Genomic DNA, 72089 nt, shown 5'->3' on the forward strand with positions numbered 1-72089 from the left:
CCGGACGCCTGCTATGATGTTGGGACAGGTCGTATTAGTTTAAAGATTGGATCAGTTGGCTTGGCCCTTGGACTGATCATTCGGCTTGTGGCCTTGGTTAGTTCTTGGTGAACGTAGGTGCTAAGTAAGAGGAGGGTAGCCGCCTGTTTAGGCACAGGGTCGGCCAGGCCCTGATCATTTTTAGCTAAGTATAAGGGGGGTGGCTGTGTGCTTTGGAACCAGTCGGCCCTCTTCTATGGAGAGTAGCCGACTATATGTCCAGACGGCATGCCCCTATGGTGATAGAGTAAAATATTCAATGGAGAGTAGCCGACTGTAAAGGTACAGGCGGCATGCCCCTCTGAAGATAGAGTAAAATACTCAATGGAGAGTAGCCGACTGTAAAGGTACAGACGGCATGCCCCGTCTGATGATAAAGTGAAATACTCAATGGAGAGTAGGCGACTGTAAATGTATAGGCGGCCTGCCCCTCTTAAGTAAGAATAAAAATTAAACATGGAGAGTAGCCGACTGTTTGTCAGTAGGCATGCCCCTCTTAAGTAAAAATGAAAACTGAGTATGGAGAGTAGCCGACTGTTTGTTAGTAGGCGTGCCCCTCTTAGTACAAAATTGAATATTAAGTATGCAAACTTTTATTAAGTAGCCCTTGACTATTTATATCATTCAAAAGAAATATTTCATAAGATTATCTACATTCCAAGTTCGAGGCAACGGTTAGCCGTCTGGTGTTTCCAGACGGTAGGTACCGTTCCTGACCTCTTCACAGATTCGGTAGGGTCCTTCCCAGTTGGGAGTTAGTTTGCCAGACTCATTAGCCCTTCCAACTGCTTCCATTTTTCTAAGTACAAAGTCCCCCACTTTGAGTGGACGCCTGTGTACTTTTTTGTTGTATGATCTAGTCATTCTCAGGCGGTAAATCTCATGGCGCAAGACACCATTGCCCCTCCTTTCAGGAAGTGAGTCTAATGCCAGGTGCATGGCTTCCCAGTTTGCCTCTACGTCATATAGCATTACTCGAAGAGTCGGCTCGTAGTGTTCTATTGGAAGAACAGCTTCCGCACCATAAGTTAGGAGGAATGGATTTTCTCCAGTCGCCCCCTTTTCAGTCGTCCTAATGGCCCAGAGAACATGTGGTAATTCATCCGCCCATAGGCCGCCTGCTCGTTCAATCTTTTTCTTGAGACCGTCTGAGATGATTTTATTAAAGGCTTCTACCTGGCCGTTTGCTTGTGGACGGCCGACAGATGCAAAGTAGTGTGCAATTCCTTGGTCACCCAACCAGCTTTTGAGAACAGGCGTCTCAAATTGGGGACCATTATCAAAAACCATAGACATGGGAACCCCGAACCGAGTGATGACGTTTTTCCAAATGAATGAAATTACATCCTTCGTCTTGATTCCCTTTACAGCCTCCGCCTCTACCCATTTAGTGAAGTAGTCGACTGCAACAAGTATGTACCTCCTTCCGCCTGTAGCAGGCGTATATGGACCCAGAATATCCATGCCCCACTTAGCAAACGGTAGTGGGCTATGAATGGTAGTGAGGTCAGTAGCCGGACGGTGAATTAGTTTGCCAAACCTTTGGCACTTGTCACATTTTTTCACCATCCCCATCGCATCTGCTTCTAAAGTAGGCCAAAAGTAGCCCTGCCGCCTTGCCCGTTGAGCAAGCGTCCTACCGCCTATATGGGAAGCACAGTAACCAGAGTGAAGATCATCTAGTATCTCTCGCCCCTTTTCTGGAGTAACACACTTTAAGAAGGGTTGAAGGTACCCCCTTTTGTGAAGTTCTCCCTTTATTATTTCAAAACTGGTTGCTCGTTTTTTCAGTGCTGCCGCGTGTTGATGATCATCCGGGAGGGTACCATTTGTCAGATATGCCCTGATTGGATCCATCCAGGTTGAGCTTCTGTCTAAGATTCCAATAGGGTCTTCCTCAATGCTTCTCCTCTCCATTACTTCCCTAAAAACAGTTCGAGGAGTATCAAGGGAGGCGGATGATGCTAATTTTGAAAGTGCATCCGCCTGGTTGTTTTCTGATCTCGGCACTAGGGTCAGATGGAAATCCTCAAGGGAGCCGACTGCTTGTCGGACCGCCTGTAAATACTTAATGTTGGTCGGATGGGTTGCTTCGTATTCTCCATTGTACTAACTCACTATCAATTATGAATCGTAACAGGCGTCTATTTTCCTTGCCCCTGCCGCCTTGCACATGCGGATTCCGGCTAGTAAAGCTTCATATTCTGCCTCATTGTTTGAGGCCTGAAAACTGAAACGTAGAGCATACTTGTACTTGTCGCCTTCTGGCGACTGACATATGACGCCTGCTCCACAACCATTTGAAGTAGAGCTTCCATCCACATATACCTTCCAGACTTGGTCTGGAACTTGAGAGTCAGGAGGACGAGTCATCTCAACAATAAAGTCAGCAAAGGCTTGCCCCTTCACTGCTTTTCTAGGCTCGAAGGTAACTTCGAGGCTCTGTATTTCTATGGCCCATTTGATCATTCGGCCTGACGACTCCATGATGGTCAGTGGCCGCTTGATAGGTTGGTCTGTATACACGACGACTGCATGTGCCAAAAAGTAGGGCTTCAATTTTTTAACAGCCATGAAGAGTGCAAGACCAAATTTCTCCACTAAGGGATACCTCAACTCGGCATTTTTCAGTACGTGACTGACAAAGTAGACCGGGAGCTGACAGCCGTCTCTTTCAGCAAGGAGAACAGCGCTTAACGCATTATCAGAGACGGCCAGGTACATGTAGAGTACTTCTTTGGGCAAAGGGCTGACCAGCCTCGGCAAGGAATGCAAGTGAACTTTCAATTTCTGGAAGGCCGCTTCAGCATCCGGCCCCCATTCAAACCTTGCCTTTTTCTTAATTGCCTGGAAAAAGTATAGGCATTTGTCGCCTGATCGGCTTAGAAATATTCCCAAGGCCGCCAGACAACCTGTTAACTTCTGAACCTCTCGGATGGTACGAGGCGACTGCATGTCGATGACCGCCTGCACCTTCTCAGGGTTCTCCTCTATTCCTCTCTGATTGATAAGGAATCCGAGAAATTTCCCAGACTCAACTCCAAAGAAACATTTCTTGGGATTGAGCATGACACGGTGCCGCCTGAGTGTGGCGAAAGTTTCTCGGAGGTCCGACAGATCTTTCTAAAGTTTGGACTTGACAATCATATCATCAATATATGCCTCGACATTTCTCCCAATCTGATCAAAGAACACAGTGTTTATCATTCGCTGGAAAGTGGCCGGGGCATTCTTAAGACCAAACGGCATGACCGTGTAGCAGTATAACCCCTGATCAGTGACGAAGGCCGTCTTCTCCTGATCTTTCTTCCATAAAGGAATTTGATGGAAACCAGAGTAGGCGTCCATAAAGCTCATCAAAGCATGGCCGGCTGTTGAGTCGACCAGGTTATCAATTTTAGGCAGAGGGTAACTGTCTTTGGGGCATGCCTTGTTTAAGTCTGTGTAGTCTATACACATTCGCCAGGTGCCATTCGGCTTTTTAACAAGCACCACATTTGCAACCCAGCCTGGGAAGTAACATTGCCGAATGAACCCTGCATCAAGTAATTTTTTAACTTCGGCGGCTGCCGCCTGACTTCTTTCTTCGCCATGGTTCCGCTTCTTCTGCCGTACCGGCTTCTTTTTCGGATCCACGGCCAGTTTATGTACCGCTAGATCAGGACTAATGCCTGGCATTTCATGGACTTCGAATGCAAAGATGTCCTTGTATTCTTTCAATAGTTTGTGAAAGTCGTCACCCAGGTCCCTTAGAGTCGTCGTCCCAACCTTGATTGTTCTGTCAGGACGCGAGTCATCTAAGATCAGGTCCGTATGCTCACCAGCTGGCTGAGGGCGGAATTTATCCGACCGCTCCTCTGCCAATGATTGCTATTTTCTGTCTTTTCTTGCGGCCCCTGTCTGGGATGCCTTTCTCTTCTTGCCGCCTGCTTCTTGAACAGGCGCACTCTCCTTGACATTGTCAAGGTCTATTTTTCCACCGCTCGACATAGTGGCCATAACAGTGGGCTTGACATCCGAGAGATAGCACTCTCGGGCCATCCTCTGATCTCCCCTTAGGGACCCGACTGTTCCATTATCCCTCTCAAACTTGAGCAACATAAGAGATGGGATTATAACAGCCTTGGAATTATTCAGGGTTGGTCGTCCCAGAATCATGTTGTAGGCCGAGAGTTCTTCTACTACCAGGAACCGGACTACCATGTGTCGTCCTTCCCCTTTTTCACCCAGGCGGATGGGTAAATCCACTCGTCCCACTGGGTGGACGACTCCTCCTCCAAACCCTACTAAAGGGTGGGATGCCGGATGTATGCAATCAGTCTGATATTTTAGTTTCGACAAACATTTGCTACTGATGAGATCTGAGGAGCTTCCAGTATCTATGAGGATTCGGCCAACTCTCTGGTTGGCCACTTTACATTCAATAACGATAGGGTCGTCATGCGGCCCTCTTACCCCTCCTAGATCTTCTTCAGTGATGACAATCTCCGGAAATGAATATTTGGAGGGCCGTTCTTGGTGAACGGAATTTACATCTAACCGTCTGATATTGTCTTTGTTGCCCCTAATAGTGGGGCCGCCTCCTGAGAAGCCGCCTGCAATGGTGTAGACGACTGCATCATCTGTATCGGAGTTGTCGGCCTGTTGATTCTTTTTGGTCGACTGCTTTTTCGAGGAAGTGTTCCCCGTAGATTTATTGACATAAGTGTCAAGGTCACCTTGCTCAGCCAGGCGGTCCAGATACCGCATGAGACTGATGCATTCATTGGTGTGATGACCAACATCTTCATGATAATCACAGAATTTTTCTTGGTTCCGGTTGTTTGCAGAACCCTTCATGGGGACCGGCTTCTCAATTGAGATCCGTCCCTTGATTTCCTTTAGGATAAATTGGCTATCCTTGTTAAACGCATACTTTGGGGAGTATGGTTTGAATTCTTTTTTCTTCTTCTAGGCCGGCTGTTTAGAGGAATCAGCCGCCCAGACCTCTTTTCTCTTCTCATCTTTGTTTGACGACTGTTTCTGTCGTCCTTCTCTTTTGTCGGACCTTTTCCCGTCTGACTGTTTTACCGTACTACAAAGATCAGTCGCCTGTATATAGGCTTCCGCTTCAATCAAGGCCTCTTGAAGAGTCGCCACCCTCTTTCGGACCAAATCAAATATGAAGGTCGACCCGTCTTTGAGACCTCTGAAAAAGTCAGTATAGGCTACTTCATCCGGTAACCCTTGAATCTGTATTCTCATCAGGTTAAATCGCCTGATGTAAGAACGAAGCCCCTCCTTCTCGCCCTGCTGAATTGTTCCTAAATCAAGGGTCGTCTTCTTCGCAGGGATGTTCATGGCGAAGTTGGAGGTGAATAAGTAAGCAAGCGTCTTAAAGTTATTTACACAACCAGTCGGCAGGTTGCCGAACCATTGTTGTGCGATTCCTTTGAGAGTCGCTGGGAAACACTTGCACCAAGTGGGATCATCCAACCCTTGAAGGTACATCAGGTTGGTGAATGCCATCAGATGGTCTTCTGGGTTAGTAGTGCCGTCATAGGCGCCTACTAATACATTTTTCACTTTGGCCGGCTGAGCAGCTTCAGTAATTTCCTTGGAGAAGGCCGACGGCTGTTCACCAAGTTTAAGCAACCGTAGCTGCCAGTCCATAGGTTGGACATTTTTTTCTGCATGTCCACCAAACGGAGGTGGCTGTAAAAAATACTGTTATTGCGGTACCGCCTGGTCGCTATGAAAGTCGGACTGACGGGAGGTGCCGCCTGACTGACCCTCATGATACGACTGAGTATGCCTCATCGAAGTATTTCGCAGACTGTCTTGGAAGTTTGAAGTAGAGGCCGACTTTGACAATCGGTCACTCTTCTTCTGTTCTAGCAGTAGCCGAGCGTCTGTGTATGTTTTCCTCGACCCGTCCGCCTGAATATGACGAACAGGTTTCCTATTTCCTGGAGTAGGAAAACGGTATTTTGTGAAATCAAGGGCAGGTGGCTCCCACTTCCTAGATTTAGGATGAGGGGTCGCCTCCGTGAAGTGGAGGGTTTCTTAGCCGACTGCTCCTTGTCCAGAGCAGGCGGCTTCTTGTTGATCAACTCTTGAATTTCTCCCTTGAAGTCCCTCATGAAGGTCATGAGTTCGTTCCTTGTGATAGGAGCAGACCCATCAGTCGGCTGCTGCCGAACAGGCGGTGCGCCTGCTGGCTCACTTCCAGTTTGAAGATGTTCCCGTTCCCTCCTTTCGGTATGACGGGTACGTCGGGCCCTTAGGGTCCCGTCTGAAGCTGTGTGAGCTTCAACTTCAAATTCATTCTCAGTATCGCGGTCCGACTGAACTTGAGGGTCGTCTAGGGGACGCCTCTCTTCAGGAGTCGGTACAGACGTGGATGCCATCTCAGAAGTACTCTCCCCACAGACGGCGCCAAAATGTTTCGGGGTTTTCTGATGTCCTGCGGGAGAGTTACAATTCCGAGACTGGAATCGGACGCCTGTACCTGCAAAACAAACGGATGCTCCGGATGATTGGAGATCCGCCTCCAACGGTCAAGTTAGTACTTGATTAAGGAGTAATTAATGCGGAAATTAAAGTGATTGGGTCTCTCTAGGTGAGAGTGTTTAATGTGTGTAATCTGCGTTTTTTAGCATGTTTTTTCTCTCTTAATGAGGATTAAGGGAGGTATTTATAACCTCGGGAAACGTGCCAATCTAGGTTTAGGTTAACCTTGGGCTGATTGGGCTTCCCTCGGAAGTTGGGCCTAGGTGACCGGCTTTCCATTACGCATGGAGTATGCCACGTGTCATGACATAATAAGTCCAGGGTGGACGAATAAGCGTGTGCCACGTGGCAAGCCCTGGGAGGTTCAACTGGGGGACACTTGGCAGGACCTGATTGGCCCACGTGGCGCATTCCAATTTGTGAGGAGCGAAATCCCCTAATCACCTCTTAGGTTATTTAACCTAAATAGATTGGCTTCCCACCGTTTTACGGTTTCTAGGGTTGTGGGCTTAGAGCCCATTTTCACCCTTCTATCATTGAGTGACACGTGTCATGCTCTAATTGGCCCATTGAGCGCTGAGCTTGCGGACACGTGTTGCGGTGGCATTGGTCCACATATAGTGGGTATTTTTACCCCCAAACAATGATCATGTCTTAGGTTCATGCATGAGTCGATTTTCTCCGTCATTTGAGTGGGAGTACATCCTATTCATAATTTTTCATGTCACTCCATCTACATGCTTTCTCCATATCACAAACTTCATTTTTCTACCTTCTTCTATCCATTGTATGTTGAATAAAGTTTGATTCGAACAATTAACAATGAATATCCCCAAATTCCTTTTCCACAGTACTTGGTCGAGGAGAGAAGGGCGATTAATCAAGGATAACCTCTTTATTCAAGTCTTACTTTTTGATAAGCCGATTCGTCCAAAGAGAAAGGCTAAAAGGATAATGGCAACTCAAGAGGAAGTTAATGAACTTAGGAGTCAATTCAAAAGATTAAAATAGCAAAAATAAGCAAATAATAATAATAATAATAATAATAATAATAATAATAATAATAATAATAATAATAAATAAATAAATAAATAAAAGTGTACAAAAGGGCAAATGTTCTAATGTCTTTGATATGAACATGTCTCAGATTGCGTCTCTTATCGAGTGCTTGGTACCGTGCCTAAGAAACATGAATGCCAAGTGAGTGATAGACCGCATGATCGGGATTGCCCACACTTATAAAAATAAAATAAATGCTAAAGCGAAAGAGAAAAGAGAGCTAAAAAAGAGTCAAAAGCCTCAAGCATAAGAATATAAAGATTCAAAAGCAAGGTTGCACACCTTGGGGCCTTATCAAGGGTCTTGAGCCTTTATCCCCTTCTTCTTCAAACCTTTAGCCTAACCACGTTATAACCCTTAAAAAGACCTTTTTGAGGTATACACACACTTGTGCGAGGTTCGGCTAGAGCTACGTTCGGCCTGATTCCTAATGGATACGTAGGCAACCTCACATCGAGGTGCGTCCGTAATAAACATGCATTCATATTCACATTCACACACAATGATCATATCCAGGGATCTCCTATGATCATCCCTATTTACATAGAGCTAGACTTGGGGGCTTGATCCTTACATCCTTAGCTTACCTAGCCTAAGAGTCACCACTATTTGACTCTTTTCATAATATATTTTCCCACACACTTAGCCTTTGCGGCCTAACTTTGGTATCATTTTCACACACTGCACAAATACATGACTAAATATACTTCCTTTAGGAACCCTTTGTCATTAAATCTTAACACAACGTTGAAGCATGCCTTGTCATATCAAAATCGCTCATCAATCATAATTGTCATTGCATCACGAAGTATGAAGTGCTTAACCTCCGTGCCTAAGTTACCCAAATACTTTCATCATTGAGTCAACCATTGAGATAGCCTAGGATGAATTAATCCTTGCACCTTGAGAGATAGTATCAAACAACATTTGACTAAGCTCATTCAACATGCATTCGAAAACTTCGATTCTTTTTCGCGTTTTTCTTTTTCGGGAGAAAGTCGGTACCCTCCACAAAAATGACAAAAATTTTTTGTTTTTTTGCATTTTCGAGTCGCACGATCACAATACAATGCACACACGAGTCATGAGTCACACATGTCATTTCACTTCGAGTCGAGTCAACCTCGAGTCAAGTTTATACCTTGAGTCGTGTCAAGTCAATGAGTCAAGCGACACTAAGTCTTAGGTCTACCCTAAAGAAAGATAAGCAAAGTCCTATAGCCAAAGGTTAAATGCAGGTGCATCCCAGCAAGCAAGAACATTCCCGGATTTTTTCGAAAAAAAACCGCGAATATGATACATGAAATTCTTCCAAGATGAGAGAAGTTTGAGCAAAATTACATAGATTAGTAAATTAGAGATGAAGATCTTTAATTTACAAAAGATTTGAGCGGATTTGGTTGAAAGGAAATGACCAAGCTCAAAGTTCAAAGCAAAACCAAGCAACAGCGGCAGCAAAAACAGAATCAGGAAGACCCGACTCCAGCACCAGACGACAAGGCTGTCGTCTGGAAACAACGTCTGGTGTTTGGCAACAGAGTTCAGCGCCTGACTCTATATCCCAGCGTCAGGCGACAAAGCCAATTCTTGACGCCAGAAATATTTTAGCAGCGACAAAGCTCGAAGCCCCTATAAGCAAATTGACATGATTAGTAGTCGGCTCGATTACAATTGTGGTAAGTGATTGACCTGACAAAAAATTGTCTCACTTAGCTTAAGCGCCTAAGAATTGGCTCATTACAAGCACCAAGGCATCTGTTCAAAAGCAAGCGCATCACTTATATGACAATTTTTCCAAAAATTGGATTGTCATCCCCAACTGACAATATTTCCAAAAATGGATTGTCGTGCATCTTCTTTAACGACAAATTTTCCAAGATTAGATTGTCATCTCTGGCAAAGTTTCCAAGCGTGGATTGTAATGCTCCTTCTCTGTTTGGCAATTTTTTCCAAGTTCAGATTGTCATCGCTGGCAAGTTTTTCGAGGCTGGATTGTCATACACCCAGTTCCCTATGGCAAAATTTCCCCAAAGGATTGTTCTAGGTCTCTATTCATCATAAATTTCGGCAAAGGTTCCTCAACGTGGATTGTCATTCATTTCAGTAAGTAGCAAATTTTCCCGAAGTGGATTGTCGGTCGACTCTTTTTCGCAAATGTTCCAAGATGCGGATTGTCAATTGCGGCAATATTTTCCTAAAAGGATTGTCGCATAGCGTTGGCAATTTCCAAGGTTGATTGCTTTCAAGAGTTATATTCCAAGATGTGGATTTTCGATCGTAGCAAAATTCTTATGACAGATTGTTACGAAGCATTGGCAACTTTTCCCAAAATTGGATTTTGGCAAATTTTCCGAGATACGGATTGTCGCTTCATCGTAGCAACATTTCCAAGGATGGATTGTTACTAAGAATTGATAACTTTCCCTAAATCGGATTGTCATACATCATACAAGAGAGTTGTGTTGGCAACTATTCCCAAAGAAAAGAGGATTTTCATCACAGCAAAAGCACCGACGTACTGGTTCACAAGCAGCAAAGCGTCGACGTACAGGCATAACAGAAGCAAAGTTCAAGCGAGCTTTTAAAGATCGACAAGCGTGGATCTTCGGTAATTTTCTTTGGAATATTATCGCAACAGATGAGGATAGCTTCAAGCGAGTATATCTTTAGCAGCATTCCCTAGCTTGCGGAGAGTTGTCACAAACAACTGAACGTGATTTCAAGCGAAGTTGTCTTCGATAGTGTTCCCTGGCATGTGGAATATTATCATGGCGGAATTGGAGGCGATTACAAGCGTAGCAGTCTTCAAGCGGGATGGCATTCTCTAGATTGCAGGAGGTCGTCAATACAGCAAAAGCAGCAACAAATCGATTACTTTCAGAGATGTGTGCTCGACGGTGCAAGATATGGGTTTCTTAACTCTTTTATCTGTTTAACTAACGCTAGTTTGCAGATATCGGCGTTACAAGAGTGATTTAGCATCGCAGAACGTTCTGAATCATTCTCCGTCCCTATCGATACTTTCACTTTTGTTTTCGAAACTTGCGTTTCTCCAAACTCAGTCAAAGTGGGGGCTTCTGTAGACACCCAAATGTGTCTCCCCAAAATCAAACCCGGTGATGAATACTTTTCACGTCATTTTATTATCGAATAAAGAGAAAGTGTAAAAAGTCTAGTGATGAGGATGATTTTATTAAAATATCTCTTCTTTCTGTTTTTGAAAATATTTCTTTTCTTACCTTAGTTTTAAAAAACGTGCATTCTAGTTTAGTTTGGTCCATGATAAGGGTCCAATAATAGTGTAGTTGGATGGAGCTTGAAAAGAACTTTCCAACGATATATTATAAGCCCAATTCCGATGAATAATGAGGAAGTTATGGCCAAAATGTTAAACTGGGCCCGATTTTGTTTTTATATGCGGCCCAATGATCTAGAGGAGGGCCTATTATTAATTATTATTCCTAAAGCTATTAGGATTGATTATAGTCTTCTAGAATACTCTAGAAGGTACATTTAAATCCTAATGGATTTAGGATTGATAATTATGTTTTAAAGAGTTTGAAATTGAATAAAACTACTCTTTTTTAGAATCCTTGTTTTGTACGAAGTGGAATATATTCAGTTTTTATTTTCGTTCCTCATAATATTTATCCAAATTTTATATGTTTGGATAGATCTTGAAATTATCTTTCCAATTATATATTATAATATAAAATCCGAGTTATAACTAAAAAGATATGAATGAGACATGAAACTCTATCCAAAACTGACACCCTTCCACTATTTCGATCATATCGTTTTATATACAAAATATTTTAATCTGATTATAATTGGGTTGGAAAGTAAACTTCAAGAGCTTTCCAAAGACATATTATATTCCTTATTTGGACTTCGGGATCAAAAGATATGATAAAAACAAAACGCGTGAAACTGATTATTAGCGTCTGGCGCTAACCTTCAGCGCCTGGCGCTAATTGCCAATGTCGATGCTAATCAGGTTTTATGCGCGTCAGAACTCTGTTTTATTTTTTTATCTTTTTGGCTGATTTTCTCTATAAATAGCTTCCTAAAAACTCCGTTTTCATTCATCAATTCTCATCAATTCTTATTCTTACCAATTCTCATCAACTCTCATCAAGAAATTCTTGATTCTCTCTCTCTCTTTCTAAGCCTAGCTTTTTACAAACACAATTCCTCAAACATTAGCACTAGACATACCTAGCCATATTCGAAGTTGTTTCGCCTTAGACGTGAAAGGTTTAATTTCTGAGGGTTTGGTCCCAAATCTCTCTTTCAATTATTTAATTTAATTGTTTTGTTTTATTATTTTCCTTGAAGCTACTAACGCGTGTATTTTGTCATTAGAAAGAGGTACGAGGCATCAAAGTAAGTGCTTTAATTGTTTAATTGATATTTTGATATAGAAATCATGCTTAGATTATTATTTTGATTCCTAGTATCATGTTTAGGGTAATTTCTAATATCAAGTATGTTTAAAAGAATGCTTCCTAGTATCATGTCTAGGGTAAAGAATAAGTTTCTTAAATCAATTATGATTCCTGCGATGCTTCCTATTTTCTTTCCTAATATTTATGATTGTTAATATCATGTTAGGGTTAAAGCTTTGATTTTTATTGTCTACTGACATGCTAGGGTTTGTTATTAATCTTGTTAGTATCATGCGTAGGATCTTGCTATTAATATTATGCTTTAACATGATTATGATTATTATGATTATTATTATGCTTATTACGTTGCTTGTTGATACTTATTTATTTTTATTGCTTGATCACGCCTTTTATTGTATGTTTAAAGGGAATTTGTACTGGTAATCACGCTTAATAAGATAATTAATAATCTTGTTTAGGGTTAATTTGATTATAATTCAAGTGATCGCCAATAATAGTTTTTTTTGTGCATTAATATTCAACCAACATAGATAAACAGGTTTAGGGTAAACCTATTGATTGCATGTTAGTTAAAAAGCGCACATGAATACGATCAGAATAAAGTAGAGACCTATTATTAGGGCAGGTTCAATCTCTTTTAGGTTGGATTTGTACCTTCATCCTCGAACCCTATTTGGTTCAAGACCTTATGGAGTTGACGATCTCTTGGATCGTTAAGGGGTGTAAACTTCACCTCGTGAACAGTTTACAAGTTCCTAAAAAACTTGTTGGCGACTCTTTTGTTCTATCTTTTTTCCCTTTAGACGCCACCGTACTTTAGTGTATGATCACAGTGGGGTTCTTCGAGCTAGGGGTTAATGCTTGAAATATTCCCTACAACATGAAATATGGTTATGGTGTTTAATATATAGTATAGATTATCATGAATTATGGTTATGGTGTTGAAGACCAACAGAAGATGTGATTTTTTTTAAGGAAAAAAAAACCTCCTTACAAGGGGAGTACTATGGTAAAAAAGTGTAGGTGTTATGCTTTGCAATGATGAGTCCAAGTTAAATATGTTAGTCAAGGGGAAGTCTTGTCTTTTCATATCTACCATTCAACTTTCTCTCTCCTCACTCCTCTTCTACCTCAACCATCACAGCCACCACAACCACCACCACCACCATCACCATCACCATCATCACTTCGTCGCCCACCTATCTACGAACTCGACCCATCGTCGGCGTTAACTCGACCCATCTACGAACTGTCGAACCCAAACCATCATCAATTGAAGGAGCTTCCATAGAGGACATGGTCACCCCTTCCCTTTGGGTTGACCATGCCCTTGATTTCACCCTTCATTTTTTTTTTTAGATGTGGGTAGAGATTGGGGGAGGTGGGTGGATATCGAGGAAGGTGGAGATGGGGAAGCTTGAGTCACTAGTGGAAAAAATGCCATTTGTAACAGGCTATTTGTAATGAGCAAAACTAGGCCAATTACAATTAATCTTTTCATAACGGGCAAAATAATAGCCCGTTATAATAAAGTGGCGTAAAAGGTGAAAAATTAGTATTTGTAACGGGCAATAAAATGCTCGTTACAAAAACTATAGTATTTGTATCGGGTATAATTTTGTCAGTTACGAATACAACAATTTTGTAACTGACAATTTGTACCCGATACAAATAAGTCGGTCAAACGTAAATTGACTTTTTGTTTGTAACCAACTAACCAACGCTTAAACGTCCGTTACAAACATACAACTAAGAATTAAAAAACCCAAACCGGGCTAACTCTTTCCCTCATACGAGTTTCCGTCTCTCTCATTTTTTTTCTCTCTCTTTATCTATGTCTTAAAATTCTCCATCTTCCTACTCCCTGTTTTCACCGGTATTCAAGGGCTTTGATGCCCGTCCTCCGCAATTTCTATCTTACCCCTGGAGTACCGTGCACATGGTACTCCAGATTTTATAAATTCATGTTATTTTGATATTAACTTCTTATTATTTCAATTTATATATATGTTATTTTTAAATAAATGTATGTTATTTTGCCTTTTTTCTCAGTCATCTTCCTCCCATAGTCTCTCTTCCTCTCTCAGCTACTCCAACTCAAAATCACACGCATTCTCTTCCCTTCTTCATCCAATTTTCTGGGTTTCCCAAAAATTAACCTCTCACTCTCTCTCTCTTCCTCTCACTACTCCAATTCTAAATCAAAGACACTTTCTCTCTCCTCTTTTTTTCTTCCAATTTTCTGGGTTTCTTAGAAATTAATTGATTTGAAACCATTTAAGGGTTCAAATGTGTTCATGTCAAGAAATTTAGTACCTCTTGAAGTGTTCGATTCTCTTTAAACTCAAAGCTGCTAATGTTATTTTGATGTAAAACTTATTATTATTTCAATTTATATACATGTTATTTATAAATAAGTTCTTGTTATTTTGTAAATTAAAAATAGCATAAATGGAGGTTGAAGTAAATAAGTAAATAACATATTGTTGTAACAAAATAACTAAATAACACAACATTTAAGCAAAATAACAAAAAGTGTACGCAAAATAACTCAAACATATTTGTAAGGAGTAGCATGATCCATTGTACTCTAGGAGTATATAATACTAATTGTCTTCCTCATTCTCTTCCTTTTTCTCACGGTCTGACCTCCATTTGAGAATAGGTATGATTTTTATTTATTTAATTTTCGATTGTCAATTTCAAGATTTACATTTTCTAAGAGGTGATTAAGGGTTTCAGCGAAGGAGGAAGAGGGGACATGAAAGAGAAAAGATGAAGATCCTTCGTCACCTGGTTGAGGTGGTTGCTGATAAAAAATGACGATTTTCTCTATCCTCATTCTCTCTATATATCCTTCTACTGTATTTCTTTGATTTTTGCCTATGTTTCTCTTGAATTATTAATTGATTGTTGTTGCTGCTGGCTGGGGAGTAAAAACCGTGGTCGAATTTCTGACTAATTTGGGAATATTTTCGTTAATTACTAAGCTAGGGAGGGCTACAATACCAGGTACTCCTCTTCCCTTTTTTTTTTTTTACTCCTCTTCCCTTTTTTTTTTTTTTTTTTATTATTATTATTATTAATCTTTCTATATTCTGTTATATATGCTACTTTTTCTGGGGTTTTTGATATCCTTGAATCTGAGTACATTTCATTGAGCTTTTTTTTACCTTATTTATATTCTGGATTTTGATTAATCGTGATTAAATTGAAGTGGGGTTCTTTTTTTTCTGGATGTTTGCTTTTATTGGTGTTTAATTTGTGTTTTTTGAAGCATAGTTTATTGCTGGGTAGATCGGATTATCTTATTTGGTTTGTTAATTGGTTATGATTGATTGGATTATCAAATTTTTTTCTCATTATTATAGTGTTGGAATCAGTGTGATTTAGGTCCCCTAACTATCTTTGTTTTCCCAAAAGTTTCTATTTTTTATAATTTGTGTTTTGGGTGTTTAGCTGCTTTAGTTTGTGGTTTATGGAGTCATTGCTAATCATGTGTTCTAGTATCTCTTAGGCATTAAGTTCCAATTGGTATGGGGAAATTAAAGCTTAATTTAAACGAACCCTAAGCTAGGTGATGTACTAATCAAGTGCAATGTATCAGCAGAAGCATCTATAGATAAAAACTGTTAAAAGGCTTAGGATAAGTCCATCAGCCTATTTTGTGCACTTGTGTATGATATGAGTTGTAAAAGTCTTTTGTGATTACACTTGGTCTACTTGACTTAAATTTGAGCCTTTTAGTCACCTTGGTTGAAGTAAAATACCTGGTGCCATTTATTTGATGCATGACTTTACAGATTTTCTAGTTGATTTGCATCTTTAAAAGGGTGAAGAGATAAACTCATCTCATAGTAAGCAAGGGCAATGTATTTGAAGAGATAAACTCAGCACATAATAATCAAGGGCTATGTATTTGAAGAGAAGTATAGCTCATAATAAGATTTACTTTTTATTTGAAAAGAATTACTGTGCTTGTTTTCTTTGAATTAAACTTTAAAATTGTGATGTATTTAATTTTAACCTGAGATTCTCTTTCCAGATTGCTTGTGAATTTGACAACCAAATTAAATTCATTGATATCATTCCCCAAACAAATTGTGTAGAGATAATTTGATAAAACTAGAAAAAAAAAAAGGTGGCATGACTTGTAATAATTGTCTAGTTGACCATTGCTATTAAGTTTCATGATCAAGACTATTGAAACTTTTGTTGGATTGATTTTGTTTGGTTGTTGAGTCCTCCCCTTGCCAAATTGGTAACCTGAGTCTTAACTCCCGTTAATGACAAACCTGATCCTGCAAGATGCTTTTGTAGCTAGTTTTACTTTCAGAACTTCTCTTTCTGTTTGTAAGGTTGTTGAAAACTACGGGTGACGGTTTAGAGCACTGCTCATGTTAGTCACCTTGTTTCTCTCCTTTTCCGAGATTGTGGTTATAAAGGAAGGTGTTTAATGTTTGCTAAGACGATATAATTTGTTTTTAAACAAATTTTTATTACTGTGATATTTCTGGGATACCTTTATTTTTTGTTTTTTCAAGTTTGGTGGTAAAATGGGAGCAGGATTGTTCACTTATGAAATATTTGGGAATTAGTTGCTTGGACCTGATTTTTGCTTAAGGATTGACACCCAACTTTTTGTATGTATTAAGTTCAATTTCTTCCCACTGGAATATCTTGTTCAAGTGTTGATTAGGGGATTTTTCCCCACCAATCACCATCTGACAAGTGGACCAATCAGGTTCCGCCATGTGTCCGTCACATGGGCCAATAGGAGCCTGCCACGTGTCAAGCAATGATCCGTCCACTATGGACCAATTACGACACGACACGTGTCCTTCCCATGACACCTGGGATATCCGGCCACCTAGGCCCAACTTCCGAGGGAAGCCCAATCAGCCCAAGGTTAACCTAAACCTAGATTGGCACGTTTCCCGAGGTTATAAATACCTCCCTTAATCCTCATTAAGAGAGAAAAAACATGCTAAAAAACGCAGATTACACACATTAAACACTCTCACCTAGAGAGACCCAATCACTTTAATTTCCGCATTAATTACTCCTTAATCAAGTACTAACTTGACCGTTGGAGGCGGATCTCCAATCATCCGGAGCATCCGTTTATTTTGCAGGTACAGGCGTCCGGTTCCAGTCTCGGAATTGTAACTCTCCCGCAGGACATCAGAAAACACCGAAACATCTTGGCGCCGTCTGTGGGGAGAGTACTTCTGAGATGGCATCCACGTTTGTACCGACTCCTGAAGAAAGACGTCCCCTGGACGACCCTCTAGTTCAGGCGGACCACGATACTGAGAATGAATTTGAAGTTGAAGCTCACACAGCTTCAGACGGGACCCTAAGGGCCCGACGTACCCGTCATACCGAAAGGAGGGAACGAGAACATCTTCATACAGGAAGCGAGCCAGCAGGCGCACCGCCTGTTCGGCAACAGCTGACTGATGGGTCTGCTCCCATCACAAGGAGTGAACTCATGACATTCATGAGGGACTTCAAGGGAGAAATTCAAGAGTTGATCAACAAGAAGCCGCCTGCTCTGGACAAGGAGCAGTCGGCTAAGAAACCCTCCACTTCACAGAAGAGGAAGCCAGTTCAAGGCCGAGAGGCGACTCCTCATCCTAAATCTAGGAAGCGGGAGCCACCTGCCCTTGATTTCACAAAATACCGTTTTCCTACTCCAGGAAATAGGAAACCTGTTCGTCATATTCAGGCGGACGGGTCGAGGAAAACATACACAGACGCTCGGCTACTGCTAGAGCAGAAGAAGGGTGACTGATTGTCAGAGTCGGCCTCTACTTCAAACCTCCAAGACAGTCTGCGAAATACCTCGATGAGGCATACTCAGTCGTATCATGAGAGTCAGTCAGGCGGCACCTCCCGTCAATCCGGCTATCATAGCGACCAGGCGGTACCAAACTTACCGTTTGTACCGCAACAACAGTATTTTTTACAACCACCTCCGTTTGGTGGACATGCAGCAAAACACGTCCAACCTATGGACTGGCAGTTACGGTTGCTTAGACTTGGCGAACAGCCGTCGGCCTTCTCCAAGGAAATTACTGAAGCCGCTCAGCCGGCCAAAGTGAAAAATGTATTAGTAGGCCCCTATGACGGCACTACTAACCCAGAAGACCATCTGATGGCATTCACCAACCTGATGTACCTTCAAGGGTTGGATGATCCCACTTGGTGCAAGTGTTTCCCAGCGACTCTCAAAGGAATCGCACAACAATGGTTCGGCAACCTGCCGACTGGTTGTGTAAATAGCTTCAAGACGCTTGCTTACTTATTCACCTCCAACTTCGCCATGAACATCCCTGCGAAGAAGACGACCCTTGATTTAGGAACAATTCAGCAGGGTGAGAAGGAGGGGCTTCGTTCTTACATCAGGCGGTTTAACCTGATGAGAATACAGATTCAAGGGTTACTGGATGAAGTAGCCTATACTGATTTTTTCAGAGGTCTCAAAGACGGGTCGACCTTCAAATTTGATTTGGTCCGAAAGAGGGTGGCGACTCTTCAAGAGGCCTTGATTGAAGCGGAAGCCTATATACAGGCGACTGATCTTTGTAGTACGATAAAACAGTCAGACGGGAAAAGGTCCGACAAAAGAGAAGGACGACAGAAACAGTCGTCAAACAAAGACGAGAAGAGAAAAGAGGTCTGGGCTGCTGATTCCTCTAAACAGCCGGCCCAGAAAAAGAAAAAAGAATTCAAACCATACTCCCCAAAGTATGCGTTTAACAAGGATAGCCAATTTATCCTAAAGGAAATCAAGGGACGGATCTCAATTGAGAAGCCGGTCCCCATGAAGGGTTCTGCAAACAACCGGAACCAAGAAAAATTCTGTGATTATCATGAAGATGTTGGTCATCACACCAATGAATGCATCAGTCTTATGCGGTATCTGGACCGCCTGGCTGAGCAAGGTGATCTTGACACTTATGTCAAGAAATCTACGGGGAACACTTCCTCAAAAAAGCAGTCGACCAAAAAGAATCAACAGGCCGACAGCTCCGATACAGATGATGCAGTCGTCTACACCATTGCAGGCGGCTTCTCAGGAGGCGGCCCCACTATTAGGGGCAACAAAGACAATATCAGACGGTTAGATGTAAATTCCGTTCACCAAGAACGGCCCTCCAAATATTCATTTCCTGAAATTGTCATCACTGAAGAAGATCTAGGAGGGGTAAGAGGACCGCATGACGACCCTATCGTTATTGAATGTAAAGTGGCCAACCAGAGAGTTGGCCGAATCCTCATAGATACCGGAAGCTCCTCAGATCTCATCAGTAGCAAATGTCTGTCGAAACTAAAATATTAGACTGATTGCATACATCCGGCATCCCACCCTTTAGTAGGGTTTGGAGGAGGAGTCGTCCACCCAGTAGGACGAGTGGATTTACCCATCCGCCTGGGCGAAAAAGGGGAAGGACGACACATGGTAGTCCGGTTCCTGGTAGTAGAAGAACTCTCGGCCTACAATATGATTCTGGGACGACCAACCCTGAATAATTCCAAGGCTGTTATAATCCCATCTCTTATGTTGCTCAAGTTTGAGAGGGATAATGGAACAGTCGGGTCCCTAAGGGGAGATCAAAGGATGGCCCGAGAGTGCTATCTCTCGGATGTCAAGCCCACTGTTATGACCACTGGGTCGAGTGGTGGAAAAATAGACCTTGACAATGTCAAGGAGAGTGCGCCTGTTCAAGAAGCAGGCGGCAAGAAGAGAAAGGCATCCCAAACAGGGGCCGCAAGAAAAGACAGAAAATAGCAATCATTGGCAGAGGAGTGGTCGGATGAATTCCGCCCTCAGCCGGCTGGTGAGCATACGGACCTGACCTTAGACGACTCGCGTCCTGACCGAACAGTCAAAGTTGGGACGACTGCTCTGAGAGTCCTAGGTGACGACTTTTACAAACTATTGAAAGAATACAAGGACATCTTTGCATTCGAAGTCCACGAAATGCCAGGCATTAGTCCTGACCTGGCGGTACATAAACTGGTTGTGGATCCGAAAAAGAAGCCGGTAAGGCAGAAGAAGCGGAACCATGGCGAAGAAAGAAGTCAGGCGGCAGCCGCCGAAGTTAAAAAATTACTTGATGCAGGGTTCATTCGGCAATGTTACTTCCCAGACTGGGTTGCAAATGTGGTGCTTGTTAAAAAGCCGAATGGCACCTGGCGAATGTGTGTAGACTACACAGACTTAAACAAGGCGTGCCCCAAAGACAGTTACCCTCTGCCTAAAATTGATAGCCTGGTCGACTCAACAGCCGGCCATGCTTTGATGAGCTTTATGGACGCCTACTCTGGTTTCCATCAAATTCCTTTATGGAAGAAAGATCAGGAGAAGACGGCCTTCGTCACTGATCAGAGGTTATACTGTTACACGGTCATGCCGTTTGGTCTTAAGAATGCCCCGGCCACTTTCCAGCGAATGATAAACACTGTGTTCTTTGATCAAATTGGGAGAAATGTCGAGGCATATATTGATGATATGATTGTCAAGTCTAAACTTCAGAAAGATCATCTCTCGGACCTCCGAGAAACTTTCGCCACACTCAGGCGGCACCATGTCATGCTCAATCCCAAGAAATGTTTCTTTGGAGTTGAGTCTGGGAAATTTCTCGGATTCCTTATCAATCAGAGAGGAATAGAGGCGAACCCTGAGAAGGTGCAGGCGGTCATTGACATGCAGTCGCCTCGTACCATCCGAGAGGTTCAGAAGTTAACAGGTTGTCTGGCGGCCTTGGGAAGATTTCTAAGCCGATCAGGCGACAAATGCCTATACTTTTTCCAGGCAATTAAGAAAAAGGCAAGGTTTGAATGGGGGCCGGATGCTGAGGCGGCCTTCCAGAAATTGAAAGTTCACTTGCATTCCTTGCGAGGCTGGTCAGCCCTTTGCCCAAAGAAGTACTCTACATGTACCTGGCCGTCTCTGATTATGTGTTAAGCGCTGTTCTCCTTGCTGAAAGAGACGGCTGTCAGCTCCCGGTCTACTTTGTCAGTCATGTACTGAAAAATGCCGAGTTGAGGTATCCCTTAGTGGAGAAATTTGGTCTCGCACTCTTCATGGCTGTTAAAAAATTGAAGCCCTACTTTTTGGCACATGCAGTCGTCGTGTATACAGACCAACCTATCAAGCGGCCACTGACCATCATGGAGTCGTCTGGCCGAATGATCAAATGGGCCATAGAAATACAGAGCCTTGAAGTTACCTTCGAGCCTAGAAAAGCAGTGAAGGGGCAAGCCTTTGCTGACTTTATTGTTGAGATGACTCGTCCTCCTGACTCTCAAGTTACAGACCAAGTCTGGAAGGTATATGTGGACAGAAGTTCTACTTCAAATGGTTGTGGAGCAGGCGTCATATGTCAGTCGCCAGAGGGCGACAGGTACGAGTATGCTCTACGCTTCAGTTTTCAGGCCTCAAACAATGAGGCAGAATATGAAGCTTTACTAGCCGAAATCCGCATGTGCAAGGCGGCAGGAGCAAGAAAAATAGACGCCTGTTCCGATTCACAATTGATAGTGAGTCAGTACAATGGCGAATACGAAGCAACCCATCCGGCCATGATCAAGTATTTACAGGCGGTCCGACAAGCAGTCGGCTCCCTTGAGGATTTCCATCTGACCCAAGTGCCGAGAGCAGAAAACAACCAGGCGGATGCACTTTCAAAATTAGCATCATCCGCCTCCTGTGATACTCCTCGAACTGTTTTTTGGGAAGTAATGGAGAGGAGAAGCATTGAGAAAGAACCTATTGGAATCTTAGACAGAAGCTCAACCTGGATGGATCCAATCAGGGCATATCTGACAAATGGTACCCTGCCGGATGATCATCAACAGGCGGCAGCACTGAAAAAACGACCAACCAGTTTTGAAATAATAAAGGGAGAACTTCACAAAAGGGGGTACCTTCAACCCTTCTTAAAGTGTGTTACTCCAGAAAAGGGGCGAGAGATACTGGACGATCTTCACTCTGGTTACTGTGCTTCCCATATAGGCGGTAGGACGCTTGCTCAACGGGCAAGGCTGCAGGGCTACTTTTGGCCTACTTTAGAAGCAGATGCGATGGTGATGGTGAAAAAATGTGACAAGTGCCAAAGGTTTGGCAAACTAATTCACCGTCCGGCTACTGACCTCACTACCATCCATAGCCCACTACCGTTTGCTAAGTGGGGCATGGATATTCTGGGTCCATATACGCCTGCTACAGGCGGAAGGAGGTACATACTTGTTGTCGTCGACTACTTCACTAAATGGGTAGAGGCGGAGGCTGTAAAGGGAATCAAGACGAAGGATGTAATTTCATTCATTTGGAAAAATGTCATCACTCGGTTCGGGGTTCCCATGTCTATGGTTTTTGATAATGGTCCCCAATTTGAGACGCCCATTCTCAAAAGCTGCTTGGGTGACCAAGGAATTGCACACTACTTTGCATCTGTCGGCCGTCCACAAGCAAACGGCCAGGTAGAAGCCTTTAATAAAATCATCTCAGACGGTCTCAAGAAAAAGATTGAACGAGCAGGCGGCCTATGGGTGGATGAATTACCACATGTTCTCTGGGCCATTAGGACGACTGAAAAAGGGGCGACTGGAGAAACTCCATTCCTCCTAACTTATGGTGCGGAAGGTGTTCTTCCAATAGAACACTACGAGCCGACTCTTTGAGTAATGCTATATGACGAAGAGGCAAACTGGGAAGCCATGCGGCTGGCATTAGACTCACTTTCTGAAAGGAGGGGCAATGCTGTCTTGCGCCATGAAATTTACCGCCTGAGAATGACTAGATCATACAACAAAAAAGTACACAGGCGTCCACTCAAAGTGGGACACTTTGTACTTAGAAAAATGGAAGCAGTTGGTAGGGCTAATGAGTCTGGCAAACTAACTCCCAACTGGGAAGGACCCTACCGAATCTGTGAAGAGGTCAGGGACGGTACCTACTGTCTGGGAACACCAGACGGACAACCGTTGCCTCGAACTTGGAATGTAGATAATTTTAAGAAATATTTCTTTTGAATGATGTAAATAGTCAAGGGCTACTTAATAAAAGTTTGCATACTTAATATTCAATTTTGTACTAAGAGAGGCATGCCTGCTGACAAACAGTCGGCTACTCTCCATTGAATATTTTACTCTATCTTCAGAGGGGCATGCCGTCTGTACCTTTACAGTCGGCTACTCTCCATTGAGTATTTTACTCTATCTTCAGAGGGGCATGCCGTCTGTACCTTTACAGTCGGCTACTCTCCATTGAGTATTTTACTCTATCTTCAGAGGGGCATGCCGCCTGTACCTTTACAGTCGGCTACTCTCCATTGAATATTTTACTCTATCACCATAGGGGCATGCCGTCTGGACATATAGTCGGCTACTCTCCATAGAAGAGGGCCGACTGGTTCCAAACACACAGCCACCCCCCTTATACTTAACTAAAAATGATCAGGACCTTGCCGACCCTGTGCCTAAACAGGCGGCTACCCTCCTTTTACTTAGCACCTACGTTCACCAAGAACTAACCAAGGCCACAGGCCGAATGATCAGACCAGGCGCCAAGCCAACTGATCCAATCTTCAAAACTAATACGACCTGTCCCAACATCATAGCAGGCGTCCGGCGGCATCCCTCCGGATGAAATTCGTCGCAGAGAGCAGCTCCCTTTTGGGTGAAACATTGCTCTATAAACTAATTACACGGCACCTACACGACTGTCCCCAAGGGCAACCACGTAGCCGTTTTTGAGACAAGGATAACTCTATCACTAACCAAACCAGTGGTAGCAGTTGACATCTGAGTCAGATGACCGCCTGTATTACTTGGGATAAATGCAGGGGGTACCTCTTGAGTTAATAGCCAACAAACATTGGCGAATCAAAAGGTTCAGCCGGCCTCCGCCGCCTGGTACCTTTACTACTCAAGCAGGAGTGACGGCGATTGAGTAACACCAAAGTTAACTCATAGTCACTCTCTCAAACTTAGTATGGAGCCTAAAAGGTATGAGTCGTCCGCCTGTTTTTAGCAAACAGGGGCTCTCAACCACTACTCCTGCTAGGTTAACAACCTATGAGTTAAAAGCCAACAAACATTGGCGAATAAAGGGGAACAACCGGTACCCACCGCTTGATACCTCTACTACTCAGTTACTTGGCGACTAGGTAACAATCATGTTTACTTGGTCACTCCTTAAAAATTTAGTATGAAACTAAAAAGGTGTTCATACAGCACCGGCTCACACTAGATTAAATATGGCGGGGAACATTCGGCCTAGACGGCCTAAAGTCTCTAGCCTAAAAACATGACAAGTAGGAAACCACTTTCCTACTTGGTTAATTTTACAAATGGCAGGACCGCCTGCCTAAAGGGGATCCAGTCTTTAAAATGGTTCGAATACCGATTGGATAAATGGCCGACTGATCGTCTAGCCTGGAAACAGACGACCAGTCGTCCAGGGGCATAGGCGGCGTGACTAACTATCTGTACCTGTCTGCCACTATCGGCCATGTAAAACAGTCGGTATAGTGTACAATTGGATATCAGAATATTCAATACTTGAACAAGTTTGAAGCAAAACAAAAAAATTCATTAAAAAGAAGCCGGTCATTAAAGACCGGCAAAATATTCAAAGCCCCGGCCCCCTGGCCGGGTAAATACAAACAAACGGCACGCAGGCCGTGGAAAGAAGAGATAAAGCTTAAGAAGGGGGCAGATCTTCAATATTAGCAGCTGCCGCCTGTCAGCACTCTTCTTGCTGGACTCGGCTTCAGCTGCATCCTTCTTTGATGCATTACCCCCAAGCGGCACAAGCGCCACTACCGGCTCCTCCTCCAACGCCTCTTCCTCAGCAGCCGCCAGGATCTCTTGATTATATCTATCAGAACACTGGCAGTACGTTTTTTCCCATGAGGCAAAGTCGGCATTGGGGAAGAGGCGGCCCCAAGTCATGCGCTGGATTTGAGCAGAGTCTTCCATCATCTCCCGGACCAGCTCTTTCTTTTCTTGCTCGGCCTTTTCCGAGAGCTCCTGAGTAAGACTCTTCTCCTGGGTCACCAGGCGTACCTTTACGCTCGCCAAGGATTTCTCCAAGGTTTCGTATGAGGACATCTTTTGGCGAAGAGGTCTCAGCTCGGCCTTGAGGTTGTTGATGGTCGCCTCCAGCTCGCTATTCCTCTTCTGGGCCGCCTCTAACTGAGCCCGGATAGCGGCGGTAGCCTGCGCCTGATAATAAAGAATATCAATGGTCAGAACTTCATTTTGGGCAATTTGAAACATTGCCTTATCACAGTCAGAGGCGGCCATAGCTTTTGCAGCCTTTACCTCTTTGTTCTTCCGGTCAAGCGGCTTGCGAAGGCCGTTCACTCGGAGCAGGGCCTAAGTAAAAAGGGGGAACAGGCGTCAGTTTCCAAACAAAAAGGAAACAGGCGTCCTGGAATTCAAATACTCAAAAATATGCTAAGTATACCTCAGCAAGGACCCCTGCAATCCCGTCTAGGTCAAGGGTGCCGACACCCCTGACCGCCTCCCTTTCAGCTGGAGGAACGACCTTGATCATAGACTTGGCCACCTCGACCAAGTCAGGCTCCTAAGGGCCGGCTGCATCAAGCATAAACAAACGGATTAGACCTAGTAAAGAAGGGAGCAAGTCTAAAATTTACAAGGATAATTTCATACTTTTAGGTGGCCCAGCTGGAGTTTTAGAAGAAGTGGCCGGCTGTTTCTCAGCCGCCGCATGTTTCCTGGCAGAACCAGGAGAGCTCGCAACAGTCGTCCTCCGGGCCTTGGGGTCCGGCTGTTGGGAAGAAGAATCTCTTGGAGCGCCCGTCTAAAAAAGAAGAAAAGAGTCAGTATATGCATAAACACAACTCCAAAAAGAGGGTGAAAGGTTCGAAGCCCACCAAGGGTGCTCCCTTGTTGGGGGAGTCGGTTGAAGACTGTTGCATGATGGAGGCCTGCAACATGGCCGCCGCAGTCTTGGAGGCGGTAATTTTGCTCATGGCGTCCGCTGCAAAAACAAATAGCAAAGTTAATAAAAGTCATAACAAGAAATGCACGGAACAACAGAGTATTCGACAGGCCGGCTACCTCTTGAGCACCGACTGCTGAGGCCACAGGCGGCCAAAAAGTACTCGTCGTAGAGCCATTTGAAGCTCGGGACGCAGTGCAGGGGTACTTGCTCTCGTACCTCTTGAGCACCGACTGCTGAGGCCACAGGCGGCCAAAAAGTACTCGTCGTAGAGCCATTTGAAGCTCGGGACGCAGTGCAGGGGTACTTGCTCTCGTACCCCTGAAGTAGAGTTCACCTTCGACTCTACTTTGAAGAGTCCTTTATCTAGGATCTCTTTCTTAGCCTTGGGGGGAACAGGCGGCATGCTGCGGCCGCCTGCAAGAAGGGGCGGATTCCTGTTCCACCTGTTGAAGCGCTTGTTCAGCTCTGTGTCTGAACTCTCAATGATAAGGAAGGTGCTCCGCCAGTCCTTCCATTTGTTTGCTTTACCTCTCGTCATGAGGTAGCCCCTGTGGCTCGTCAATTGATACCAGCCGGTACCGCCTGCCTTAGGGGTCCGGCTGAGGTAGTTCATGTGGGCGAAAGCCTCGAAGTTCGGCTCCACCCCATACAGTTCGCACCCGGCCACATAGCCGAGTACGTTAACCCAGGAGTTCGGGGCTAACTGCCATAACCCCAACTCATACCCATCCAAGATCCGCTGAACAGCCGGATGTAGTGGGAAGCGCAGCCCAGCCTTGATGGCCACCTCGTAGCAGCCAAAGCAGCCGTCATCATAACTGGAACCAGTCGGCCATACGACTGTGTCTTCTGGATCCGGCACGAATACTAAAAAGCCGGGGCCCATTGTGTGGTTTGCGATAAAGCTCTCCACTTTCTCTTGCATGGCCGTGATCCGGCCCCGAGGTACCGTACAGTAGTAGGGGGTATTTTGCTCTCGGTGAGAGGCGGATGGCTCGCCCAATCGTCCCCCTTCTCAACTGCGTGAGAAAGCCTCGCCTCTTGTAGGCGACTGTTTTTCTCTTCTGTGTCCAGGGAAGCATGGCCAGAAGAGCTAGACTCGGAATCGTCCTCTGACGAGTCCGAAGAGGACGACTCTTCCCCTCTCCCGGAGGGGCCCGCCTCCTCTCCTTTAAAAGGAGCAGGAGAGAATGTAGAATTGTCAACTGTAAAATGGGAAGGGGTCACTTTGACTCCTCCCTCAGAACTGCCGGCTTTCAAGCCGCTTTGTTTCACTTCCACATCTGGCGCCTGGTCAGATGTTTCACTAATCGGCACCCTGTGGGAGGAGCCGTCTGAGTTTGAGATCCTGGCAGTCTTTTTTGTTCTGGCCATCATGCTCTGCATAGACACAGATACAGTCGGACTTTGTATAAAGGGCAAAGATGGGTCCAGAAAAGGGCAGGCGGCACTCCTAGTCCTAGATTCAGCCGTCCCCGATGACCGGCTGATCACTAACCTAGGTCGTGTCGTGTGCTTCCGTGGTGCCATTTCAAAAAAGAATAAAGTAAAGAGAAAATTAAGAGTAAGAGGACCGACGGTTACCTGAACGAGTGACGATTGATGAAATTCTGAAAATCCTTTGCAGTCGGCTTGTCAGAGCAGGCGGTAGGCAGAAAGGGTCCAAAATGTCAGAGCAAGTTCAGGGGTCCGAATGTTCTCTCGCAAAGTTTTCAAGTGTGAAAATGACCGAAGTCAACACTCCTTTATATAGGCGAAGTGAGAAGGCGAAGGGTCACTTCCAGAATTCAAAATTTTGGCGGGAGAATCTCTCGGCCTCTCGCCGAGTGACACCTGTAGCAGGCCGTCGCCTGTTACAGGGCGATACCTGTCACAGGTAACACGTGACCAGTCACGTGCCACCTATGAGGGGCAAATGATTAGGGGATTTTTCCCCACCAATCACCATCTGACAAGTGGACCAATCAGGTTCCGCCATGTGTCCGTCACATGGGCCAATAGGAGCCTGCCACGTGTCAAGCAATGATCCGTCCACTATGGACCAATTACGACACGACACGTGTCCTTCCCATGACACCTGGGATATCCGGCCACCTAGGCCCAACTTCCGAGGGAAGCCCAATCAACCCAAGGTTAACCTAAACCTAGATTGGCACGTTTCCCGAGGTTATAAATACCTCCCTTAATCCTCATTAAGAGAGAAAAAACATGCTAAAAAACGCAGATTACACACATTAAACACTCTCACCTAGAGAGACCCAATCACTTTAATTTCCGCATTAATTACTCCTTAATCAAGTACTAACTTGACCGTTGGAGGCGGATCTCCAATCATCCGGAGCATCCGTTTGTTTTGCAGGTACAGGCGTCCGGTTCCAGTCTCGGAATTGTAACTCTCCCGCAGGACATCAGAAAACCCCGAAACAAGTGTCATTCATAATTTCTTTCCTGTGAGCAATATTGGATGTTCTGATATACTTTTTTACTATCAGTCTTCTGCTGTACTGGTAACACATGATGCTTGTATTGTTTTTATTGTTAGAGAAAGATGAGTTGTGCACGCAGGTCCCAGTTATATTGCTTTTGCCATTCAGATGTATTGTCAAAGGTAAACAACATATATGAATAAGTGAAACTTCTGGGTGTTTCAATTGTTTATCTGAATAATGTGCTGTCTTCTGGAATGGGAATTTCAAATGCCAGGAGTGTTTCTATTGGTCTATCAGGACTGCTGGCTTGGAACAGGAAATTGAGAACTTGAAGAAGAAGTTGGTTGATTGTGCCAGAGAATTTAAATATCAGGGAGGAGCTTTCCGAGGCCCAAAGAATTAAAGTGAGTTTTAAACTTTATCTACAATATGATTTTAAATGTCATGTGTCTGATGGGTTTTCTTTTCCTTTTCCGAACTTATATAGATAAACTCGACAAATCGGAGGTTGCAAAGGTCTCTCTATTTCTGTCTTTGTGAAGTTATAATTGAGACCTTAGTTAAGTTATAATTGATTTTGGTTTCCTTTAAATGACGTGTTATACATCTACTGAGTTTCTTTGACATAGATCTTATGCACATTAAATCATTTAATGTAAAATTTAATGTAAATTTGGATGAATGTTGAGAATGTCTTTTTTTTTGTTGCTGTCTAGTGCATGTGTGCGCGCTTACACATCTGTGCTTGTCTCTCCTTTAGGACATGTAATAATTTGAAATTTGTATGTCGGTTTTGTTGTTTACTGCTTACCTATTTGGGTTGTTGCATAATATACTTATATGACTTTTCATGGTTATTTTGTAAGGTTGTTGCTGCTGTTGGAGCTGCTTAACTGATGCTGGAGCTGCGTGTTACTACTTCTCTTGGATTCTGCTGCGGTTGTTTGGATGCTGTTGCTTCTTGTTATTTACTATTTTTTATTTACAATATTATTGAGTTGTAAAATTGGATTTTGTGTTTGATAATATGTAAAATTAGATTTGATATATGTTATTATACTTACTAATTAGGAAATTTTGTTAAAAACCTCCCATTAAAAACACATTTTTGTCAAAAACCGCCCGAAAAAAAAAATATGTTGCCCAGGACAACCCAATTATTAAATTTTGTTGTCAAACGCCACCCGACTCTACATTCCGACATAGACCTAAATCTCCCGCGTTGACTTTTTCCATGTGACTTGCACTTGATTTTTAATGACCCCCTCCCTCTTCTTTCCGTTTTTTCCTTTGAATTTTTTTGAGTTCCTACACTCTCTCTCTTCTCTCTTCTCCTCTGTTCTACATTAAATTACTTAATATAAAACAAAGAGGAAAAATAGAGTGCAATAAGAATACTCAAGGTGGAAAGTATCATACAAGGAGTAAAGCGAGCAAGCTCAGCTGTAATATGAGAATATTCCGATCGTCGGAAAAGTTAACGGCAGCGGCGGCGGAACCAAGAAGCATCTAGATCCCCAAATTCAAGGTTCATGAAAGTTGAAGAACAAGGGTCAAGGTGTAGCTGCGTCACACTAGATTGTAGCTCCTGAGTTCTTGAATTTTGATGATGATGAAGAAGATGATATGACGGCTTAAACCCAGCCGTCTAATTTTTTTCTTCAATTAATTTCCTTTTTGGAATTTAGTGGCCTAATGTAGTGTTAGTGGGCAGTAATTTACAAATTAGGGATAATCTAAAGTTGTTGCTCTCAACAATTGGGTTTTACTAATTCCAGACCTTTTGTTCAATAACAATGGAGCTTGCAAAGAGAGGAGAGAGAAGGAAGAGGAGAGAGATAATGGAGGGAACTCCAAATTTTAATTTTCCAGGAAAAAAAAGGGAAGGTAGGGGTTTATTAAAGACACGTGCAAGACACATGGGTAGGGTCAACACCGGAATTCTGAGACAATGCCGGAAAATAGACTCTTGTGGCATTTGACAGCAAATTATTAAAATTGGGTGGTTCTAGACAACAAATTTTTTTTTCGGATGGTTTTTGGCAAAAAAGTGTTTTTAATGGGTGGTGTTTGACAAAATTTCCTTTAAATTTTATAAGTGGTGCATAGATAAAGAATAGGGATATTTGTAACTGGCACCTTTATTGTGCCTGTTACAAATACCCCTTAAATTTTGCCTTTTTTAGACTCTATTTGTAACGGGCATCAAATACCATCCATTTGTAACGGGCAAGTAAAATGTCCGTTACAAATAAGTACTTATCTGTAACGGGAAAGTAAAATGTCTGTTACACAGATAAGTCTATCTGTAACGGGAATTTTACTTGCCCGTTACAGATAAATACTTATTTGTAACGGACACCGCCGTTACAAATAACTTTTCCTATCCGTAACGGCCGCACCCGTAACGCCTGTTGCCCGTTATGGATAGACTGTTTTTGCTCATTACGGATAACCTTTTTTCCACTAGTGAGTTTTGTTCCGCTGCGGTGTAGTGGGCTTGAGAAAGAACGAAGAAGAGGAGGTCAACGGGGGAAAGAAGATCGGAAGTCGACGACGGAAAGAATATCAGAGTGGAAGATGGTGGCTGTGATTATGGTGGTTGTGATGATGGTGGCATGATACAATTACGTAGTATTTACAATTGTGCCGTTTAAGTAACAAATGTTGTTACTCAAAACTGGGGCTAGCTCCGCAATAATAGCCAAATAGGAGAAAGTTACGAGAGAAAACATTAATGAAGGGTAAATTGAGAGAGAAGTGCGAATTTGCTCTTCATAACTTCATTGGTAAGATAAGCATAAGCTAGTACACAATACTCTTAGGCTGTTAGCAAGAACTCCGTCTTTCCTTGGCAAGCTTAGAGGATGTCAAATAACGTCTGAAGGCTCCTTGACAATCTGCCCGGATATCAAGACAATTGGAGTGCTCTCTTCCTACCTGGATGCCGCACCAAATAGCCCCTAGCTCTGCAAGGCCAAGTTAGTTGTTACTTCCATGCTTCCTTTGCATATGGTAGACACCCAAATGTGTCTCCCCAAAACCAAACCCAGCGATGAATACCTTTCATGTCATTTGATTATCGAATGAGGTGAAAGTGTGAAAAGTCTAGTGATGAGGATGTTTTTATTAAAATATCTCTTCTTTCTGTTTTTTGAAAATATTTCTTTTCTTACCCTATTTATGAAAAACGTGCATTCCAGTTTAGTTTGGTCCATGATAAGGGTCTAATAATAGTGTGGTTGGATAGGGCTCAAAAAGAGCTTTCCAACGATATATTATAAGCCCAATTCTGATGAATAATGAGGAAGTTATGACCAAAATACTAAATTGGGCCCGGTTTGGTTCTTACATACAGCCCAATGATCTAAAGGATGGCCTATTATTAATTATCATTCCTAAAGCTATTAGGATTGATTATAGTCTTCTAGAATACTCTAGAAGGTTCTTTTGAATCCTAATGGAGTTAGGATTGATAATTATGTTTCTAAGAGTTTGAAATTGAATAAAACTACTCCTTTTGAGAATCCATGTTTAATACGAGATGGAATATGTTCAGATATTATTTTCGTGCCTCATAATCTTTATCCAAATTTTATATGGTTGGATAGATCTTGAAACTATCTTTTCAATGATATATTATAATATTAAATCCGAGCTATAACGGAAAAAATATGAATAGAATATGAAACTCTATCCAAAACTGACACCCTTTCACTATTTTGGCCATATCTTTTTATCCAACTACATATTTGTAGACACCTAAAAATGTCTCGCCAAAACCAAACCCGATGATAAATAACCTTTCACCGCCATCATTGGTCGGGTTGAGAATTTAATTTTTGGAGTGCTTAAATCCATATTTCCATTTCATAAACCAACCCAACTCCTAGCCCATTTCCCCAAACCATAACTTATTTTCCTCTTTTCGTGCCTTTAAACCCAAAAATAATTCATTTTGTGTCCTTTAAAATCATTCATTTCGTGTCCTTTTTTAAAAACGTTTGATCCAGTTTATTTTGGTCCATTATCTGGGTTTAATGATTGAATTGTTGGATGGGGCTTTAAAAGAGCTTTCCAACGATATATCATAAGCCCAAATCCGAGTTATAATGAATAAGTTATGGCCAAAATATTAAACTAGCCCAAACCGAACCTAAGCCCACCTTACCTACGACCCAATGATCATGTGGAGGGTCCAAATTATTTAATCCCATTCCTAAACCAATTAGGATTAATTGGAAGCTTCTATAAGTTTCTAAAAGATCTTAATTATCCTTTTTGAAAAGATAAGATTAAATAGTTTGAAATTGAATAAAACTCCTTTTTTTGAAAATCCTATTTATATCCGAATTGAAAGACGTTCAAAGATAGACATATATTATTTTCGTGCATAATAGTTTTTATCCAAATTTTATATGGTTATATATCCCTTGAAATTATCTTTCCATTGATATATTATAATATCAATTCCGAGCTATAACTGAAAAGATATGAATAAAATGTCAAACTCTATCCAAAACTGACACCGTCTCACTATTTCGGATATATCTTTTGTTCTACAAAATATTTTAATCTGATTCTAATTGGATTAGAAAGTAGACTTCAAGAGCTTTCCAATGATATCTTATTCCGATTTCTGGATCAAAAGATATGATAAAAAAAAAACCGCAAAAACTGTTGTCTATCGCAAGAGTTTTATCCGATTCGAATTCTTATCTTTTCTTGATTCTTCGACCCTCTTTTTTCTCTATAAATAGAGGTCATATCACCCCTTTTTCAATCATCAACAAGCTTGATCACAAATTAATTCTCTTCTCCCTCTTTAGGCTAAACACTAGCCTCCCCATTCTCTCACCATTCTTCTCTTAAGCACTCTAAGGAGTGTGTACTAAACCCGAGGTTCCGTCCTTTAACCAAGGCGTGAAAGTTATAATTAACTGAGGGTTTGGACCAAATCAAATCTACATTTATTTAATTTAATTTCATTTGCTTTATATTTTTATTGAAGTTACTAACAGTTTATTCATGATGTAGCAATTTAAAGGAACGTGCGGAATGTGAGTAATTAATTAATTTAATTACTCTTATTTTATTTTTATATTGCTAGTATCATGATTAGGTTTATTATTATTTGATCTGACTCACATTATTATTGTTAAATTGCTTCCAATATTAATGTTTATTCTATTATATTTATTGATCACCATTTTGCATGTTTAAAGGGAATATGTAATTGAAAATCACGCCTAATAAGATAATTTGGACAACCGGTTTAGGTTCCTTTTTAATCTTGTTTTTTAATCAAGTGATCACCAATATTTTAGAATTATGTGTGCATTAATCTTAAACCAATTTAGTTAAATAATAGTTTGGAGCGAATTGAATTATTGTTTGTATGCCTTTGAGATCACAGGAATGCTTTTCACTATAAGAATCGAGTAGAGGCCAATACGGGCGAATGTGACTCCATGACTCACTTCGTACCATCATCCCCGATCCTCCTTTCGTGGTTCCGAACCATATGGAGTTACTAATCTCATGGATTATGAATGGGGTGTAACCTTCACGGGTCAATTGTTGTTGCCTTCGTTGTCCCTTATTCGTGGTTGCCTTTTATGATCCGTGAACGGTTTACAAGTTCCTTAAAAACTTGTTGGCGGATCCCTACTTTATTTGTCCCCAATCGTTGTCCCTAATCGTAATGTCAATTCCCACATCCTATGAGTGCCAAGCATATTCACAACATGCTTTTTACGTAGGCGCACTTCAAACGACGCCTACAATATTATATGCCTTATTTGGACTTCTGGATCAAAAGATATGATAAAACAAAATCCGCAAAAACTATCCTGCAGCGCCAGACGACAAGCTTGTCGGGCGGCGACAAGGGCAGTTGTGGCGACAACGTCGTGTTTTATTCCTCTTCAAACTCCGATTCTTTTTTTATAAAATCCGGACTATTTTCATTATAAATAGCGTCATTAGACCTCCGTTTTTTAATGAACTCTCAACCAAAACTCTCTAATTCTCTTCTCTCTTTAAACTAAAGCTTATTCTTTCTCTCTCTTTCTAAGCCTAGCCTTTTACAAACACAATTCCTCATACATTAGCACTAGACACACGTAGCCAAGTTTGAATTTGTCTTCGCCCTAGACGTGAAAGGTTTGGTGTAGACACCCATTTGTGTCTCCCCAAAACCAAACCCGGTGATGAGTACCTTTCACGTCGAATCATAATCGAATGAAGCAAAAGTGTGGAAAGTTTAGTGTTGCGGATAGTTTTAATTTCTTTTCTCTTCTCTTTGTTTTTTGAAAACTTATTTTAAGAAAGCAGCCAATCCAGTTTGGTTGGTCCATGATATGGGTCCAATAGTAGTGTAGTTGGATGGGGCTTGACAAGAGCTTTCCAACGATATATTATAAGCCTAATTTTTTTTTTGGAAAATAAGATTTTATTACCAAAAAGAGAAAGTTACAACTTACAAAAGCTAAGTTATAACTACCACCAGAACACCAAAAGACCTGAAAACAACAGGTCACCCCACGACCAGTTCTAGACCCAAACCTAGCCACCTTCTAGGAAGGGTTCTAGGAAGGCCTAGAACAACTAGACTCAGATTTCCGGCCACCTTCTAGGAAGTTATGGCAAATTTACTAAACTGGGCCCGGTTTGAGCCTTGTATGCGGCCCAATGATCTAGGGGAGGGCCTAATATGAATTTATCATTCCTAATGCAATTAGGAATGGTTTTAGTCTTCTAGATTCTTCTAAAAGGTTCTTTTCATTCCTAATTCAATTAGCATTGATAAATTGACTTTTGTTGACTTTTCAGAGTTTTAATTAAAATCAAAGAACATTTTTGAGGAAAAGATACGATTTTATCCTCCTGTACGGCAAAGTTTATTTGATTTTAGAAAACGCGTCAAAAACAAGATTAGCGCCCAACACCAGCCATTGGCGCCTGGCGCCAATCAACTGGCGTTGGCGCCGGCTCTGTTTCAGTTGCGCCAATGTTCTGTTTTGATATTTTATCTTTTTGGCTAATTTCTCTATAAATAACGTATTAAAAACTCCGTTTTCATTCATCAACAATCAGTTTTCAATTATATTCACCTACAACCAGTTTTCATTCGCAATCATCAATTCTCTCATGCTCTAATCCATCTCTCCATCTCTCTCTCTCTCTCTCTCTAAACCTTGCTTTTTACATACAAAATTCCGCATTCACAAGATCTAGAAACACCTAGCCATATTCGAAGTTGCCTTCTCCCTAGATGTGAAAGGTTTAATTTCTGAGGGTTTGGTCCCAAATCTCTATTTCAATTATTTAATTTAATTGTTGTTTATTATTTTCCTTGAAGTTACTAACGTGTGTATTTTGTTATTAGAAAGATGTACGAGGCGTCAAAGTAAGTTCTTTAATGGTTTTTATTGATATTATGATGTAGAAATCATGTTTAAATTGTTATTATGATATTCCTAGTATCATGTCTAGGGTAACTTTAATATTAAATATGATTGCTATGATGCTTCCTATGTTCTTCCTAATATTTATGATTGTTAGTATCATGTTAGGGTTAAAGCTTTGATTTTTATTGTTTAGTGACATTTTAGGGTTTGTTATTAATCTTGTTAGTATCGTGCCTAGGATCTTGATATGCTTTAACATGATTATTATTATTATTAATATGATTGTTATTATAATGATTATTTTTATGATTTATGATTATAATTGTTATAATTGTTATGATGATTATTTTTATGATTTATGATTATAATTGTTATAATTGTTATGATGATTATTTTTATGATTGATGATTATTTGTAATTATTGTGAACATGATTATTTTAATTATAATTTGTTATAATAATTATTTTGATTATTTATTATGTTGCTTGATTATCATTTATTGTTATTGCTTGATCACATCTTTTATGCATGTTTAAAGGGAATTTGTACTTGTAATCACGCTTAATAAGATATTTAATAATCTTGTTAGGGTAAATATGATTATAATTTTTAGTGATCACCAATAATAGTTTATTTGTGCATTAAATTCAACCAACATAGATAAACAGGTTTAGGATTAATCCTATTGATTGCATGATAGTCAGGAAGCGCACATGAATACGATTAGAATAAAGTAGAGGCCTATTATTAGGGCAGGTTCAATTTCTTTCAGGTTGGATTTGTACCTTCATCCCCGAACCCTTATTTGGTTCAAGACCTTATGGAGTTGACGATCTCTTGGATTGTTAAGGGGTGTAACCTTCACCCTGTGAACGGTTTACAGGTTCCTAAAATTTGTTGGAGACTCTTTTGCTCTATCTTCTTCCCTTTTGGATGCCATCAGTGTATGATCACAGTGGGGTTCAAGCTAGGGGTTTAAACGCTTGAAATTTATTCCCTACAGTTTTTGGCGACTCCACTAGGGAGGATTTCTATTTTAATTCCTGAATTTGCTTCGGCAATGATTTAGAATGAGTGGATGAGACTCGAAACATTCTAAGTGTTTCATGTGCGTAATTTTGATTAACATTATTGTCATATGCATAAAAAAAAATCTCATTGGAAAGACCATCCGTAATGAGTTAAAACATAGGATTTTACATGTAGGAAATTTGAGAAATATCTTTCACAACTAGGACCGAAATAACACCGCGCGAAACTGGAAAATTTTATCGAGCACAGAAAGCTGCTGAGGCATGTGGGAAGTAGCGCCAGGGGCCAAAGCTTGGTGCCAGACTTTAAGCCGTAGCGCCAGACGCCAGCATTGGCGCCAGGCGCTACAGTTAAAAACTGGCGCCAGTCTCTGTTTGCTGGCGCCAATTTCCTCCAATACCGAGCCAGAAATATGCGTTCTAATTTCGACCGGTTTTTCGTATTGTTTGCTCGATCCTACTTCCTGATTGAATTTTTTCTCACTTTTCTGAAACCCATATGTGTTCTACATATGGACATAACCCTCTGGGAATTCATGCTGCATCTACCTGATTGAATGCTCTGTGCAACAAAGGGTACATCCGAGAATGTTGAATTCACCAAACCATGGAAGTGAGTTTTTTTCTAAAGCTCGCGGTGTCCCATCCACTCGCGCCAACCCTTCACGGTTAGGCTTCCGCGCGGTGCATTCAGACCATTAACCATGGACCCTCTATTGACTAAACCATATCCCGAACTTTAGAGAACTAGAGCCATGGTTAGGTTGCGAACTCATTGCATTATATTGTGCCTACTTGACTAATTGTGCATTATTTGTTGTGCATATATTCTATGTTTCTCTTAACCGTTTGTTTGACTTGTGTTGAGATTAAATAAATTAATGACCTACACAACTTTGCCCAATTAATTAATTAATTAATGAAATAATTAGAGTCAATAAAGTCTAATATTTTAATCAGAATTAACCTAGTACGACTTTAGGCATACCCCAGTTGATTAATAACACCGAAAACAGTCTCAGATTGAAGCTCCACCATTGGCGCCAAAATCTAAGCTGTAGCGCCACTCTGTGGAGTATGGCGCCTGGCGACAACTCTGTCGTCTGGCGCCAAGCTACACAGTGCGGCGCCAGTTCTGTCGTTTGGCCGACAGTTCGGATTATTGGTCGAGTCATCACCTAGGGTCTAATTAACCAGTTTGCTAATTAATTTGGTTAATTTTCGCTGTCAATAATACTTTGTCAAGTCTTTAATTGAGTCTAGTCACATAGTCTAGCCACATGGTCATGACACGAGTCTTAACGTACTACCTACACTCACTAGTCTTAGGTTCATGCATGAGTCGGTCTTTTCCGTCATTTGAGTTGGGGAGTACATTCTATCCCTAATTCTTCATATCCCTCCATCTAAATCTTCTTTCACATTCTATTCCAATCTTTCTTCACTTCCTCCATCCATTGCATGTTGAATAAAGTTTGAGTTAAATAATTAACAATGAATATCCCCAAATTCCTTTTCCACAGTACTTGGTCGAGGAGAGAAGGACGATTAATCAAGGACAACCTCTTTATTCAAGTCTCGCTTTTTGATAAACCAATTCGTCAAAAGAGGAAGGCTCAAAATATAATGGCAAGTCAAGAAGAATTCAATGAGCTTAGGAACCAATTGGTTGCCATGACTGAGACACTGAAGCTACTCACACTCAAGATCAATGATCCCGTGAAGCAACAACAGATGGACCTCATGCAAGAGAGTCTAAGCAAGCTATCTAATGACTATAAATTTCAGGGCATGAGTTCACAAGGGGTCTTGCTGGACAAGGAACTTCTTCCGCATAAGTTCAACGCCACTGACATCCCAAAATTTAAGGCAACATATAACCCTTACTTTCATCTAAGAGCTTTTGAAACTATAATGAGCATTAAGGGTATCGATAAGAAGGTTTTCCCCTCTCTATTCCCACTATCTCTCAAAACCGTTTGTCAACAATGGTTCTTTTCTCTCGAGAAAGAAAAAACCTCTTCTTGGGAGTCGATAACAAACGCTTTCGTTGATAGATACAAGTGCAACATCCAAGACGAAACAGACCACAGACAACTTGAGATGTTAAAACAAAAAGAAAACGAAGGGTTCACTTCTTTCTTCAACAAATGGAGGGAAACTTCCGCTAATATGGTCAAGGCTCCTACCGAAAAAGAATATGTGAGGATGTTTATCAAGAATCTCCAAAGGAAGTATTCAAGGCACTTAAAGTACCAACACAATCTAAATACTTTCAAGGCTGTCTATAATATAAGCATTGACATTGAAGATGACCTTCTGAAAGATAATGGTGCGAGAGGAAAGAAGAATGACCATCCTTCTTCTTCCTCTCCCATTAATGAGGTACATGCCACAAACGCCTCTAAACCACGAATCCAAATATCAAAAAGGGTGTTCACTCCACTTGGTATGAGTTATGAAACAGCTTTCGAGAAGCTACATCACAAAGGACTAGTCATACCCATAGGGCCCATCAAAGATCCAGTTCCAGAAGCCAGGCCACCTAAGTGGGACCCTAATAAGCAATGCAAATATCACCAAGGAAAGGGTCACGACACCGAGGAGTGTTGGAAACTCAAAGAAGCTATTCAAGATCTGATCAATAACAATGAAACTTCCGAGATTCTAGCCATCGAAGATGACCAAGCATCCTTCAATCCATCACTTCTTATCACACCTGTAGGAGAGCCCATGATCGAGACAGCTTATATGACCTCTCTCGATGAAGTGACCATGATTGGGGAAGATGAAAGTCTTTTCTTAGATAATACCAGGGTAGACTCGGCAAGTCTAAAAGAGGATGTTCGAAAATTGCAAGATGTCGTTGCCATGCTCTTGAATGTGGTAGAAGGATTAGCAAATCGGGTGATGGCCATCGAACAAAATTCTCGCCAAGAGTTTATTGAAGAACTCAATGCTCCTAAGCCACTAGCAAAACAGACCATTGAAGGATACATACCAATAGGAACGCCTTATAATGAAGCTTTTGACTGTCTACACGATCAAGGTCATATTCGCTCCATTGGTCCCAGTCAAGACCCTCCATCTGAAATTTTTTTTCCCAAAGGGGATCCAAATTCCTATTGTCGATACCATAAAGGTCGTGGTCACACCACCGAAGTATGTCTCGCCCTCAAGGATCGTGTTCAAGACTTCATTGATTCAAATCTCCTTCACGTTCCTCCGCGCGACAAGGAGGCCAAGATTAGTGACAATAGTAACAGTGGCTGTAAAGGGAAAAAGAACGACTATCCTTCTTCTTCCGGAAACACCTACTCTAGTAATAGTGTTGGTATTTTCGACCTTAATGAGATCCTATCCATGGGTAATCGAAAACAACCAAAAAGGGAATTTACCCGTATTGGAATTAGCTACGATGATGCTTTCGATCGACTCCATTCCAAGGGAATCATTACTCCCATTGGACCTATTCAAGATCCCCCCTTAAGAAAAGATTGCCTAGTTGGAATCCAAACGAACATTGCAAGTACCACCAAGGTAGGGGTCATGCTACTGAGAGCTGTTGGAAGCTAAAGGAGGCTATCCAACATTTGATTGATAATAACAAGCTTCCCATGCCTCCAGTTAACAAGAAGAGCGAGTGATGATAAAGGAAACAATAAAAGACAAGAGGCGAGCTTCAACGACAAGATTTCGTGACCTATTTTTTCTATTCTTTTTTATTTACCCTCTCCCCAATAAGTCTAGCATAGGCACCTTTTCTTTTCCCTTAGATTAATTTTGTAGATTCTTTCTTTTCCTTTTTTTTAATAAAATGAGCATTTATTCTCTTACATATGATCATTTCATTATATTGCATAAAACAAAAAATCCATGTCAAATTAATCACAAGGTATACCAATGATTTGAGGCACCCCTTGTAGCCACATAATATCTCCTTTCACCTTTCAAATTTACAATCCTTTCTTCATAAACCACTTTGAGCCTCGTCTAACGATAGACCCTTCATTTTTTCAACCTACATCTACCTAACCTTGGGATGGGACAGTGTGCAACTTATGCAATTCTAAAAAAGGCTTGAGTGAATTCAAAAGATAAAAATAAGCAAAAATAAATAAATAAATAAATAAAAGTGTACAAAAGGGCAAGTGTTCCAATGTCTTTGATATGAAAATATCTTTGATATGAACACGTCTCAGATTGCGTCTCTTATCGAGTGCTCGGTACCATTCCTAAGAGACATGAATGCCAAGTGAGTGATAGACCGCATGATCGGGATTGCCCACACTTATAAAAATAAAATAGATGCTAAAGCAAAAGATAAAAGTGAGCTAAAAAAGAGTAGAAACTCAAGCATAAATATATAAAGATTCAAAAGCGAGGTTGCACACCTTGGGGGCTTATCTAGGGTCTTGAGCCTTTATCCCCTTCTTCTTCAGCCTTTAGCCTAACCGCGTTACAACCCTTAAAAGACCTTTTTAAGGTATACACACTTGTGCGAGGTTCGGCTAGAGCTACGTTCGGCCTGATTCCTAACGGATACGTAGGCAACCTCACATCGAGGTGCGACCGTAATAAACATGCATTCATTTTTACATTCACACACCATGATCATATCAAGGGATTCCCTGTGCTCATCCCTATTTACTCAGAGCTAGACTTGGGGGCTTGATCCCTACATCATTAGCTTACCTAGCCTAAGAGTCACCACCATTTAACTCTTTTCAATATATTTTTTCCACACACATAGCTCTTGTGGCCTAACTTTAGTGTCACTTTCACTCACTGCACAGATACATGACCAAATATACTTCCATTAGGAAGCCTTTGTCAAGAAATCTTAACATAACGATGAAGCATGCCTTGTCACATCACTCATCAATCATAATTGTCATTGCATATCGAAGTATGAAGTGCTTAGCCTCCGTGCCTAAGTTACCCAAATACTTTCATCATGGAGTCAACAGTTGAAATAACCTAGGATGGGTTAATCCTTGAACCTTGAGAGATGGTATCAAACAACATTTGACTAAGCTCATTCAACATGCATTTGAAAACTTCGATTCTTTTTCGCGTCTTTCTTTTTCAGGAGAAAGTCGGTACCCTCCACAAAAATGACGGAAATACTTTTTGCTTTTTTGCATTTTTCGAGTCGCACAATCATAATACAATGCACACACGGGTCATGAGTCACACGTGTCATTTCACTTCCAGTCGAGTCAACCTCGAGTCAGTTGATCACAGCGAGTTAAGTTTATGCCTTGAGTCGTGTTAAGTCAATGAGTCAAGCGACATTAAACCTTAGGTCAACCCTAAGTTGATTAAAGAGATTGGCAAAGTTCTATAGTAAAAAATAAATACAGGTGCAGCAGAATAGGGAAGAACCTATCACAACGTCTGGCGGCAAAGTCAATTCTTGGCGCCAGAGATATTTCAGCAGCGACAGCTCGAAGCCTCTCAGAAAGGTGATTTCGACCTTATACAACAATTTCGGGTTCCTTGGTACGCCAGTTAGCCTTTATAAGAAATTTGACATGATTAAGTAGTCAGTTTGATTACAATCACAATAAGTGATCGACCTGAGGAAAGATCGTCTCACTTAGCTTAAAGCGCCTAATCACGGAGACACCGATATACTGGTTTTAGCGGAAGCAAAGTTCAGGCGAGCTTTAGAGATCGACAAACGTTGGTCTTCGGAAATTTTTCTTCAGAATATTATCGCAACAAACGTTCAAATACCAAAGCTCTATTGTTCAGAGACGCGTGAACATCTCCATCAAAGCTCTTTGCTCCAGAGACGCGTGGACATATCATCAAAGCTCTTTTGTTCAGAGACGCGTGAACATTTCCATCAAGCTCTTTTGCTCCAGAGACGCGTGGGCATATTATTCAAGCTCTTTTGTTCAGAGACGCGTGAACATCTTCATCAAAGATCTTTTGCTCTAGAGACGCGTGGACATTTCCTACAAGCTCTTTTGCTCAGAGACGCGTGGGCATCCTATTATCAAGCTCTTCGTTCAGAGACGCGTGGACACATCATTCAGAAGATCATATAAAAAAGAAGCTCTTTGTTCAGAGACGCGTGAACATATAAAAAAGAAGCTCTTTGTTCAGAGACGAGTGAACATCGAAACAGCAAGGTGGCGTTCCCTAGATTGTGGAGAGTTGTCACAAATAACTGAGGATTGTTTCAAGAGAAGCAATCTTCGATAGTATTCCCTTGGACGAGGAATATTATCAAAGAGGAGGAGGATCGTTTCAGGCGAAGCAATCTTCCAAATTGGAAGCAGTTACAGGCGTAGCGGTTTTCAAGCGGGATGACGTTCTCTAGCTTGTAGGAGGTCATCAAAACAATCGGTTACTTTCAGAGACGTGTGCTCAACGGTGCAATATATGCGTTTATTAACTCTTTTACTGTTTAACTAACGCTAGTTTGCATGTATCGGCGTTACAAGAGTGATTTAGGATCGTAGAACGTTCTGAATCATTCTCTGTCCCTATCGATACTTTGACTTTTGTTTTTGAAACTTGCGTTTCTCCAAACTCAGTCAAAGTGGGGGTTTCAGTAGATACCCATTTTAGTCTCCCCAAAACCAAACCCGGTGACGAGTACCTTTCACGTCGAATCATAATCGAATGAAGCGAAAGTGTGGAAAGTTTAGTGTTGCGGATAGTTTTTAATTTCTTTTCTCTTCTCTCTGTTTTTTGAAAACTTATTTTAAGAAAGCAGCCAATACAGTTTGGTTGGTCCATGATATGGGTCCAATAGTAATGTAGTTGGATGGGGCTTGACAAGAGCTTTCCAACGATATATTATAAGCCCAATTCCGATGAATATTGAGGAAGTTATGACCAATTTACTAAACTGGGCCCGATTTGTGCCTTGTATGCGGCCCAGTGATCTAGGGGAGGGCCTAATATGAATTTATCATTCCTAATGCAATTAGGAATGGTTTTAGTCTTCTAGATTCTTCTAGAAGGTCCTTTTCATTCCTAATTCAATTAGCATTGATAAATTGACTTTTGTTGACTTTTCAGAGTTTTAATTAAAATCAAAGAACATTTTTGAGGAAAAGATACGATTTTATCCTCCTGTACGGCAAAATTTATCTGATTTTAGAAAACGCGTCAAAAACATGATTAGCGCCCAACGCCAGCCATTAGCGCCTGGCTCTAATGTTGGCGCCTGGCGCCAATCAACTGGCGTTGGCGCCAGCTCTGTTTCAGTTGCGCCAATGCTCTGTTTTGATATTTTATCTTTTTGGCTGATTTTCTCTATAAATAACGTATTAAAAACTCCGTTTTCATTCACCAACAATCAGTTTTCAATTATATTCACCTACAACCAGTTTTCATTCGCAATCATCAATTCTCGTACTCTCTAATCCATCTCTCCATCTCTCTCTCTCTCTCTCTCTCTCTCTCTCTCTCTCTAAACCTTGCTTTTTACATACAAAATTCCGCATTCACAAGATCTAGAAACATCTAGCCATATTCGAAGTTGCCTTCGCCCTAGACGTGAAAGGTTTAATTCCTGAGGGTTTGGTCCCAAATCTCTATTTCAATTATTTAATTTAATTGTTGTTTATTATTTTCCTTGAAGTTACTAACGTGTGTATTTTGTTATTAGAAAGAGGTACAAGGCATCAAAGTAAGTACTTTAATTGTTTTTATTGATATTATGATGTAGAAATCATGTTTAAATTGTTATTATGATATGCCTAGTAAAATGTCTAGGGTAACTTTAATATTAAATATGATTGCTATGATGACTCCTATGTTCTTCCTAATATTTATGATTGTTAGTATCATGTTAGGGTTAAAGCTTTGATTTTTATTGTTTAGTGACATGCTAGGGTTTGTTATTAATCTTGTTAGTATCGTGCCTAGGATCTTGCTATGCTTTAACATGATTATTATTATTATTAATATGATTGTTATTATAATGATTATTTTTATGATTTATGATTATAATTGTTATAATTGTTATAATTGTTATGATGATTATTTTTATGATTGATGATTATTTATAATTATTGTGAACATGATTATTTTAATTATAATTTGTTATAATAATTATTTTGATTATTTATTATGTTGCTTGATTATAATTTATTGTTATTGCTTGATCACATCTTTTACGCATGTTTAAAGGGAATTTGTACTTGTAATCACGCTTAATAAGATATTTAATAATCTTGTTAGGGTAAATATGATTATAATTCAAGTGATCACAAATAATAGTTTATTTGTTCAAAAAATTAAACCAACATAGATAAAAAGGTTTAGGGTTAATCCTATTGATTGCATGTTAGTCAGGAAGCGCACATGAATACGATCAGAATAAAGTAGAGGCCTATTATTAGGGCAGGTTCATTCTCTTTCAGGTTGGATTTGTACCTTCATCCCCGAACCCTTATTTGGTTCAAGACCTTATGGAGTTGACGATCTCTTGGATCGTTAAGGGGTGTAACCTTCACCCTGTGAACGGTTTACAAGTTCCTAAAACTTACGTGTGTATTTTGTTATTAGAAAGAGATACAAGGCATCCAAGTAAGTGCTTTAATTGTTTCATTGATCTTATGATATATAAATCATGTTTAGTTTGTTATTTTGATTCCTATTATCATGTTGCGATGCTTTCCTTAGCATCATGTTTAGGGTAAAGAATATTATATCGATTATGATTTCTATGATGCTTCCTGTTTTCTTTCCTAATGTTCATGCTAGTATCATGTAAGGGCTAAAGCTTTGATTTTTGTTGTTTAGTGACATGCTAGGGTTTGTTATTAATCTTGTTAGTATCATGCCCAGGATCTTGCTATTATTATGCTTTAACATGATTATGATTATTATTATGTTACTTGATATTTGTTGTTTATTGCTTGATCACACCTTTTATGCATGTTTAAAGGGAATTTGTACTTGTAATCACGCTTAATAAGAAAATTAATAATCTTGTTTAGGGTTAATATGATTATAATTCAAGTGATCACCAATAATAGTTTTATTTGTGCATTAATATTCAACCAACATAGATAAACAGGTTTAGGGTAAACCTATTGATTGCATGTTAGTCAGAAAGCGCACATTAATACGAGAAGAATAAAGTAAAGGCCTATTTTTAGGGCAGGTTCAATCTCTTTTAGGTTGGATATGTACCTTCATCCCCGAACCTCCAGTCATGGTTCCAGACCTATTGGAGTTGACGATCTCCTTGATCGTTAAGGGGTGTAACCTTCACCCTGTGAACGGTTTACAAGTTCCTAAAACTAGTTGGCGACTCTTTTGCTCTAGCTTCCTTCCCTTTGGACGCCACCGTACTTAAGTGTATGATCATAGTGGGGTTCAAGTTTGGGGTAATGCTTGAAATATTCCCTACAGTTAATGGCGACTCCACTGGGCAGGATTTCTATTTTAATTCCTGAAATTTATTTCGGCAATGATTTAGAATGAGTGATGAGACTCGAAAATTTCTAAGTATTTCATGTGCGTAATTTTGATTAACATTATTGTCATATGCATAAAAAAAGGTTCTCATTGGAAAGACCATCCGTAATGAGTAAAAAACATAGGATTTTTTACACGTAGGAAATTTGGGGAATATCTTTTATAACTAGAATCGAAATAATGCTGCAAAAAACTGGAAAATTTAAGAATATAAAAAGCTGTTGAGGCATGTACGAACTAGCATCTAGAAAATAGAGCCTATCGCCGAAGATATGGCTCTGTCGCCGAGCGATAATTCTGTCGCCAGGCGACAGGGCTATATCGTAGCGACAGTCCCTGTTGGCTGGCGCTGCGTTCTTCCAATACCGAGCCAGAAATATGAGTTCTTATTTAGAATAGTTCTAGCACTATTGGCTTGATTCTACTTCCTGATCGAGTTTTTTTTCACTTTTCTGAAACCCATATATGTTCTACATATGGACATAACCCTCTGGGAATTCATGCTCCATCTACCTGATTGAATGCTCTAAGCAACAAAGGGTACATACGAGAGTGTTGAATTCATAAAACAATGGAAGTGAATTTAACTCGCGGGGTCCCATCCACTCGCGCCAACCCTTCCAAAGGTAAATTTCCGTACTCTTTATTCCCTTTCAAGTTACTAACTTGATTGTCGGAGGCGGAGCTCCTACCAACCGGAGTCTCCGTTGTTTTGTAGGTACAACTCAGTCGGATCAGACTTCGTGACGTAACTCTCTCGAGGAACAAAAACACCCAAAACATTTGGCGTCGTCTGTGGGGAGAGTATCTCGAAGATGGTTCAAGAGTCTGTACCACCTCCTAACCGTCTGGGCGATGACCCGGAAGTTTTCACAGACCAGGAGGATGAAGATCCTCAGGTCGAAACCTATACTGCCGATGATGGCTCTCTGATAACCAAGCGCATCCGGCCCAAAGACACTCTGGAGCGGGGTGCATCCCAGGCGAGTACAAATCGACCCCCTGGGCAGCCGGAAGGGGAAACCCATACGTCATCTGGATCAGCACCTGTCACCCAAGACGAACTCATGAGATTCATGACAAGTTTCAAGGGTTAAATTAAAGAAATGATCACTAAGAGCCGGGCTGGCCCAAGTAGGGGTCAGTCGGTCAAGAAGACTCCTCTGGAAAAGGGGAATTCAGTAAGAGATCGACAGCCCACTCCGCATTCAAAGGAGAAGGCATCCGGAACCATTGATTGGTCCAAAATTCTTCTTCCTAAGAGGAATACCAACAACACCCGCCGGACCCAGCAGCCGGTGGGAAGTAAAAAATCAACTCTGGATGCCCGGGAGATCATCAACCGGAAGAGAAATCAACAGTTGTCTGAGTCGGGTTCCACATCGAACTTTCCTGACAGCTTCAACAACACCTCTGCAGGGAATGCACTTTCCCTGCATGAGAGCCAGACAAGCGGTAATACCGTCCATTTTGGCCCTCAGATGATTGAAACTGTACCGTATGTACCATCTCAGGTCTACGATCAGTATCCCCCTCACTTCATGCAGCCAGCCTTCTTCGGAGGTCAGGCGGCAGATAACAATGTCCAGCCACTGGACTGGCAGCTTCGTCTGCTCCGCCTGGGTGAACAACCTTCTGCATTCACCTGGGAGATAACCGAGGCGACACAGCCGGCCAAGGTTAAAAATGTGTTGGTAGGTACCTATGATGGTACCACCAACCCGGAAGATCACCTCATGGCATACACCAACCTCATGTACTTACAAGGGTTGGATGATGCCACTTGGTGTCGATGCTTCCCGGCTACATTGAAGGGCATTGCCCAACAATGGTTTGGCAACTTACCAGCCGGGTCCATTGACAGTTTCAGGATGTTTTCCTTCCCGTTCGCTTCCAACTTCTCAATGAACATCCCTGCTAAGAAAACAAGTCTTGACTTGAGCACCATTAAGTAGGGAGAGAGAGAAGGGCTGCGCTCCTATGTCAGGCGGTTCAATCTGATCAGAATTCAGATTCATGGACTGTTTGATGAGGTAGCTTTTACAGACTTTTTTAAGGGTCTGAGAGACGGGTCGACCTTTAAGTTCTACCTAATCTGAAAAGGGGCTTTCACTTTACAGGTGGCCCTGAGGGAGGCGGAAAGCTACATTCAAGCAACCGACCTCTACTCGCCTGGTAACCAGTCGGACTCCAAGAAGTCCGACAAGTAGAAAGACAGTCGGCCTGCTCAGCCGGCCAAAAAGAAAGAAGAGAGCAAGAAAAGAAAAGAAATCTAGGCGGTTATTGACTCTGACCAGCCGTCCTAGAAGAAGGAGAAGGAATTTAAACCGTACGTTCCAAAGTACGAGTTTAACAATGACTGCAACTCCATCCTCATGGAAATTAAGGACCGGGTGTCCCTGAAGAAGCCGAATCTAATGAAAAGTTCCATTCAATCAAGGAACAAAAATAAATTCTGCCAATACTATGAGGAAGTTGGCCATGACACCAACGACTGCTTCAGCGTTCAACGGGAGTTGGATCGTTTGGCTGACAAGGGGATGTTAAAGTTCTACATTTCTAAGTCCAAAGGGACTAATGAGAAGAATCTAGGGCAGCTGTCTAAGACACCCCAGCCTGCTAGTAGTTCGGACACTGACAAGGAGCCGGTCTACACAATAGCAGGCGGGTTCTCATGCGGTGGCCCTACCATCCAGGGCACCAAGAGCCATATTCGAAAGATGGACAAAGATGATGATGAGTAGGCGTCTGCAAGCTCCTCCTTCCCAGACGTCCTGATCACTGAGAAGGACAGGGGCAGCGTCCGCCATCCGCATGATGACCCGGTCGTCATTGAATGTAAGGTTGCCAACCAGCTGGTTGGACGGATCCTTATTGACACCGGAAGCTCATCAGAAATCATCAGCCTCCGGTGCCTGCAAAAGCTGAAATACAATGACAGAAGCATGCATCTGGTTACCCACCCCTTGGTTGGTTATGGGGGTGGAATGGTTTACCCAGTCCGAAGGGTTGATTTACCAATCCGGCTGGGTGAGAAAGGAAAAGGGCGACACCTGGTCGTCAAGTTCTTGGTAGTTGAGGAGCTGACCGCCTGCAACATTATTTTGGGCCGGCCAACCCTCAACGAAGCCAAGGCTGTAATCATCCCTTCCCTCATGCTCATCAAGTATGAGAGGGACGACGGCTCTGTTGGTTCCTTGAATGGGGATCAGAAGACGGCCCAGGAGTGATATCTCTCAGCCGTCAAAGATACTGTGGCCCCAGTTGGCCAGGAACCAATAGACCTTGACAATGTCAAGGATGCCGACCCAACCCCACTAGCAGCCGGAAAGAATAGAAAGGAACCTCTGTTGGTGGAGGTGAAGAAAGAGAAAAAATAGCAATCACTGACCGGTGAACGGTCAGATGAGCTCCGTCCCCAACCGGCTGGAGAACATGTCCATATACCTCTGGACGACAGCCGTCCGGAGCGTACTGTAAAGGTTGGGATGGTTGCTTATGCTAAGTTGGGTGCAGGCTTGCACCTTCTGCTGAAAGAATTCAAAGACATTTTTGCCTTTGAAGTGGAAGAGATGCCAGGCGTCAGCCCGGATCTTGTTGTCCAAAAACTTGCCATGGATCCTTAAAAAGATGCCTATCCGGAAAAAGAAAAGAAATCACTGCGAGGAAAGGAGTCAGGCGGCAGCTACCGAAGTTAAAAGGCTGTTGGACGCTGGGTTCATTCGGCCATGTAATTTCCCCGACTGGGTGGCGAATGTTGTGCTTGTAAAGAAGCCGAATGGTACCTGGCGTATGTGTGTTGATTACACAGACCTCAACAAGGCATATCCCAAGGACAGTTATCCGCTTCCTAAGATCGACAGTCTGGTCAATTCGACAGTCGGGCATGCCTTGATGAGTTTTATGGATGCCTACTTCGGCTTCCATCAGATACCCTTGTGGAAGAAAGATCAAGAGAAGACGACCTTCGTCAATGATCAGGGGTTATTTTGTTATACTGTGATGCCGTTTGGCTTGAACAATGCGCCGACGACATTCCAACGGATGATTAATACGGTCTTCATTAATCAAATTGGGAGGAATGTGGAGGCATACATTGATGACATGATAGTCAAATCCAAGCAGCAGGCAGATCACCTTGCTAATCCCCGAGAAACCTTCACCACACTCAGGAGGCATAAGGTTATGTTAAATCCTAAGAAATGCGTCTTTGGTGTTGAGTCTGGGAAGTTTCTCAGATTCCTGATTGATCAAAGGGGGATAGAGGCTAACCCCGAGAAGATACAGGCGGTAATTGACATGAAGTTACCCCGCACTGTCAAGGAAGCACAAAGACTAACCGGTTGCCTGGCGGCCTTGGGGAGATTCCTCAGCCGGTCAGGTGACAAATGCCTTTACTTCTTCCAAGCAATTAGGAAGAAGACCAGATTTGAATGGGGGGATGATGCTAAGGCGGCCTTTCAACAGCTGAAGGAACACTTGCACTATTTGCCAAGGCTTATTAGTCCATTGCCTAAAGAGGTGTTATACATGTACCTAGCCGTCTCAGATCATGCCCTTAGTGCCGTTCTCCTTGTGAGAGAGACGTCGTTCAGCTCCCAGTCTATTTCATTAGCCATGTTCTAAAAAATGCTGAGCTCCGGTACCCCATGGTAGAAAAATTTGGCCTTGCTCTGTATATGGCCTTCAAGAAATTAAAGCTGTACTTTCTGGCCCATCCGGTGGTAATTTACACCGACCAGCCCCTCAAGCAGCCAATGTCTACCTTGGAATCATCCGGCAGAATGCTAAAATGGGCTATTGAAATTCAAAGTCTTGAAATCACATTTGAACCTAGAAAGGCATTGAAAGGTCAGGCGTTTGCCGACTTCATTGTTGAAATGACACGGCCGGTGCAACCGGACAACATTGACCAGGTTTGGAAAGTGTATGTAGACGGGAGCTCAACGAAGAACGGTTGCGGTGCAGGAATTTTATATGAGTCCCCTGAGGGGGACATATTTGAATATGCACTGCAATTTAAATTTCAAGCCTCAAATAACGAGGCGGAGTATAAAGCCCTACTAGTCGGAATTCGCATGTGTAAGGCAGCAGGGGAAACTAAAATTGATGCCTACTCTGATTCACAATTGGTCGTTAGCTAGTATGAGAGAAAATATGAGGCAACTCATCTGGCTATGATCAAATACCTTCAGGAAGTCAAAGAAGAGGTTGGGGCACTTAAGGAATTCCGTCTGAATCAAGTGCCCAGGTCGGATAACAATCAGGTGGATGCGTTGTCCAAATTGGCTTCATCCGCCTGCTGTGATACGCCTCGGTCGGTCTTTTGGGATGTTCTTGAAAAGATAAGCATACATGAAGAGCCCATTGGAATCTTAGACCGAAGCTCTACCTGGATGGATGGCATCCGGGCATATTTAGCAGACGACAAACTTCTTGATTCACCACTGGTGGCAGCCATCATGAAAAAGCGAGCAGCAAACTTCGAGTTGAGAAACGGAGAGCTCTTCAAGGCGGGTTTCTTTAAACCTCTATTAAAGTGTGTTACCCCAGAAAAAGGGAAAGACGTTATCGAAGAATAGCATGCTTGGTACTGTGTCTCTCATATAGGCGGCAGGTCCCTGGTCGTCAGAGCCAGGCGGCATTACTTTTGGCCTACTCTTGAAGCAGACGCTAATGAGTTGGTGAAAATATGTGACAAATGCCAGAGGTTTGGCCAACTTATTCACCGCCCGGCTACTGATCTGACGGCAATCCACAGCCCAGTCCTATTTGCTAAATGGGGCATGGATATCTTGGGACCTTATACGCCTGCTCCAGGCAGAAAGCGCTACATTTTGGTGGCTGTTGATTATTTCACCAAGTGGGTAGAAGCTGAGCCGGTTAAGAACATCAAGACAAAGGATGTCATCTCTTTCATCTGGAAGAACATCATCACCCGGTTTAGGGTACCTATATGTCTATGGTGTTTGATAATGGCCCTTAGTTTGAGACCCCCCATCTCAAGACTTGGTTGGGAGATCAGGGTATCTCACATTGTTTTGCATCAGTCGGCCGACCCCAAGAAAACGGCCAGGTTGAAGCCTTCAACAAACTCATCTCAGACGGCATAAAAAAGAAAATTGAAAGAGCTATTGGTTTATGGGCAGATGAGTTAATTCATGTCCTATGGGCCATCCGGACTACTGCTAAAGGGGTAATCAGAGAAACCCCATTTCTTATGGTATATGGTGCTGAAGCCGTCTTGCCCAATAAGCACTGCGAGCTGACTCTCAGAGTCATGCTCTATGATGAAGAGGCAAATTGGGAGGCCATGCGGCTAGCATTGGACTCCCTCCCGGAACGCAGGGGCAACGCTGCCCTGCGCCATGAGATATACCGTCTGAGAATGACCAGAGCCTACAACAAGAAAGTACACAAGAGTCCTTTGAAAGTTGACGACTTTGTGTTGCGAAAAATGGAGGAAACCGGTAGGGCCAATGAGGCTGGAAAGCTAACCCCTAATTGGGAAGGCCCCTACCGGATTTATGAAGAAGTCAGGGACGACACCTACCGTCTGGAAACCCCAGACGGCCGCCGCCTGCCTAGAACTTGGAATGTAGATAACCTAAAAAAGTACTACTTTTGAGAATGTAAATTTTTTGTAAACAGGGAGTCAATTAATGAGAATTCAGACTTTGTTTGCAAAATTGTTTTGTTGTTTTTGATTATCCACCTGGGTAATACTCAAACGGATTCTTCATTTAACTAACTAAGTTTGATACTTAGTAAAGGTTATAATTGCTTGACCGCCTGGGTAATACTCAGACGGATACTTTGTTTATCTAACTAAGTTTGACACTTGGTATAATTTAATAATTGCCTGTCCGCCTGGTAATACCCAGACGGACTCTTCGTTTAATTAACTAAAATTGATACTTAGTGTAATTCAATAATTGCTTGTCTGTCTGGGTAACGCTGAGATGGACTATTTCTTTAACTAACTAAGTTCGACACTTAACGTAAATTCACTTTTGTAATAATGCTCGGCCAATGGTCCGATTTAAAACTAGGCACAGAAACGCTTAATGGCTATATAACCGGTATCAAACAAAACCAAAAGGCCAAAATGGCCGGATGGTTGCTTATGTTATAAAATCGCCAGTCCCAACATGGACAAAGGTGTCTGGCGACACCCCTCTAAGTGCAATCGTCGCAGAGAACAGACTATTCGTTGGTTCTATGTACCTACGTAGACGACGAAAATTGAACGACCAAATTGGTCAACTCATAGCCATCTGACCAGAATAATCTATGAAGATTGATTAAGTTATCGAATACCGGATGCCCTGAGGCATCAGTCGGTCATCGGCTGAAGTTCTCACTAAGGTTATTTATTCCAAAGTTGCACTCACTCTCCCTATTGGGGCAAAAGATTTTGTGTAATTGCTATGTGTTATCCCCAGACGGAATATAACCGCCTGGGTAAGAAGCTCAAAGCACCCGCTCTAATGGCCGACTGTGCACTTGGTTTGGGGCAATCACCATTGTGATTGATTGGCCTAAAAACATTCCATACTTCTCCTAGTATCAAGTGTTTTCAAGACAATCAATCAACTTGAAATAAAACCAACCACACAGCCGCCCAGGGGCAAGAGCACCCGGATTGCAAATTGCCGCATGCTTTTTTAAGTTAGGCAAAATATTAAATAATTGCAAACAGATGCAAAATTCAAATTTCAAATGGAAAAATTCAAACACACATATATAAACACCGACTGAGTCGGAATACTTCATTTATATTAAAAAATGGCACAAAGGACAGAATAAGTGTTAGCCGGAATCACATCCGGTGAAGAAACCAAAAATTAATTGTTATCCCAACCCCATGGTTGGTAAAGACACAATTTTACACGGCATACAAGCCGACAAAGAGAATGGTTGGCATACTGCCACAGAAAGAAGGGAGGCCCGCCTAAGGTTAAGGTGGATGCTGCTGCTCCGACTGAGTTTGGTTGGTTTGGCCTTCGTTTTGCTCATCCGCCGCCGGCTCCTCGTTATCAGAGACTTCATATCCCTACTCAGCAGCCCAATATTTGAAGCGAGGCGGTGGAGCATCACCCAGTAGCCGGGCATCATACACCTTAGTGGCGTAATCATACCTTAGCTTATAGACCTCAAAGTCTATGTCTGGGTAGAGGAGGCTCCAAGTGATCTCTAGCCGGGCCAGATTATCACGCTCATTCTCCTCCGTCAGCCGCTTTTGCTCTTGGGTTAGCTCGTCCGACTGCTTGTTTCGCAGATTGACAAGCTCAACCCCCAGGCGGGAAACGTCTGCTCGAAGTTGAGTGCTTTCTTGATCAGCCTCTTCTAATGCCTTAAGTTTTGACTTGGCATCCTGCAGTTTCTGATCAAGATCATCAGCTCGGCTGTTAGCTTCGTCGTTCGCAGCCGTCAAACTCCGGATCAGCTCCTCCTGTTTCAACTCTACTACTTTAATCTTTAAATCACACATATAATTAGCATATTCACCAGAGTTGAGGTTTCCAAGGGCCCTCCGTTTGGCGTCATTTACCTCTTCCTGTTTCCGCCTGAAGGGGCTCCGGAGGCCATCCACTCTCATTATAACTTGAGAAAAGAGCAGCCGGATTAATATATTTTTAGTACAAATAAAGGAAAAGTATTGGGGAAGTGAGATTTTTTACCTCAGCCAGTTGGCCCATAATCCGGTCGAAGTCCATCACCCGAGGTCAGGTATGGAGCTCTTCTCCGACCGGGTGAGGGTCCTCACCATCCGTTTTGCAAAGCCCATAAGATCCGGCTCGTCGGATGTCAGATCTGCATCAAAAGTAGTACTCTGTGAGAAAGAGGCGGCATAGTTGGCATTCATCCGTTGCCGGCTGCTGATTGAACCTCCAGAGGGATCAACCTTAGTCTTGACTCTCATGAAATCAAGAGGCCAAGGTATTTCAATCCTTCCCTTACCTTGGGTATCCGGATGGGGCTCAGACTTCTGCTCCTCCCCAGGTGTTGCCGCACCGGCTGCAAAATAAGGTGGCTCGCCACCCTTCGATGCCGTAGAGGCATCCGACGCTTTCTGTTGTGAGCGTTCAGAGCTTTCGCTCGGAATCTTCATCGCAGCAGGCGATTTGCCTCCGGTCGTTGGACGACCGGATTGGGCAGAAGAATGTTTTTGGGGAGGGGGGTCCTTCCTGGCGGCCTTCACAGCCGGAGCTTTCTCCAGATCGTCTCCTTGCCTTTTGAGAAGCTTGGAGAAGGATCGTGTAGTCCTGAGAAACGAACAAGGGTTAGTATACCCAACCAGCAAAAAAAAAATGTAAACACATAAAAAGTCAGGCAGTCTTACCCCGCCTTTCTTAGAGTCCTTGGCTTTGACGGCTGCCTTCTTGGCGAGTGCAGCCTCTTTGCGCAGCAGCGCCGCCGACTTAGCCGGTGTCTTCGCCGGGTCGACCATTTTCAAGGCGTTGGCTGCATGAACAGAATTCAAGGTTAGAAGAAATTATGGCAAGTTTGCAATAAAACCAAAAATAACAAACATTCCGGATGTAAAGTAGTCTACCCTTGGGAAACATGGTACTCAGCCCGCAGGCGGACAAGAAGCACTCGTCCTTGAAGAAGTCCGGATGGGGGATCTAATTCTTGGGAACTATAATGTGAGTCCCATCCCCCATGGGCTCATTTGTTGTTTCAAAAAATCCCGGCTCTATTATTTGCTCCCGAACCTTAGTAGATAGCACCGGGAGAGGGCACTTCCTGCCTAGAAGAGCCGGCTCAGTGTTGTACCGGCGCAGTGTCCGGTCATGTCTCAAAGTTGGGGAAGAAATCAAGTAAAACTTGTCCTTCCACGCGGACCATTTGGACACTTTGTCCAAAGTCATCAAATATTGGGGCAAGGTAGTCAGAGTATACCATGCCCCACGGCCGCCTGGGGCCTTGCTCAAATAGTGCATGTGAGCGAAGACGGAAAAGCTTGGGTTTATATTTTAGAACTCGCAGGCGGCCATGTAGTTAGAATGTTCACCCACGAATTGGGGGTGAGCTGCCAAATTCCTACATCGTACCCCTTTAGGATTTTCCTAATCCTGGGTGGAGGGGGAACTGGAGGCCGGCTTCGATGACCGCCTCGTAGTAGACAAAGTAATGGTCTGCATTATCAATATCATCGTTCCAGGCCATTACAGCGTCAGCCGGAGGAACGATGATGTCCCAGCCCCTTTCAAAGGGGTGCTTTTCTTTGAAGGCCCTAAAGCCGCTCTTGAGAAGGGCAATGTTACCCGACAGCATCCGGATCCGTTTGGGGTTGGGGTTGTCAGCGACCTTAGGCGGCTGCTGATAGTCAGCTGCAAAATTATCTTGGTCAGAGCCGGAAGATTCGGCCCTTGACCCTTGGCCGACCTCAGCATCGCCGGCTTCATTGGAGGAGGTGGCTCCCTTGTCGTCTACCTCTCGTACCCCTAAGCTCCCGGAAGTTGAGGGAGCCTCTTCATCGGAACCACTCTCCTCCAAATCCTTCTGTTCCCTGTCGGGAATAACCTCATCGGCTGGCACTTCCATAGTGCGCCGGCTTCTAGACCGTCTGATCGTCTGTTTCGTTCTGGCCATTGTGTCCTGCACAGAAACAGAGAGGGAGGAATTCGGAGATGAGCATATTGGTTCCGACAGTCCAGAAAAGGCACCCCCTGTTCTAGACTTAGCCGTTCCGGGGGACCGGCTGAGTGTCCTAGGCAGTGCCGAGTGAGTGGATTTAGAACTCATTTATATTTTCTAAAAAACTAGGTATACAGGCAGAGAAAAAATTGTATACACGTTGAAAAGGAGAAAAACTAAAATGGTACAGGCGGTTACCTTACTTTTACTCTGAAAAATCTGAAAACCGCTATAGCCGGTAAACCGGGTGTTGAACTTCTAGCACACGGAAACTTGAAACTGCTTTAATGCAGACGGAGGCAGAGAATTTCTCTCTAGAAGCTTTCTCTTTCTCTCTCTAAAAAGTCAAAATGAGCGTAAGGTGAGAAGGTGAAAGCGGGGGGAAAACTTTGATTTGAAATACAAATTTTACCACCCGTTACTGTTCACCTTTGAAAGGTGTACACGTGTCACAGGCCCCACGTGATATGCACGTGCGCCCTATGAGGGGAAAATGTTTAGGATAAAAACACCCTAGACATGTGGACCAATGAGAGGAGGCTGATGGACGTTAGAACGGTCGCACATTCCACACTCAATCAAATAAATTTATAAATCCTAAAACTAACCCCTAAACAAGTTTAGTGGTAAGTTCGGAGTCGAACCACAAGGAACGGTAATGCTAGATTGTTCTTAATCTAATGCCTAAGCTATGTCGAAGTCGATTTACGGATAAAGGACACTACAATTAAACTAAAACACATATAAAGAACAAGGTATGATAAAGTCTACTAGGGGAAAAGATCCACTTAGAACAATTAATAAGCTAATGAGAATCCATTTGATAATCAATCATGCAAAGAAAGAATTATAATGAGAATTAACTACACTCAAAAGTAATCTCTCAAATTCCTAGCCTAGATCCCTCATTGACTAGGTGCATAGAAGAAAAGTATCCAAAATGCAATCAAATATATCAATTCTAATTCACAATCCCTTGTCAAACAAAAACCAATATGCAATTAAGTGTGCTATCATGGGAGATCAATCCAATCTAAAACAAACAACATGCCAACATCAATTCAATCAATTTAATCACACTATTATCATCAAATTTATCTCAAATAACTCAAATAATCATTACAAAGCCTCACTCAACACCTAGTAGAAGGGAAACTACTCAAGCATAATGAAAGCAACTAAATAAAGCAATAAGAGAAGAGAAATTAAGAAATGCTCATTGATATAAGGTGGAGATCTTCAAATTCCTCATTTGATTATCCAAAATCCATGAAAACCATTGTGCTCCACACTTTCTCTCTCTAAAATTTTGAGAGTTTCTCTCTCTAAAACCTAAAACTAACCTAAAATCTATTCTAAACTGAAAAAATCCTCTTCTTTAATGAGCAAAAAAAAAACTATTTATACCCCTTACAAAATTGCTTAGGAAGCTCCGCAAAAAGTCAGCTGAAACGGGAAAAGGTCCGACTGAACTCTGGGTAGGTTCGGTCGGACTCAGGGTAGGTTCGGCCGAACTCAGGGTAGGTTCGGTCGAACCTCCCTGATCCTTGTTTGGTCGAACTTTCCTGGTTCGACCCCTCCTGTAAACATGCTGAAAACTTGGTTGAAACTGCCTTGGAGGTTTGGTCGAACTTTTCAAAAGTTTGACCACACCTTGGTTCGACCGAACCTCTTAGAGGTTCGGCCACACCTCCTCTTGAACTTCCTCTTCTTGCTTCCTCGCCTTCCCTTTTGCTCCTCTTGTCTTTGTCCATGCCTCCATACTTGGCCAAGGGGCCTCCTACCGTGCTTAGGACCGTCATGGAACCTGCAAAAGATAGCAAAGATCACGAGAGCATGGGGATGATAAAATTATGCATAAAGATTATCAAAACAAGCGCAAATAAGCATACTTTTCATCCATAAAAAAAAGGAAGCCATAAGAGGAGAAAAGAGGTAGAAAAACCTAAGAAAAACAGGAGAAAAGAGACCAATACACTACCCTTAAGGGTAACATAAATGTCACTCATCAAACACCCATAGATCGCTCTAGAGGACGAGTATGCTCTCGTAAGGGTATCCTAAGAGTTTAACCCATAACTCTTGACAAAAATCAAGGCAAAGCAATAAACAAATAGATAAAATAAATTGAAGTAAAAGAGAGGTTACAAGCGTTCTTAAGTGGATTTTTACAATGGAACAAGCACTAAAGAATGTCAATCTTTCTAAAAATAAATAAAGGTATGCACGTTCTAAGATGTCCAAGGTTGATTGAAACATAGCATATGCTAAGCATAGAGAACTAACGGAAACATATTCCACCTTTTGTTCCAACTAATCAAACCACAACCTCTCTACAAGTTTCAAATCCACTTTCAAGTTAGCTTCTCATGATTCCACGAAGGAACCAGAAAATAAGTAAGAAATTCAAAACATGAGAAGGTTACCTAACATCTTGGCTATGCAAACTCACTCTATAGGCTTGATTCCTATTTCCTGCCACCACTAAATGACTTAACCCTCTAGGATCAAAAAGACTTTCAAGGTTGTAATACACAGGCTAAGAGAGTAAAGGTGTGGAAAACTTTTGAAATTGGTGGTAAACCTACATGTGAAGCTCGGGTGGAACTTTTTCCACAAGATCCAAACGAATCCAAAACAAAAGTACCAACTATGCTCATAAAATAAATTTCTCCCAAGCTTATTTAAAACAAACTAACAAAAATAGGGAAAAAAAACAACTATAACAAAATCATTTTGTGCTTTTCATTCTTCTTTTACCTTTTTTTTTTCGACATTTTTTTTTTCATTTAAAAGTCCTTGCCTCTTTAACTTTGGACGACTTTTTCTCAAAATGCATTTGCTTTTATGCACAAACTTATATACAACACATACTTGCTTTGCAAATAAACTCATAATTCTAAACTTGCACCATAAACAATAAAACAAGCTCGAAAACTAAATTGCTTCACAAAACTAAAGGTAGAAAGTGAAACCAAGGCTTCAAGGCTTCAAGGCTTGTATTGTGGCTAGAGAAAAGAAGGTATATGGCTCAAAAGGGCTAGCAAGAGGGGCAAATATAAACTAAACTCAAAAATAGAAAATCTATCCTATAAAAAGAGAAATTCCTTTGTCATCCCCTAAAGTGGCACGGTCGCGATCTTGGGAGCTAAAAGTCAAGTTCTAGATACGAGAATGCAATAGCCAAGGATCCAAATATGCCGCTCAACAAAGTATGATGAAGGCTTGAACAATTTACCTCACTAGGGATAGCAATAACTAACTCTTGATTTCATATCCACCATAGAGAGCAACTCCATCTTACCACAAGCAAGTGAACTAGGGCTTCATGGTCTCAAAGTTATTAACAACTACCTTAGCATATCATATCCTAGAGTCAACCTAACACATTCTCAAACCGTGCATACCTTTATAATTTAGGAATAAAGACATTCAAGAATACAAGTCCAAGCGTATTATGTCAAAAGTAAGAACAAAACAAAACACATTGCAAATTTGCCTTGATAGAAACAAAATCTTTTTGGAATTTTCAAAATAAAGAAAATGGAAATGCATATACAAATGTGCATGGAATATATGAATCAAAATTCCACCAAACATGATAGAATACCCTCCCCCAAGCTTGAATGAGGCAACATGCTCAAACTTTAAACCAAAGAATCCATGGGAGGAGAAAAGAAAGAAAGTCATCCAACCAACCAACATATGTCTAACAAGTCACAAATCATTAGAGGAAGAGCAAGGAAGGATATTACCGGATATTAGGTGGGTATAGTACCCGCAAATGACCCAATTAAACCTTCTTGAAGCCGACTACCTCTAAAATTGAATCTTGTTTTCCATGTGCTAGCAAAAGTGGAGTCAAACTTCCTTGATTCTTGATCCAAACCAATGCATAAGAGTATATTAAGTTATGTACCTAGCACCAAGCACACAAACATTTCCATGAGGCCGAAAACTATTCTAAAAATAAAAAAAAATGAAAGCAATAAACACGGGTTACTTCCCGAGAAAGGCTTGCTTAAGGTCCAAGCTTGACTGATCTAGTAAATAATATTGCAAGGATCGTAAGAGCTTATCAAATGCACTACTACACATTTCATAAGAAAGAAGGTAGGAAAATGACGGGAAGATAACGTGCAACAAGGATAGTGCACGCAAATGAGGAGAGAGATGCCAAGAAAAAGAAGAAGAAGAATGAAAAGAAAATTCAACAAAAGAAGAAGAAGAAGAAGAAGAAGAAGAAGAAGAAAAAGAAAAGGAAGGCAAACTCTCCTTAAAATGTTTTTTGGTGGCAAAATCACCCTTTTCCTCAATAATCGATGAGTGGGGAGCTTGAAGATCACAAATAGAAAGAGGGTCCCCAATAGGCTCTTTGAGAAAAGAAGGGAGTGACATGGGATAGGAGGGAACATGATCAAATTTTCTTGAAAATGGAATATGATGACGTGGGGGGATAGGAGAAATGGTCTCACAAATGATCTCATTTTCACCACCTTGCCTCTCATCACTAATAAGGGAATGAAAATTAATCATTGAATTCTCAAAAGAAGAACACTCGTGATCTACATCTCCCTCAAACAACCAATCTCCAAGAGAAACAACCTCATCTTCCAATTCCCTATCACGACGATAAACAACATTTCCCTTAGAAATCTGAAAGCCTAAGATCTCAAAACCATGCATGAATGGATGCAAATTCATCTCAAATTCATCTCTTTCCCATGAAGCATTCTCAATGAACTCACTCAAAATGTCATTATTTTTCATTTGAACCTCACAAAATAAATGGGACATAATCTCAAATGAGTCCAAATACTCATGAATAGAGGAATCACAAACATGCACTTGGTCAAAATAAGAAAGAGGGTTTTGATTCATAAAATCATCATTTAATTCACTCTCAACTCTCTTTCCTTCACTCAAAAGCTCATTGTTGTCTTCCTCACAATCTTTTGATTGCACAAAAACATCATCATCATCATCTTCAATACACACATGGGATTTGAAAGATTCAAGATCATGCAACAAAGATGACAATTGGCTTTCTAGCTCTTCCTTTCTCCTTATTACCTCCTCAATACGCTCTTCACTCTTATTCATCATCTCCAATTGACTTCTCATAGAATTTAAAAACAACTCCTTACTTGGCCCAAAAGTAGAATCAAGCTCAACACACCTAATAAGGGATTCTAAATAATCAATCGGACACTCACAGGATGAAGAAAATTGAGGGTTAACAAGGGGAGAAGGATCACAACCAAGATTGTAAGCATCAACTTTAGAAGGATGAGTATAATCATCATCACGGGGAGAGAGGGCACAATCAAGCATATAAGATTCATTATTGGGAGAAAAAGGTACATCACAAGAAGGCATGCTAAATAATGAAGAATAATGAAACACACCATGCTCATCAACATTGGAATGCACCTCATCATCATGAACAATAGGGGAAATAGAGTTGAAATCATTTGTTCTAGGTTCACTAATGAGATCATGTGACAAATCATGGGAATGCATGCTAACATTAGAAGAATCGACACATTGCACATCAATATTAGAAACATGATTACCCTTATTGTAAACATCCCTAGCAAACTATACATAAAAATCCCAAGCATCATCAGTTGATAATGCTTTAAATTCACCATTATACATGCTTTCAACAATATCCCTAGTTTGCTTATTCAAACCAAAATAACAAATCTCATAGGCCTCCCAAAGACTATAACAATTACGATCTACAAGTCCCTCAAGTTTATTGAAATAATCACAAAAAGGCTCATTATCATATTGAGGAAATGAGAAACATGCCATTTTTTAAATTTTTTTTAACAAAAACAATCAAACAAACAAAAAATAAATAAACAAATAAAAAAAAAGTATACACAAAGACCTAGACTCAAGCAATAAAAAACAATCAAGCATTGACATCGTTCCCCGGCAACGACGCCATTTTGATGGGCGTTAGAACGGTCGCACATTCCACACTCAATCAAATAAATTTATAAATCCTAAAACTAACCCCTAAACAAGTCTAGTGGTAAGTTCGGAGTCGAACCACAAGGAACGATAATGCTAGATTGTTCTTAATCTAATGCCTAAGCTATGCCGAAGTCGATTTACGGATAAAGGACACTACAACTACACTAAAACACATATAAAGAACAAGGTATGATAAAGTCTACTAGGGGAAAAGATCCACTTAGAACAATTAATAAGCTAATGAGAATCCATTTGATAATGAATCATGCAAAGAAAGAATTATAATGAGAATTAACTAAACTCAAAAGTAATCTCTCAAATTCCTAGCCTAGATCCCTCATTGACTAGGTGCATAGAAGAAAATTACCCAAAATGCAATCTAATATATCAATTCTAATTCACAATCCCTTCTCAAACTAAAACCAATATGCAATTAAGTGTGCTATCATGGGAGATCAATCCAATCTAAAACAAACAACATGCCAACATCAATTCAATCAATTTAATCACACAATTATCATCAAATTTATCTCAAATAACTCAAATAATCATTACAAAGCCTCACTCAACACCTAGTAGAAGGGAAACTACTCAAGCATAATGAAAGTAACTAAATAAAGCAATAAGAGAAGAGAAAGTAAGAAATGCTCATTGATATAAGGTGGAGATCTTCAAATTCCTCATTTGATTATCCAAAATCCATGAAAACCATTGTGCTCCTCACTTTCTCTCTCTAAAATTTTGAGAGTTTCTCTCTCTAAAACCTAAAACTAACCTAAAATCTATTCTAAACTAAAAAAATCCTCTTCTTTAATGAGCAAAAAAAAAACTATTTATACCCCTTACAAAATTGCTTAGGAAGCTCCGCAAAAAGTCAGCTAAAACGGGAAAAGGTTCGACCGAACTCTGGGTAGGTTCGGTTGGACTCAGGGTAGGTTCGGCCGAACTCAGGGTAGGTTCGGTCGAACCTCCCTGATCCTTGTTTGGTCGAACTTTCCTGGTTCGACCCCTCCTGTAAACATGCTGAAAACTTGGTTGAAACTGCCTTGGACGTTCGGTCGAACTTTTCAAAAGTTTGACCACACCTTGGTTCGACCGAACCTCTTAGAGGTTCGGCCACACCTCCTCTTGAACTTCCTCTTCTTGCTTCCTCTCCTTCCCTTTTGCTCCTCTTGTCTTTGTCCATGCCTCCATACTTGGCCAAGGGGCCTCCTACTGTGCTTAGGACCGTCATGGAACCTGCAAAAGATAGCAAAGATCACGAGAGCATGGGGATGATAAAATTATGCATAAAGATTATCAAAACAAGCGCAAATAAGCATACTTTTCATCCATAAATGAAAAGGAAGCCATAAGAGGAGAAAAGAGGTAGAAAAACCTAATAAAAACAGGAGAAAAGAGACCAATACACTACCCCTAAGGGTAACATAAATGTCACTCATCAGAGGCCACGTGTCGAGTTCAGGATGACCCATGTGGCTTAATATCATCTTGACACGTGGCAACCCTTAGATACATCTCTTAAATGGCGGCCTTCAAGGGCCCAAATTCCAAGAAGCACTGTAAAACGGCGTAGCCCACTAAAATTTAGGTCAAGTGACCTAGATAGGGGCACGTTCTCCAATGACCCTATAAATAGGGAGATATTTCCCCATTTTGGGGACACATTCAATCATTTATTACACCTACATTCTCTCACATCAGAGAAACACCTAAGTTTGGAATCCAAGAAGATCCCCACCTAAATTTCCATACTCTTTATTCCCTTTCAAGTTACTAACTTGATCGTCAGAGGCGGAGCTCCTACCACCCGGAGTCTCCGTTGTTTTGCAGGTACAACTCAGCCGGATCAGACTTCGTGACGTAACTCTCCCAAGGGACAAAAACACCCAAAACAAAAGGGATTTGTTTAATTAATTAATTTGAGCTAAAAAATATACCTTAAATCGAGTTATAGTTCCTGTAAGTCAACCCGGATTTTTATTCCCGTATACTGCACAAGCGTCAACTTGGTTTTGGTCATAGCCGGAGTTCTAGGAAGAACTAGTAGTCGTACAACAAAATGGATATGTAGCCCCGAGTGTTATCTTTCATTTGGCGTTGGTTTTGTTCCAATCAGAGTCACAGATCAAAAGTTATGACTAAAATACCACAACCTGTCCAGTTTAATGCGTATACATGAAGTCTTAACTTAGTCTTTGCTTGAGTTTAGTCACATAGTCTAGCCACATGGTCATGACACGAGTCTTAACATGTCACCTACACTCACTAGTCCTAGCACACACTTTGATTATGTCACCATGGCCATGTCTTAGGTTCATGCATGAGTCGTTTTTCGTCATTCGAGTAGGGGGGTCCAATTTATTCCTTTTCCCTTCCACCTTCTCTTCCATGTTGAATAGAGCTTTATTCAAAATAAATAATGAAAAACTTACTCCTAATTTCCCTTTCCACAATACTTGGTTGAAGAGAGAAGGACGATTAATCAAGGACAACACCTTTATTGAAGTTCAACTTTTTGATAAACTAGTCGATCGAAAAAGAAAAGCTAAGAAGATTATGGCAAGCTAAGAAGAAGTCAATGAGCTTAAGAAGCAAATGGAAGACATGACTAAGGTGTTGAAGGCTTTAACCCTCCAAATCAATGACCCTGTGAAGCAGAAACAAATGGAGCTCATGCAAGAAATCTTGAGCAAAATATCTAATGACTATAGATTCCAGGGCATTAGCTCACAAGGGGTCTCGGTGGACAAGGAGCTTCTTCCGCAGAAGTATAATGCCAACGAAATCCCAAAGTTCAAGGCAACTGACAACCCTTATTTTCATTTAAGAGCCTTTGAGACCATAATTAACATTAAGGGGATTGATAAGAAAGTCTTTCATTCCTTTTTTTCTTTATCTGTTGAAACCGTTTGTCAACAATGATTCTTTTCCCTTGACAAAGAGAAAACCTCTTCTTGGGATTCCATAACAAACGCTTTCGTAGATAGATATAAGTGCAACATCCAAGACGAAACAGACCACAGACAACTTGAGATGTTATAACAAAAAGAAAACGAAGGGTTAACTTCTTTCTTCAACAAATGGAGGGAAACTTCTGCTAAAATGGTTAAGGTTCCTACTGAAAAAGAGTCTATAAGGATGTTCATAATAAAACCTTCAAGAAAAATATGCTAAGCACTTAAAATACTAACACAACTTTAATACTTTCAAGGATGTGTATAATATAGGCAGTGACATTGAAGATGACCTTCTGAAAGATAATAGTGCGAGAGGAAAGAAGAATAACCATCCTTCTTCTTCCTCTCCCATTAACGAAGTACATGCTATGAACACCACTAAACCATGGATCTAAAGGTCGAAAAGAGTGTTCACTCCACTTGGTATGAGTTATGAAATAACTTTCAAAAAGCTACACCACAAGGGACTAGTCATGCCTATAGGACCTATCAAAGATCTAGTTCTAGAAGCCAGGCCACCTAAGTGGGATCCTAATAAACACTGCAAGTATCACCAAGGAAAGGGTCACGACACTAAGGAGTGTTGGAAACTCAAAGAAGCTATTCAAGACCTGATCGATGACAATAAAACTTTCGAGATTGTAGCCATCGTAGAAGATCTAACATCCTTTGATCCTTCACTCCTTATCACATCTTTAGGTGAGCCCATGATCGAGACATCTTATATAACCTCTATTTATGAAGTGGCTTTGATTGAGGAGGATGAAAGAATTTTCTTAGACGATATCGGGGAAAATTTGTCAAGTCTAAAAGAGGACGTTTGAAAACTGCAAGATGTCATTGCCATACTCTTGAATATGATAGAAGGACTAGCAAATCGGATAATGGTTATCGAAAAAAATTCTCACCAAGGATTTAATAAAGAACTCAATGCTCCTAAGCCATGGGAAAACAAGACCATTGAAGAATACACACCAATATGAATAACTTACAATGAAGCTTTTGACTGTCTTCACGATCAAGGCCTCATTCACCCTATTGGTCCTAGTAAAGACCCTCCGGTTGAAAAACAGTCTCCAAATTGAGACCCAAAATCTTATTGCCAATACCATAGAGGCCGTGGTCAACCACCAAAGTATGTTTCTCCCTCAAAGATCGCATTCAAGGCCTCATTGATTCAAATCTCCTTCATGTTCCTTCGCGCAACAAGAAGGCTAAAGCTAGTAACAATAACAATAGTGGCAAGAAAAGAAAGAAGAACGACAATCCTTTTTCTTCCGAAAACACCTACTCTATTAACAATATTGGTATCTCTAACCTTAATAAAATCATAGCTATAGATAATCAATGATCTAAAATGAAATCCAAAAGTGTAATACCCCGTATTTTTATGTATTTTTATAATGTATTTAAGTATTAATAAAATGTATTTTCAAGGGCACAAGTATTTTAATTAAATATTTTAAAGGGTTAAAGTATTTTAAATATAAAGTTTTATAAAAGTAAAATATGTTTTGGGCCAAACGTTTATTAATTATTGATCCCTATCCCATAACTCAAGCCCACATTTTTATAAGCCCAAATTTAACCCTACACTCTCTAATCTATAAATACCCCATGAATCCCCAAAAATTTCCCACACAAAAAGGTTAGTCTTATTTTCTCTCTCCTTTGTTTTATTAATTTGTGTAATTATAATTATTGATTTATGGGTTTTGATTTTATTGTTTGAAATTAATTTAATTAGTATCAAATTGTATTTTGATGATTAAACTTTATAATTTTCAGATTTTATAAATTTTATAACCTAGGGTTATTAATTATTGAAAATCATGATTTTAGGGTTTTTATGAATAATTGATTTAGGGCTTTTATAGTAATGATGTTTGAAATTTTGGTGATTATAACTACTTATTAGTTTAACTTAATTCCAGATTATTTTGAACACGTAAATTCATGTTTTAATTATTAGATTTCCGTTCGTTAATATTAATCCCGTTTTAATCCCAATTAGGTTCTGAACTCCTCCGATTTTGATAAAAAAAGTAGTGTTATTCGTGTGGAAACAACGTTTTAAGAAAGACCTACCACCTTTGGTAGTGAGAAACACCCTCTCGTGGCCAAATTCACCCTCTAAATATGACTTTCGAGCAGTTTTTGATTTTTAAAGAAGTTTTTTTTTTATGTTTTAAATTTTATCCTTGAGTTTAAAGGGTAAGAGATAATTTAATGTTTCTATGGATAATTTAAGTATAAAGATGTATTTTGATGAAGTTTTAAAGGATTTTTTATTAGTTTAAAATGTTGGTATTTTATTTAAAGTAGTATAATTGTGATTTTTAATAAAAGGGTGTGATTATCCATTAAAAAGGAGTTTAATTAGGGGTTTTAAAATAATTTTCAGATCATTATAAGTTATTCAAAGTGAGTTTAAGTTGCTAGAAATTGTGTATACAAGGGTAATTAATATAGTATTATTGTCCCTTTATGTAGGAGACTTGGTTCGAGAATTGTTGTAGAGTACTCGGTTATTTTAAGAGCTTATTTGAGGTACGTACGCGTACTTAGCATATTTTTGGTGATGTAGTATCATGCTAACTTGATTTAATTAATCCTAAATAGTATCATGCTAAGATTTATGATTGGAAATTGTGGATTATTGATATTGGTGATTAAATTAGAAAGTATGATTTATTTGAGAGGGATTAATTGTTGGAAAATTAATGTTTGGCATGTTGTGTTTGAACCACACTTTTATTTATGGCATGTTAGAATGCATGATTAATTAAACTACATGTTTAATTATGTTAGGAATATTGAAAATGAATTTTATTATGGTTCAAATAATTTTTATTGATGCTTTAAGCATGAGGAAGGAGCTATATAAGTGTCTATGTACACGAGGAATAAATTGTATGTTGGTGCCTTTGTGAACTTAAGGTGTTTTTAACACAGAGGGATAGGATTTTTGGCGCTTTATGCGTTTAAGGTGTCTTTGACACTGAGGTAGAATTAAAAGGGGTTCAACATTAAATAATATGTGGTCACTAATTATTCAAGAATTAAATTGGTATGTTTGGTTGATTGAATAATTATTGTTGATTGTTTTATTATGCTTTGAGAGTCATCACCAAGTCCAATAACGCGTAAATAACATAAAGTGAAAAAGATTACGCACCAAAACTCTTGGAACGTATATACCTTGAGTATGAACAATGGGGGGAGTTATGAGGTTTTATATTTAACCATAACTTCTAATGGAGCACAGGACATTGTACATTCCTTTTTATTTATTATTATGCGCAGGAATTCCGTCACCTTTGAGTGGTTTTGTCGCTGGCACGGTTAGCTCCCGTGTTAGTTAACCACAATTTATTTGGGGGAGGTATAGTTGGAAACTCGTTAGATGTGTAATCAACGCTAAATGAATTATTTTGTGTCTAGTTAATGTGTCTTGTTGATTGTTGTGTGTGATTGTAAACAGGTGCAATGAGGTAAGTGTGTGTTGATAGCTGAAAGCATGTTAGTGTGTTTAATTACGCTTATGTACTCAGCTTTGCTGATTGTGTGTGTTTGTGTGTTTGGCCATGTCTTTACTTTTTCCCTACGACGACCCATTTTCTAATGGCGAGTAGTGGGGACAAGTAGAGAGGAGGTTTTCAGGTGATGAAGCATATTCATGAATGAGCATGAGTGAAGAGCGAATCATGCTAGTTTCTATAAGTATATGATGTGTTTAATGCTTTAATTATTTATGATATTATTATCATGCATGACTAACGCAAAAGTTTTAAAGTTTTTTTGGTTTTAATAAAGGCCTACAATTGTTCCAAGTTGTAGGATGGTTTTATTTTACTTCGTTTGACTTTGGTTTTGACTTTACTTTCGTTGGTTGAATTTTCAAGTTGACTTGTTTTGAATGGTTTTGAAATTAGTCTTCCGCTGTGTGTCTTTGATGGTTGCCTTAGCCGTTTTCACGGTGGCGGTAATATCTTAGATATTCCTATTTAAATTTTTTAAACAGGGCAAAATAGGTGTTTTAAAAGAAAGGAATTTCTAGGGTGTTACAAAAAGAGAGTTCACACTCATTAAAATGACCTATGAAATTTCTTTTGATCGTCTCTATGATCGAGGATTAATCAAACCTATTGGCCCTACCGAGGATCCAACAACAGAAAAGCGATCTTCAAGATGGGATCCCAACTCTTATTGCAAGTACCATCAAGGAAATTGTCATACCACTGATGAATGCTACATATTTCAAAATCTCATAGAAGCAAACAAGATCCCATTGCCTCTAGCTAGCAAGGAGACTGGGTGATGATCAAGCAAATAACACAAGACACAAGCCGAGCTTTAACGACAAGATTTAGTGACCTTCTTTTTTCTATTCTTTTATTTATCCCTCCCCCAATAAGTCTAGCATAGGCACATTTTTATTCCCCTTAGATTTATTTTGTAAGATCATTCTTTATTTTCCTTTAATAAAAATGAGCATTTTATTTCTTGCATATGATCATTGCATTACATCGCATTTAAAAAAAAAATCCATGTCGAACTGAGCACAAGGTATACCAATGATTTGAGGCACCCCTTATAGCCACATCATATCACCTTTCACCCTTCAAATATACAATCCTTTTTTGATAAACCACTTTGAGCCTCGTCTAACGATAAACCTTTCATTTTTCAACCCATGTCTACCTAACCTTTGGATGGGACAGTATGCAACTTATGCAATTCTAAAAAGTTTGAATGATTTCAAAAGATCAAAATAAATAAAAAGATATAAGCAAAAAATAAATAAAAGTGTACAAAAGGGCAAGTGTTCCAATGTCTTTGACATGAACGTGTCTTTGATATGAACACGTCTCAGATTGCGTCTCTTATCGAGTGCTCGGTACCGTGCCTGAGAAACATGAATACCAAGTGAGTGATAGACCGCATGATCGGGATTTCCCACACTTATAAAAATAAATAAATGCAAAAGCAAAAACAAGAGAGCTAAAAAAAAGAGTTAAAAGCCTGAAGCATAAAAATACAAAGATTCAAAAGCAAGGTTGCACACCTTGGGGGCTTATCTAGGGTCTTGAGCCTTTATCCCCTTATTCTCTAACCTTTATCGTAACTACGTTACAACCCTTAAAAGACCTCTTCGAGGTATGTATACACATAATTGTGCGAGGTTCGGCTAGAGCTACGTTCGACCTGATTCCTAATGGATACGTAGGCAACCTCACATTGGGGTGTGTAGACACCCATTTGTGTCTCCCAAAAACCAAACCCGGTGATGAGTACCTTTCACGTCAAATCATAATTGAATGAGGTGAAAGTGTGGAAAGTCCAGTGCTGCGGTTAATTTTTAATTCTTTTCTTTCTCTTTGTTTTTGAAAACCTATTTTAAGATAACAGCGAATCCAGTTTGGTTTGGTCCATATCAAGGGTTCAATAATGGTGTAGTTGGGTTAGGTTCGAAAAGAGCTTTCCAACGATATATTATAAGCCCAATTCCGATGAATAATGAGGAAGTTATGGCAAAATTACTAAACTGGGCCCGGTTTGATATATATATGCGGCCCAATGATCTAGAGGAGGGCCTAATATCGATAAAGCATTCCTAATGCGATTAGGATTGTTTATAGTCTTCTAGAATCTTCTAGAAGATTCGTTTGAATCCTAATTTAATTAGCATTGATAAATTGACTTTAGTTGACTTTTAAGAGTTTTAATCAGAATAAAAGAAGTGTTTTTAAGGAAAATACGATTTTTCCCTCTCGTACATAAAAATTTAACAAAATAAGAAAACGCGTGGAAAATCATTTCCAGGGCCATAAGACAGCTTTGTCGCCTGGCAGCAGACCTGGCGTCTAGCGAAAGATCTACCGTTTGGCGACAGGCGCGTGTTTGGCGTTGCGGTCGTGTTTTATTCTATTCGAAACTCTGATTCGTTTTTTTTATCATATCCGGTTGATTTTCTCTATAAATAGCCTCCTAAAACCACCGTTTTCAAGCATCAATTTTTCTCATCTCCCTTATCACCAACTCTCATCAAGAATCTCTTGATTACTCTCTCTCTCTTTTCTAAACTAGCCTTTTGCATACAAAATTCCGCATTCACAAGATCTAGAAACACCTAGCCAAGTTCGAAGTTTCCTTCATCCTAGACGTGAAAGGTTTTA

The 72089-nt window shown here is 41.0% G+C and overlaps 1 long non-coding RNA gene across 2 annotated transcripts; it reads left to right on the forward strand.

Annotated features, from left to right (window-relative positions):
* Positions 1-14622: 14622 nt before the first annotated feature.
* On the forward strand, positions 14623-29737 carry LOC110704382. 2 transcript variants are annotated; one of them, XR_002507927.1, is made up of 4 exons: positions 14623-15011; positions 28532-28597; positions 28693-28822; positions 29285-29737. It is a non-coding gene; the product is annotated as an uncharacterized LOC110704382 (long non-coding RNA). The 2 variants fall into 2 exon arrangements; XR_002507926.1 differs by lacking the exon at positions 14623-15011 and adding an exon at positions 28341-28439 and having other exon boundaries at positions 29285-29735.
* Positions 29738-72089: the final 42352 nt, after the last annotated feature.

This window comes from Chenopodium quinoa, unplaced genomic scaffold, assembly GCF_001683475.1.
Source record: "Chenopodium quinoa cultivar QQ74 unplaced genomic scaffold, ASM168347v1, whole genome shotgun sequence".
NCBI classification, from domain to species: Eukaryota; Viridiplantae; Streptophyta; class Magnoliopsida; order Caryophyllales; family Amaranthaceae; genus Chenopodium; species Chenopodium quinoa.